General features: G+C 36.6%; 2 long non-coding RNA genes across 2 annotated transcripts; both read right to left on the minus strand.

Moving 5' to 3' along the window:
* LOC110397321 lies at nt 17,666-25,162 on the minus strand. The gene is made up of 3 exons (XR_002437705.1): nt 25,073-25,162; nt 23,239-23,332; nt 17,666-18,013 (listed from the first exon to the last, which is right to left on the minus strand). It is a non-coding gene; the product is annotated as an uncharacterized LOC110397321 (long non-coding RNA).
* On the minus strand, nt 40,006-46,188 carry LOC110398317. Its single transcript, XR_002438315.1, has 3 exons — nt 46,104-46,188; nt 40,570-42,895; nt 40,006-40,181 (listed from the first exon to the last, which is right to left on the minus strand). It is a non-coding gene; the product is annotated as an uncharacterized LOC110398317 (long non-coding RNA).

Genomic DNA, 72,089 nt, shown 5'->3' on the forward strand with positions numbered 1-72,089 from the left:
GGGGGGGGTCATAGTTAATTATAGTTTGTTCTGTTATAACTACTTCTCCATGAATATACATAAGGCTAAAAATCCCATTATGGTTTAATTATACAGCCATTAGAAGAAGAAAATTGCTAATGAAAGCATCTATGAAAAATGCATATCATTCACAAAACCTTACACAGTATACCACAGATATTTTTTTTCAAATATTGTAGCAAAAAGATGACTCTCTGAGGAGTTCAGCATTTCATTTAATAGCTTTTATACATTAGCAAACCTTTAATTATGTAGAATTATGAGAGCTGGAAATGGAAACCCATTTGTGTGCCATTTTAAATCAGACATCGGCCTTATTACAGGATACAAGGTGAGCACATTCTTTCACCTGAGCTGTTGTTTCACCATCTGGGTTCTTTAGTCATAAACTTCAAAAAATTTCATTGTGGTTTATCATCAACCTTCAACACAAGGTTTTAAAGCTATGGTTTTCCTAATTTTACAATATTGGCAAATTATGTTATTGCCTTTAGCATTTATCTGTTAGCAACATTTAATGTAATGGTTGTTTGTCATCTATAATGTATCAACTTGATTTTTGCTGAATTAATTGAATAAAGCTACTCATGTAAAATACAGAATGCATATGCTGCTATAACAATCCTAATAGATTCTTCTACAGGACATACAACCCCAAATTACTTATTCTGCCAAAAATGTTGTGGTTTTAAATGACAAAATCATTTATTTACTACCAAACTGATGTATTTAAAGATTATAATTAAGGTTTTGCAGTGGTATTCAAAGTTATAAGAAGGGTCAAGCAAAGACTTTTCTTTGCATAGACATGATGTTTATACTGTAATTTCTTATTCTGTTCTCCAAAGCGTTGAGTTGAAGATTTGTCTTTCCTACAGCTCCTGTGACCACCTATTGTTCAGACTGAGAAACTGAAGAAAGCTAACATAACTCTTAAAATTGTGTGCCGAAACTGTAGCACTTTAAGCACAGTTCAGCTGTATGCAGGTTGCAGCTGATACTGACTTTACCTACTCAATCAGTTGGGCAAATCCAATAGCCTGTTTCCCGAGCCATGTCTATATGAAATTCAAAACATGGGCAAAATTTAAACAGCAGTAGAAATGAATAGTTAAAACTTTGTCCGCATGTATATTTTGTCTTCATGCAGAGGAAAAGTGCTGTCTGTTTGAATGGAATCCTTCATCTATTTCACTGGTAGACCATAATAATAAGGAGAATGCTACAGTATGTTTGACTTGTAAGTAGTAAAAGTGCTTTTAATTGCTTTTACTACATAACAGTCCCTGGAAAAATCCCAAACCCTTCTAACATTAAAGTCCTAGTTGCCTGTGATCGTAAGTGTGGAGGACAAACATAGAAAGCTTTTCATATTTCAGAAAATCCAACAGCTCAGTTTTAAGTGACTTCTTGAAATAAAGAAATTGGAATTTCTCACCCAATTTGGACAGAAGTGATTTTGAAACATGAAGAGAATTGCGGACAGCCACTACAAAGAGAAGCATCTCCTCTAGCAGTGTTTCCAAGAAACAGTAGCAACTTCTCTGTGTTTCCTAAGCGTGCTGATAAAGTCTAATCAGAGATTGTAAATAGAAATTTTTTTAAACTGTTACATGATTTCAGAGATTGTGTAAAAAATTTATTATTGGCATATTAGCGCAATAGGTCTGAAATATTTTCAGTGGGTACTGACTGCTGTTCAGACGAGTACAGTTCTGTAATGTCACTTTTTTAGTTGCACCCCTTTTGCTGTGGCTCTCCCTGAAATTTTATGTTCCTACTACAGCAGTTCATAGATATGTGAATTAATAATTCAGGAAAACACATTTTAAACCTGTGCTCAAAAAGTTTTAGTGCACAGATATCTGGCTCTGTAACAGCAGGCATTAGAAGAAAGCACATAAACCATTGCAATTTTTTTCACAAATGAGAAAATTCTGTTTGTCCCCAGGTTGTAAGTGAACTGAAAATCACTTCTTTCTTTAGAGATATTTTGTGGCTATAGTATTTCAGAGATATCCACTGGCAAAAGTAGATGACAGAATAGCTTTCTCCTCACAGAAAAGTGGACACTTAACAGCTTATCTATTTTAAAAAACCCAACCAAACATAAGGAAATTAAAAAAATTAAGAGCTTCACAAGGAAATATCGAGACCCAAACTGGAATTTTCTACTTGGTATAATGACTGATAAAATAACATAAGTGCATATTTAATTTCTAACATGTCAAAAACAGTAAACATGGAAAGCAAGAAGTTGTAATAAACGGATGTGAACCTTTAGGGTGGAGGGATATGAAAAAGAAAATTGAGTAAGATTTACAAATAATTCTGCTATGCTGATTCACGAATGTGAGGAAGAAAAGTGATTTATAGGAGCAGAAAATTGAAGTTGAATAGGCATAAAGGAAAATATTACACTAGTTTTAATTATGCTATACCATAAAAATGAAAACGTTCACAGTAATTTGAGGAGCAGAGAATATGACACAATATTATGTCTAATTTTCTGTTTTGTTTATGCATACACATAAAATTAGCAATCAACCAAGAGGAAAATTAATTTTTATCTCATAATGAAGTTTAGTCTATGTACGGATTTACTTGATTCCTAAATATATTTGCTGATTAGGTAATTGATAACCTATAGCAATACTGATTTTCGATAGTCAGTGCAATGAATAATCAAGAGTCCCATTGCCAGGAGGTTTACAGTGGGGCCAAGAGTGGAACTGGCCATAAACAGAAAATTACCCACACGTCTTTTAATGTGTTCTGAATGAAGTGACCTGAGGAGCAGATTTCAGAGATCAAAAATTGCACAAATGTGTTTAAAATCAATCTTTTTTTTTTCTTAGGGCTCATGGGTGACTCAAAAATAAAATGTAAATATCGAACCGCCTTTCTTGTACAGGATGCCTATTTGATCTGCTCCAGGTTTGTTTCTGTCACATCAATGAAATGCGTACTTAGCTTTAGTCTATTTTAAGCAAAATTAAAGGAGATTTTTGTTTTTTATAAAACTCACTCTTTTCCCCCTCAAATGAATAACAAGGAGCCACGTATTCCAAGTTACGTGAGAAATCACTGGCTTTTTCATAAAAATAATTGTTAGGAAATAAATGTGCATTTATACTTTTGTCTATATTTTTTACAAGTTCTACATATAACAAGTACTCCCTCTTGAAGCACACACGCAGAAAAAAAATAATACTGAAATAATAGTTATTAACAGGACTAAAATTCCACACTGAATCCTTTCAGTCACAAAAAAATGTCTTGAAAATATTTCAGTGTGAATTGGGTTACATATCTAAAATTGAACATAACATTTCATTAGCTAAAGCAAACAAAGATCACAAGCAACATTTCCAGACTTACCCACTGCATGACGCAGAGGAAATGCATGCTCAGGCCTGTGGCAACTTAAGACAGAGCCGGATTCAATTTCCCACTAATACAGAAGTCTTGCCTTGGGGAACTAATTGTCTAAGCCGGCCAAATATCAGCTTTCCACTATGTCATTTGGACTCTGAGGGCTATTGGCAGTGGACTTCCACCTGTCACCTGGTCTCAGATGGCTGCTTAAATTTTTGAATATATCTTGCAGTCCTAATTTTCTTTTCTTTCCTTTTCTTTTTGTGTACATGCTCCATCAACTTTAATTAAATTCTTAATAGCTGCATATAGCTGTAAAGTTATACTACAGTGCAGTAGGCAAGCTCTTTAGAGAGATTATTTGAGTTTTCTCATTTTTTTTATCATACTGCACCATTTTGTCTCTTATTATTTTGGTTCAGCTGATGGAGTGTGTGGTGACTCCACAAAGGATCATTATGAGTTTTTTTCTGTGTGAGTAGATCCATGGTAATGGACTAAGCAGTGAGGAAGACCTCTGTGTTTGGTTGACTTTTCTTCTTTTAGTAAAACATTCCTTTAACCAAAAATTCTTCCAGAGGTACAAGATGCTATTCTCACAGTATATCCAGACTATTATCTGAGGTTTTCTGTTGGCTCTGATGACAATGTCTTCTACCCCTGAGATATGGTCTTGATCTCTTAGAATTTGAAATCAGATTGAAATCATAACGGATTTTTTTCTATTTATTTATTTTTAATTCAAAGACAAAAGCAAGCATTGTAGAACACCTTTCTGGCCAAAAAACTTTACTAGGACTACATCAGTGAAAAGTTCACAGAGCACTCTTTAATCTGTGTACTGCATTATAGATGTCCCAATGACAGAATTCGCCAATGTACTTCATACACTCTAATCAATTTCTTTTATAAGGACACTCTTTTAATTATTATTTACATGGTGAATGTAGAGATAGACCAAGACAAGTTGCAAAAGTTTTCCCTTTGCTGATACCTAATTATTCAAGCTCATTAGTATCCTGATATACTAAAATCTTGTTAAGGGCAAAACAGAGTACACCATATTTATGGAACTAAGAATTTAGTGTTAGTACAATCAAAGCCTTAACAGTCTATCTAGTCCAAATTACTTAATTAAATACAAAATTACAGGAAAGTTTAATTAACAATACAGTTAAAAATTTTATACAAAGACCTTCATCTGTATTACCTCTTTCTTATGAGGTTGTGCTCGGTTTTCTAATCTTGATTGTACTTGTTATCGTTATAAACTAAAGCTAAACCAAAATACAGTTTGTTAATCATCACCCTAAGACTGAACAGTTATTACTTCAGAGGAAGAACCTCAGTTCAGAATAAACCAAGATAAGCTCAGACAACTCCTGAGACCATGCACTTTCAGATCAATATAAAGCCAGTAACTGACAGTAATGGAAAAAAAAAAAGTAAAGATGTTCAATGTTCTATGATCTACATTAAATTTTTATTTTTCTTCACATCAGAGATATAGCAATTCATCACATGCTTCCCACTACCATTTTAATGTTTTCACCAATTTACATCTTCATTAATTTTCAGCTCTTTGGGTCTAAACACACTGCTTCTGACATCAGATGTTTGGACAACTAAGCAGACATTTTATTCTCCCTGTGCAACCAATGAGATAAATATCTTCCTACATACTGTTGGCTTCACATAGCCCCAGACAACAGTACAAAGCATAAGGATCTGGATCTTGTACGGAGAAATATGTGACATCATTGCAGACTTTTCCTTCTATCCTTTACACCTTTGGAGGCTTGGCGTTGCTCAGTGTTTTTGTCACAGTGATGCTGACTAAATTTAAACATCCTAAATAGGTCAGGTGACTCTAAAAATGTCTGTTTTTCTCCCTTTACAACATAGAGAAATGAATGCCTTAGCTTAACTGTAGATGTCTACACCATGGAGAGGGAGTCAAATGTGGTGACTAAGGTCCCTCACTAAACCTCTAATTCTAGCCTTAATTTTGCTTGAGCTTATATTATGCTTTTGATTACAATTTAATATCCCTCAGCAACATGCTGCTACAAAAAGAAACAGACGGCTGACTATAGGCAAACAAGTAAGTTCTTGTATTTCTTTGATTGCTGCCAAAAATCTTTCAGGAAAAAGAAAAAAAAAAAAAAAGAATAAGCTTACCCCAAACCTACCAAAGATTTAGTGAAAAATCAATGTAGAAGTCTATTTTATCCGATACACAGCAAGTGAATATGCTGTCGTTGCTGGTTGTTTACAGAGCTGGATGTTTGCAACATTCATCCCTGGATGCAGTTTTAATTTTCCTAAGAGACAGCTGATTGTGCATGCACGTATACTCATAAACACTGAGACAGAGCACCCATAAAATATTTTCATTTTTTCCATCCATGGTATCATTTATCTTATTAGTTGTTAGTGCTGCAGTTTCCATTTTAACAGTAATCATGACACATTTGTTACTTGATTTATTTGAATAGCACTGTCAAATACTGCATAAACAATACTGTTCTGGGACCAGGCCAAAACTTTCAAATTGCATTTTAATATTTATGTGCCTTCAGACTCCATGAGGAAAAATACACATACTAGCTTGCCATTTGAACCACTATAATACTGAGCCAAACCAAGAATGTCTCTTCCTACAACTTCTGTAATTTATCATGATAATTCTCTAAGCTGATCTTGAGTATTAAAAAAAAAGACATTATTTTACATTATTATCAACTGGCAATTAATGAAATCATATTTAGCTGAAGTAGGGATGCTTGAAGCTTCCTGGATTGGTTTTCTAAATAGCTGCTGCTGATCATCTACGTGACTTCACAGCAACTTCACTACTAATTCTTAAAAGCAATATGAATAGAGACAGCATGACTTCCAGAGTTTGTTTTTTTGAAATGTAATACCTCTCTTCATTTTCTTTGTCTCAGTTAACATCATTCATTAAAATCAAAATGTTTTTTTGCAGCCATTAGCTCGTGATACGTTAGGACCACTATGTTTGTTAGCTGCACATTTTTGATTAGCTGTCTCTAAGGGCAACAATACTTTCTTGCAGCTAGTAAGTCCCACCATAAGAATTACAATAATTAGAGGATGTATTCTTTAGCAGAGCACTGATTATTAGTTTCTTGCTACTAATGACAAGTGATAAGGGTGTGCTCGGTGTTTTGTTCTTTCCATTCCTCCATGGTTGTTCAGAAACCAGCCACCTAGACGAGACTCATACACCAGTAAGGTTGGGCTTTTACTTGTTATACTTAAAAGCTTCTTTTTAACAGAGACCATCTGGATCTCTTATGTTCTATTGTAAGTTATATTATATTGCTGTTTATATCATATCACTTAGTGTGAACTGGTCATTATCTGACAAAACTACAAGAGTAGTTACTCACTGTCCTTTGGAATAATAATGATCCTTATATGGAGAGAACTTGGTCCCATTGTCTCTTAGACAAAATTGCCAGCTGTTAGATCCTGGAGTCAGTATAGAAACGAATACAATTCTTTGAAGCATGTCCTGAAGGCAATGGGATTGATCAAGGACTGGTGAGTCTGTGCCCTGGTGTCTTGAGGAGCCCCTGATGTCCCTGGCACACATCCCCCAGGGAGCCACCAGCCCTCACTGCACTGCAATTTCTTTTCCTCTTTTCAAGATCTTTAATTTCCTTAATATGTTAGAGAACATGAAAGAGAGGCCACATTTCTCTCTTTCCCTCTCTTTTTCAAGTAGCTGTAATGCAGTTTCATTGACTGGAAATTAAGAGGGAGAGCGGCTTCTGGTGGACAAATTGATCACGTTGCCTGTGTGCCCCTGTAGTGATCAAGGCTAACCACATTGTGGGCTACATTAGCAAACGCACAGCCAGCATGAAAAGTAGTTATTTCTCTCTTTTTAGAAGTTGTGAGCATGCAGTGATCTACAGTGTCCACCTCAAGGACAGAAAGTGGCTGACTGGTGTAAATGCAGCAGACTATCACTAGGATGGATGGACAAATGGACCACGTGGCATACAAACGGCCTCTGAAGGACCTGGGTTTCAGCTTCCAACTATAGCCTCCCACTATTGATAGTGCCCAGAGAAAGCAGATCCAGATTCCTCTTGGCAGACAAGAGAAACAAGAGGCAACAGTCGCAAGCTGCCGTAAACATGCTTACTGGATTTAGGAGCAAATTCTCCATGAGAGTGATTAAAAACGACGTGAAATTTCCATCCACAGACATTTTCAGAATTCTACGAAATAAAACTCTGAGTAAATTATCCAACTTGGAGTCAGCCCTTCTCTAGCTGCAGGTGGGATAAATAAACTCCTGAGGTCTTTACAATTATTCAGATTTTACAATTCCAGTTGTCAAGAGCACACATGTTTAGTACCAAGAGGAACTAATTTGTTTGCTCAGAAATGGATGAAATAACATGCAGTGAGTTAAAGGTCAAGGACTTAGATCCTGGAAGCAAACCAGAAAGCTAAATTATTTGCCATTGTAATGAAATGTTTGGACAAACACTTAGAGCCTATACTTCAAAGTCAACCTACATGTCTCATGAAATGGAAATGAGGTTACACTAGTCCACAGACACTGCCCCTCACTAATGCTTCACTGCATACTGCCTTGCAGTCCAGAAATCTTAAATGACTTTTCTCTCATTGAATCAGTGGAAATTGATGTGATTAAGCAGAAAGATGGGATTTCAGGAATTTATCCCACTCATTATTTTTCTGTTTCTGTATTCAGTTGGTTTGAATACAGAATTGTCAGAGAGACTCCCATGATTCAGATAGGTATGTAAGTGAAAGCAACACTAATAGTATATCTAATATCCTTACATACATTTCCGTTTTAACTTCTGCAACCTGTCTGGCACAGTACAGCCAATGTTGCATTCCAGTTATCAGTTTTTCATGGATGACATTATTACCACTCTTGTCACCTTGAGTGCAATACAAGACCAGATTGCTGTCTGCTGAGACAAAGCATGTGATGTACAGCAACTATTATAATAGAAAAATTGTCTTTATCTTTTATATTCTGGGAATATTTGTTTTATGTATTCTCTAACAGCTTCAGCTTAACATCACACATGAAATGAAAATTTCTTCCTGCCTAACCTCCACCTCACCACACAAATTTGTGGAGGGAAAGTGAATCTAGTTTTAAGGTTACTGTGTTTTGTCTTTTTTATTGGGATTCTGTCAGTTAAAAGTTTCTGGAATAATGTAATTAGGCAGTTCAAGGGAAATCTTGAAAGTACGATCCCTTACTGCTCAGAAAACCAGAAAACAAACTAGAAAATTAATATAGCATTTTACATTTTAAGTTCCTTGTAATTTTTTCAGGGTCTGCCTCCTGACTGAAACAGCAGTGTTTAAGTTCCCTCTCTCCTTCCTAAGTTCCAATGACTGCGTCAAAACAATATGGTCCATAAATCAGAGCAGAAACATCAGATGATTGTATTACAACGCTTCAAGAGCTAGCTATTAGGAGAACAAGGAGGGCAAACACACATAATCAAAGAGTATTCTACATATCTTTAATGGTCAAAAATCAAACTAGGATATTCTATGTTTGCTATATTTTGTCTAAACCTCCTTTGGGAAAATGAGACATTTTTACTGAATTATCTCTTCATAAATTACTCAGATAAAAATAAAATCTTGATGATATTCTCTTTATAAAACTTTATGCTATGGATTGAACGGTTCATTCTCCGAGTTGCTGGAATCTTTGGAAGAATCTTAAGAAAGTGAGCTATTCTCTAAACCTCTAACCATCTCACCTCCCTTAGAAAAGACGAAGGTAAAGACATACGTAACAATCTCCACTTTAACTTGAAAAGGAAGTGATGTCAACATTTGCTAGGGAATGTATCTCATCACCTTCATCTATGTATCTCGCTACCATAATCTGTGAATTCAATTTTTTCTATTTTGCTTTATGCTTTACCTCCCTGTCAGTCCCCAGCCAGTCTCTCACTGCCCAGCCAAACTTACCCAGTAAAGAACTTTTCCAGTGAAGCCTGAGAGAAGTTAAAATAATGTTGTTTAGTCAAAATTTCTTTCTCTGGGAACACGCTGGAATATTATTTCCATATAGGTGTGCCTCTACAGACTGCTATAATGCAGCAGACCTCTCTGCTTCCCTGAGAGGTTGTTTTTTGAATTGGAGTTAGCCTATGGAAATTATTCTGTCATCTTTCCATGAAAGAATTACAGAGGGCGATCCTTTTTCTATAATTAATTACTCTCTGAGATGTATTTGCTACTTAGGTTCTTGCTAAAATTGATGCTTTCGTGTTTCTTTCTGTGTTAAGGGAGAATATGTATTGTTCATAGTTCTTGGTGTTACAGACTTGGAACAGAGTTGACATTTTCTATTCACAGCAGTTAATCCACCTGTGAATATGAATATCTAATCCTTTTAAACATTTTCCCTTTGGAAATGTTAATACATGCATTTTCTTGTGGAAATCCACTACTTTTTTCTTTATAGCATAATCAGAAAAAAATTTGGTTATATTTTATAATTGACTTGTTATTTTTTCCATCATTTGTCATTTATTTTATTTTACTATATCATTTCTTGTTACCTTTTTCATCTTTAACTTGTACCTTTTCACTCTCCTATTTTCTCTTGTATATTTCAGGCAGCATTTAGTTAAAAAGAATAGCAAAAAGAATATTTTAATAATAAATAAACGTGCTGATGTGGCTCTTTCCTTTAAAATTTTATAGTAGCATTTTTTTGCTTGTATTTTGGATTCTAAACACTACACTGAAATATTACTTCTATATTTGAGAGCTAAAAAAAAATACGTAAATTGATCCTTTTATCTTCCAAAAGTTCTTGGCAACACAAGGCAGTACAAGCCAATCAAAATTTATGTGCTGAAGACCTATAGTTAGAAGATTCATGGATCATGTACAGAATGCACCTAATAGCATTTGCCTTGTTCATAAATAGTGTAAGGTTGTTTTGTTAAGTAGGGGAGGTAGCACATCTGCAAACAAAGCTAAAATATCATTATGACACAATGGTCTTACAAACATTCTGCAGTGGCAGGTAGAGAACATTGCTCATATACCCAGAAAATTACCCAGCAAAGGTGGAAATCTGCCTGACACAATTCTCTGGAGCTGACTAAATCTTGTTACTCTTAACACTAGTTGACTTCTGTGTGGCTGCACAAGCAAAATAACTCAAGGAAATAATGAGGCTTCATTTCATAGGCTGGCCTACTAGAGTATTGCCACAGGGAAAGGTATCTGGTATTGGCATGATAGAGTTGAGGTATTAGGGCCACAAAGATGATGAAGGGACTGAAGGACCTCTCCTACGAGGAAAGACTGGGAGAGCTGGGACTGTTCAACTGCCAGAAAAGGAGGCTCAGGAGATCTCATCAATGTCCATATAAACCTGCAAGGTAAGCACGTAGATGATGGTGCCAGGCTTTATTCAGTGGTGTCCAGTGACAGAAAAAGAAGCAAACTAGAACACAGGTTCTATCTGTGTTTTGCATTTTACCTCATGCAAATCACTCTGATAAATGCTATTAATGCTATTAATTTGTTCCAATTAGCTGCGCACTATAACTCTGTGTTACTTTAAATTTCAAGGATAAGTTTAGAAAGCATAATGTAAAATTACCTGTCGTGCATTTGTCATGGGATAAGAGGATGATATGGGACTTATTGCTTGTGTGAGTCCTTTGTCTGACTGTTAAGAATTATAAAGAAACTCAATATAGAAATGAGATACTGTCTGTTAATGGTTCTTCTGATGTATTTTGTGCTGATAATTGCAACTTTCCTTCTTACTCGATCCTCAATGCATGTGTCTCCATTAACCTCCAGTGTTGATCAAGCATATGGAACTAGTATATTACTCTCCTTGAGAGAGAGCACACCAGCTCCAGGACTTCCACTCTGAACCAGTACAAACTTCTTTCATATTTCCTTCAGTGATACAAATAAAGATTTGAAAGCTTAGAACTGAAGAAATTCCTATGTTTATGAAGAGGAAGTAGCATTTTCTGACATGTTACATATCCACAAAAGAATCATGTAAGTTGAGTACGTGACAAATGTAATGGTCTCTGACATTTGCCAGCACAGTCTGTTATAGATGGAAGAAATCTTTAAGCAAAAAAATAAACAAAAGGAATAATTCCCACTTATTTAATGGCAAATTATGTCATTCAGACAGGAGAATGCTGGGTGAAAAATAACAGAGTAAAGAGTTTTAAAAGAGCTTCCTGTACCAAATAATGAGACCATTCTAAGTAAGTTCACCGAGAGTATTTCCGAAAAATGGCAAGAATCTTTCTGAAGAACAGATCTTTCTCCCATATGGGGATGGAGAAGGGATTCAGAATACATAAGAAGGCTCAAAAAAGAAGAAACTCTATAGAAGAGTGTATAAGAATGAGAAAATCACTGTTGCTGATTTAGGAGGCCTCAATCATCACTTCATGCTGTTCTCTCACAAGGCACTATCCAGAGCATGACAGTACAGCTGTAAGCAGACCTTGTAAGTTTGGAGATAGCTTTTGTTTGTGCCTTTTGTGTATATAGATAAGCCAATCTAATATTGTTCCCATACCAATAATTTAATGTTAAATTAGTTTAGGATATTTAGCACGTCAACTGCAAATGGGGAAGTATGCACAATTCCTCCATATTTAAAAGATGATTGAAGATAAAATTGGCTGTAAATGATAATAATAATAAATAATCCTCATTTCTTCAGTAATAAATTCTACTTTTCAAAGTAAAGGAATTATTTAGATAGAATGATAAATTGAATTAAGAGACAAATATGAAAAAATGTAGTTAATGAATCATGAATCTATGATTCAGTCCCTAGAGGCATATTGTACCCAGTTTCCCATTATTATTACTTGAATTCCTCATTAGCTCATTACAAAATAAGGCATTTGGTCAATGCTAGCCCTCTAGGCATGCCTTTGAGTCCATGGCGAAAGACAAAATATCTCCATCTACTTCTGTCAAAACCTTCAAGATTTCCCTTTTGCACATCAGATAAGAAAATAAAAATGTTCACTCATATCTGTTCAATACTTCAAGACTTCCAGTTAATGTAATTTCAGCAGAATATTTCCTGATGTAAAAAGAGTAATTATTAATTAATCATTGCAACATAGCAAGAAAGAGTTCAAGAGAGAATCGTAGTATCATAGAATGGTTTGGGTTGGAAGGGAACTCTAAGATCATCTAGTTCCAGCCCCCTTGCTATAGGCAAAAGTAGAGTAGGAAAATGAATTGCAGAGAAGAATCTGAAGTAAAAAAAGAAACTCCGTTCTTGGAAACCTATTTGCACACAAACATTATTTTCATGATTTTTACCTAATGTGAATTATAAAATTGAGTTACTGTCTAACCCTTAAAATCTTTTTAGTAGATCTTCAAATAGACACAATTAGGAAGATATTGCTGAAGTTATTGGGATATAGAATCCGGGTTGAAAATACTAGGAAATAATACAACAAACACAAATGTTACAATTTTTTTTTAGGTCAAAATTTGATGATCAAATGAAACTCATTATGAGTAGCTGATAAGAAAACAGTTTGGTTATGTTTACATGCACGTATTGTAGGTTTTTTTGTGTACATGAGGTAAGTAGGTAGTTCAGATTATTCAAACTGAGAGTATTTTTATAGACCTTGGAAATGATGATCACAGCTCTTTAGAATTAAAGAACAGAACTGCAAAAGGAATTCTTCATCTAAGAAAATTCAGTGTCCTAGCTTCTTTGTGATATTAGTTTGACTGTTAATGCAAGGAGAAACAACACTATAGGAGAGGTTGAGAGAAGTTAATATTCTTTTCTTACAGTGTTTTTCATTCTTATTATTGCCTACAAAGAAAGCTAAATGCAACACAAGTTTGATGGGACTAATCCAGAACTCAGTTTGGAAAACTTTAGCTGTTATTTTTCCTAGAGAACAAACAGACCTAAAAAAATATTTGAACAGACTCTTGAATGTTAAGGTCTCTCTGACCTGACATCCTGCATAGTATATATCAGAAAACTCAGCCTAGGTTAATGGAATAATCTGACAGTAGCTAGTAAAATACATATGTAGAAGAGTAGAAAGACCTCATGGTAGCTATATTATAGATATATGAGTACTGAAAGCTTGACAGCTCTTTATTTTTAAAACATATGCTTAACAATCCATCGGCAGAGAAGAAGCAATTAACATAACAGCCTTTTCCCCCATCATTCTGTCCCCAGAAAACACTAGCCAAAATGCCTGCAAACACTTGACAAATATGAATTTCTGTGTACTCTAGTGCTTGCTTGTTTCCATTATCTCGGGGAACAGCAACTAGAGCACTGTGTTAAGGCCTGACAGTCACCCTAGAGAAAGAATAACAATTAACTCTGTTTCCAGACAGCATCTGAGGCAGGAAGAAAATCATTGTGAAGTTTCTGTTATTTTTCTCATTAGCCTGTGCAATATGCCAAGAGCTGGATTGTGCAAAGAAGGCTTTAGAGTTCCAGCTTACTGCTACCCTTAATCAGGGTAGCTGTACAGCTTGTAAGTTTCTTAAAGGATTTAAAAAAATAAATCCAAATTTCTGTGCATCTTCAGCTGTACCTGAAATTAAAACCAATCTTTCTCCTTTTAGTCCATCTCATCATGTGTACTGTATCCTTCCAAACTAAATTAATGATAGATATGCTTAGGAAGAATTTGAGGATTTTCCCTTGCTCCTACCATGTAAGTAATATCTGTGACTGACTTGGAAGTTAAGGACAGAGGTATCACACCCTGAAAAAACAGTGAGTTTCTGAGGTTTTAACTAGATTTACCCTCCCTTTACCACATACCTGAATTACAGACACCTGAAGTGTGTATTTTAAACATTTGAACAAGGTTGTTGCTGTGTGAAAAACTTTCCATGCTGATAACTCTTCTGTGTGGGTGGATATGGAGCTGCAGAAAAATTGTGTATCAGAGGTTATAACCCCAAACCTCTCTTTGATCTCTCACTCCTCAGCAATTTAGAAAATAACATTGCTCGACAAAGATCCAGTTCACGAGGCTATAGACCAGGCATTCAAAGCTGTGACCTGCTCATGATCAAAGAGAATAAAACCCCAAATAAAATGCTGATACAGTATTTTAACTTAATTTGGTAGTGAAAAAGCAAGTTAAACTAGAAAGTGATTTTTAATTTTTAGAAATTGGCAAAAGCACATGAGGTAAATCTAAAATTTTGCAATCCTAAAATGATATTTTTCCTTCTTTCTATTTTCAGTACTATGTTGTTAGTGATGTTTTTTTTGGGGGGGGTGGGGAAGTAATTTTAGTCAAATTCAAGTCCGCAGATATTCACAGCAAATTACTACAATTTCTTTAATTTGAAAAAGAAGGAATAAAATGATCCTTTTTAAAATTTCCCTCCCTTTTCCTTTTAACAATCTCTGAACTGGATGTTGATTTACAGACTGTTTTGGATGCACCCTTTTTACCAGTTTACAGAATAAAGCATACAAGAAGCCTCACTGAGCTTCAGACTGTCACCATCATGTTCTAATTTAAAACTGTAGAACATGTTTTTTAATATCTGACTTTACACATAGGTGGTGCATTTTTCCTCGACTGATTCTCCAAGTCTTGCTACCTCATATTGGTATAATATGTCAAGTTTGATTTCCTGCATTTTTGTTTACATGCCAAGGTTTTTTTAGCTGAATGTTGCTGGGCCACCCCTACCCTATGCCATATCAGCGCCAGATGCAGGCTACCACTGGATATGAGAAAAACTTTCAAAATGAGTGGTGAGGTGCTGGAAAAGGCTGCCCAGGGAGCTGGTGGAGTCACCATCCATGGAGGTTTTCAAGAAAAGGGTAGATGTTGCACTGAGTAACATGGTCTAAAGTGGTCCTAGGCATGGGTCAATGTTTGAACTAGGTGACGTTAGCCATCTTTCTAACCTTAATGATTCTGTGATTCTGGGACATGAACAATGCTGGCTGTGCGCTGGGAGAGCAGATTTAAGGAAGAGAAAAACTGCTGTGCAACAACGGCTGGAAGAGAGAAGTAGGAAATGGGAGAGAAACAGCCCCGCAGCCACCAAGGGCAGTGCAGAAGTCAGGCAGAAAGTGCTCTAGCCACAGAGCAGAAGCTCTCTGAAGCCCAGGAGAGGCCCATGGTGGAGCAGGCTGTTCCTCTGCAGCCCACGGGCACCACTCGGAGCAGATCTGACCATGCAGAGACAGAGCATTATGGGCTGTTTTGCATTTGCTTTTACTTTTCACTGCTCTAGTCTGTTAGTAGTTGAAAGTAAAATACCTTAATGTCTCTTATGCTGAGTCTGTTTTGCCTGTGACAGTAACTGGCGTGTGATCTCCCTGTCCTTATCTCAGTCCCTGAGCCCTTTCTCATTGTATTTGATTCCCCCTCTTCCTCTGAGGATATGTAATAGAGAACAGTTGTAGTGGTGTTTAGCTTCCCATCAGGGTGAAATCAGTACAGTGTTGTGAAATATATACATATAAATACACACGTATTTATGCTTTTTTCTATATGTACTATACGTACTTTCTGCACATACTCCTTACTTTCACTAAATGATACAGTGACATCTCAAAGAAAATGAAGCTTTAATTTTTGCTCACCTTTTCAGATTTCAAAAACCTTCTCAAAGTTTTCTGATGTTTTGACACATTTCCCCTGCTAAGATTTCTAAAAGGTTTATTTATTTATTTTTTAAACTTCCAGTGGAAACAGAAACAGGGAAAGAGAAGAAATGTTAGCATAAAAATACACAGGGGTATGTAAATGGCCTTTGAAGTCTAACTTTAGTGATTCCTTTCTTTTTCTTAGAATTGCCTCTGTTCATTTACAATCATGTCCCCTAAAGAAAGACAGTAGGGAATGAATTAAGAACCTGCTTCAATTAGTTTATTCATTCATTAGGAACACACTTCTGGGTCAGAGTAGCTGAAATACTGAAAGAGGAGTTTCAGAGATGAAGGCTTCTTTTGCAACATAACCCAGATGTTACAATAATTGTATGAAAATCATGATTCATTACACCTAGATTATCAAAGGAATATATTGAAATGATGCAGAGAAGTATAGTATTATTTAAAGATTAATACAGGTGATGTACCTTTTGCCTTACCTATTTTTTCTTATTGAAAATAATAAGGCTTTAGCCTTATGGGTGACTAATTTTAAAACATGATTCAAAAACATAACAATACATTTTCTTGTCCTGGGAAGATATAGTTTCACATAAATCAGTGAAAAATCTATCACTGGTTTCACAATACCCTACAATGCCTGAGAAGCTAAAAGCAATCATAAAATATTCTAAAACTATTTTTTATATTTCTTTGTCTCTCAAGTCTTATGAGAAACAGAGGTTAAAGCTAAAATCCTGGTTTAAGTCTTTACACAATACAGCACTAGAAATTTACATAATATGAATTAATGATCAAGATGATCTCATGAACCTTGTACACAAAAAGTACAAACAACATCAAGAATAATAAAATAACAAACAAAAATAATAATTCCAGAAACACGTTTAACTGAAAAAACATTGCATTCCTAAACTATTCACCACCAGAACTTACTAAGATTGAGTTTCTTAAAATAACTGCACATTAAAAGTTAATCAACATCTTTTATATGTATTCAAAAGATATTTATTTCTGCTTACAAAGAAGAAATGACAAAACTCATGGGGACTGGAATCAATTTTAGAGAAGTTCTACCCAAATTAAAAGTAAGATGGGGTAAATGCAAGATGTTTTGGGATTTTTTTTTTTGTGACTAAGCAAATAATAATAGAAAAATTTTCAGCTGTGAAGATGGATTATCTCTTCTGGGAGAAACAAATTTGCTTCTTTTGCTCTATGGTGAGATACGAGTTACAGTTCATTGGAAAACAAAATGGAAAATAAAAAGAAAACTTTATACTTTGCTAAAGGAGTAAGATACTTTGTGAGACAGGTAAAAATATGTTTAGAATTGACTGATGCATTTTTCCCTCAAATATTTTTAGTATCTTAGTTTTTACAAGCATTTTTAATGCAAAAATATTATTTTATTTTACAAAAAAATGATGCTAGAAGAGTAATCTGAATCTGATAAATCAAACTTAAAATACTTTGAATGTTATATAAAATTGATGAATTTATTTACTTAATCATTTCAAGTAAGCAACAGGAAATCAGAAACATATTTCACTCCCTGACTCTGTAATGATGTTTTGAGAAAAGAGAAGAAATCTTTATTGGTTCTTGAAATATTTTTATGCTGATGCAAAGAGTTTTGTCTATCAAGGCAAATATTCTTTTCACATCCTGTTACAGAACCAGTAGACCCCTTGTTATTTCCCTCTCAACCTAGGGCATCTAAAGGGCAGTAGACCCATCTCTTTAGGCAATAGCATGTCAATTTAGGTCAGCTGTGTTATTCTCCAGATTCAATCAACTGCACCTGTTGCACTGCTCTTGACTAGAAGACAATCTTTAAGTGCATTCAGACATCAAAGTTTGGGTTTATTAATCATCAGCTGACTCCAATCTGTGTCTTGGCTTTGTCTATAAGAAACAGAATATTTTAAAATAAATTGATAATTTTTTGTAAGATGAAAAAATAGCACTTCCATGCAGAACATTAAAATGAATTAATATAGTTTGTAGGAGTTGAAGGAGATAGTCTGAAATCGATGTATCTTAAAAACTCTAAATACCCTAAGACATCCCGTCACATAAATATCCTTCAAGCAATGTCCTGTATCTCACAATATATTAAGTAGGTTTTTGAAATCTTTCAAACTTCAGAAAGTATGTGAGCACTTTGTTCATTCTTTATTACCTAAAGGAATTAGGTGTGTTTCATGACAGCCTAGACATTAGTATATAATATAAGCAAGATAGTCTGGTTTTATAGATACATATACATATGGTGGTGGTGAAGGTATAGGGAAAGTTCCTGCTGTTGTGAGTGAGTTGTAATAATGGCATGGAGAAGAGAAGAACAGAGTTCAGAGGAAAGTCAAGACAACAAAAAAATGTAGATATGTTTCTGGTAAATAGGAGAAGATGACTTAAAAAAGCACATTTTTAATTGACATTTTAAAGCCTATTTATTTTTTGGTTATGAAGATCCACTGACTCTAGTAATGCTGGAAGCACAAATCCTGAATTAAATACCTCTGGATGGTGTGGAAATCAGTGAGACTTTTTTTTTTTTGACTGCTAACGCATTTATCAATACACTCAACACTGAACTGAACTTCTCAGAAGTTGGCCACACATGTTCCTGCTCATTGAACTACGAACTGTATGACTGTACTCATTTCATCTGAAGACACATCAGATGGTAGAGAGCTTTACCTAAATATAAGACCCACTGTCACTACCACCAAGCCATACCAAGTTTTTGAGATCTTATAGCTAACTCACAATCCCACTGCTTTTCTACCTTGTAAGAAGTCAACTACCTGAAAAGTTTCAATAGCTTCACTGTTGTAATATGCAAAATTATACTAACATAATTGTATAAAAGAAATGGAGACCACTGTTGGATAGTAGATCGTGAGATCATCCAGCAGAAAAGACAATTACGCCTGTACAATAAACAGGCATCTTCCTCCATTGGCACGTCCTTCTAAACTCCCTCTTAGCCAAGCAACTGGCAAGGAGCATTCACTACAGATGGATCAGCAATAGCTGATATAATACCGTACAGCTGGTATGGTGGAAACAGTTGAAATTATCTTTGCTTTGTGCTTACCAGATTTTTTTCCCTCTGCACATAAAAGCAGGGAAGGGTTTTTTCATGACCAGCAGCAATAATCTATAAACTTTCTTTGTAATCAAGAGGGTGTTTGAGCAAACTGCCCCCATGCTGCTTCCTCTCCCCTTGCCCTCCTGCTTCTGAGTCACTTTCAGATGCACTTGAACATTATCTCCACTGTAAATGGACAGCAGATTGTTTGGGCTGTGATTAAATTAGGCAGGCACAGGTGGCATCACCTATTGTAAGTTTGTCAATTTTTATGACTGCTGCAGCAGCTGCTCTTCTTTATCTTTTAATAACTCAGCAAAGAGGAGACAGAAAGGATGCTGAACCCACGAGGTGAATTACATGAAAAACCTCCCACTGGTATCAGAGGATCAGGATATTACCTATGTCATTGCTCGGTGACAGTCTTCTCCCCTGATTTCCAAGGGAGATTTTGGGATGAAAAGACATTAAATCAGCAGTAGAGAAGAAATGCTCTGCAATGTTTGTTTTGTCCTTTAACTTGGATTTGGTTAATGACTTGGGAAAATTTACAGAGACCTATAACATGAGATGCTGTTTCAGAGAAGATGCATTCTCTTAAGACATCACATTATCCAGTGATTTGGAAGCAATAATCCTCAGATTTCAGCACCATTTTAGTTAGTATAAAAATAAATTAGCTCAGTTTCTTACTCTATCTTTTTCCACAGTATCTTATCAACACAAGCTGTATTGTATATCTGAAATTTTGGGTATTTTAGTTCTTTTCTTGATGGTGAGCATTCTAGGTTCATTTATTGTTACTAGTTCCTTCCATTTATAAACATTATACCATGTAACATAGAATTGTAGAAGATATACTGATGTGTGAATTTGGTAAAGTTTGTCTTAACAGCATAGCACACAGCCACTTAAACTTCTCTCTCCCTTCCACTGTAGGACAAGAGACAGGGAAAGGGGGAAGAAGAGTGGGCAAAAAAAGTTAAGAAAAAGAATAAAGTAAAAGAAGACAGTAAAAAAAACATGTGGGTTGAGATAAAAAAATATTTAATAAATGAAAAAGTGGAAAAAGAGAAGGAAAATGAATCAAACCAAAGGCAATTATTTACCACCTCCCATGTGCTGACTGATACCCAGCCAGTTCCCAAGCAATAAATGGCTAACTTCCCTAAGCTGTTCAGTTGAGGCCATATGGAAAGCACTGATTAAGATAAAATTTCAAATGTTTTACTGTGAATGAATGATAAAGAATAATAGCAATGTACTGGCCACAGAAAAATGAGAGAGTACATTTGCAATAAGACTCACAGAAACAACTGATCTAAGAAAAGCTCACCAGCAGACGAAATACAGAGATGAACTCCCTGCACAGGAGCTCTGATATTCAGTGCCAAATACGAATTTTAGAAAACATAATGTGGAAAGAATTTAAAGGAATAACCCTTAAAGCAAGAACCCTGCCATGATCAGAGTGTGGTGGTTGTTTTCATAAGGGTGATATGCAAGAGCTGCAAGGGAATTTAGGTGATTACAGCAGCCAAATGGGGGATAAAACTGTATTCAGGCAAATTGACTTATTTATCCAGAACCTGACTCTACGTGTCATAGTTACAATAGGAAAATATCACAGCGGTGTCTTCAAAACGGATTTAAAATATTTTTCCATCTTAAGTATTTGATTACAACATTGTGACTTCATATTTGTAAATTTGCGTTGTATTGCTCTGCATCTTTGCGAGAAATACGAGAGAAAAGGACTTATTAGATATCAGGTTACTTTTCATCAGTTTAATAATTTTAAAAACATTAGTATTTAGAAACATTTGGAGTAGTACATTGCTGGCATGGATTTTGGCGTATGTTAACTTCCACATTCTGAATGTAGCGCCACTGTCCAAACATCTGTCTATATCAGCTAGTATATACCTTCTTTCCTAAAAATAAAGTATGGGCTTCATATCATTATTATTATTGTTGTTATTTCTTGATAAGTATAGATTCTTTGAGTAGGCAAGCACTGTCCCATTTTTGAGATCAGATGTAATCTCTGGAAAGGTATCTCGGTATTGCTAAGCAGTCATTTACTTCTCAACTCTGTGAAAAAAATTGTGACATTTTGTCTCCAGCACAGCACAAAGCAGGAGTATTCTGAGTATCCAAGCAGTAAAATAAGTGCAGAAGCCTGCATAAAACAATAACAACATCCAGCAGCAAATTAAGTCTGGGGAGTGGGAGAGGGAAAAGCATGATAGATACTGAAAATACTAGATATGGGACATACAGTTAGAGCATGGTGAAGAGGTACGTTAGTACTGGTAAAAGCTCATTTAATAAAAATATAAATATCCCTGATCTTTTGAGCAGTTTTACTAGCCTGTGTTTCTGTTGGCTTGTGATTTTGTGTAATAGGATGTGGCATTTTTGATCCAGCCATAGGTATTCAATATCTGGCTTCTCTTTGCTCTGCCTTACGTAGACAACTAGACGTCTAAGGAAATATTAAGTGCATGAATAGTAACTTTAAACACAAAAGGATTTATTAGAGGCCAAGTACGAGGCCTGTGCAAATCAAAGCAGTCTTCACTGACTGTTTTTTTCTTGAAGTCAGGCTGTTGGTGTGTTTTCTGACGTTTATATTATTCATCCTTTTTAGAATCATAGAATCCTCAGAGTTGGAAGGGACTTTTAAAGCTCATCTCGTCCAACACCCCTGCAATGAACAGGGACATCTACAGCTAGATCATGATGCTCAGAGCCTGGCACGGCTTGGCTTTGAAAGTCTCCAGGGGTGGGGCACACAACACATCTCTGGGCAACCTGTTCCAGAGCCTCACCACCCTCACTGTAAAAGACTTTTTCCTCATATTCTACCTAAATCTACCCTCTTTAATCTTGAAACCATTTCCCCTTGTCCTATCACCACAGACCCTGCTAAAGAGTCTGTCCCCTTCTTTCCTGTAGCTCCTCTTTAGATACTGGAAGGCTGCTGTCAGGTCACCTCGCAACCTTCTCTTCTCCAGGTTGAGCAGCCCCAGCTCTCTCAGCCTGTCCTTGTAGGAGAGGTGTTCCATCCCATGCATGATTTCTGTGGCCCTCCTCTGGATGCACTCCAACAAGCCTATGTTTCTTCTGTACTTTTTATTAGTGGCCTGTGATCTAGGTATATAAGAATAGCCCTGTTTTCCTTGAAGAGGAGGAAAAAACAACCCCCAAATCCCTAGTATCTTATCTGTGGACAAAGACAAAAACAAAACCCTGAAAACCATGATTTCTGGGAGCTCCAAATTCAGCAAGTGATTCAAAATGTCATTTTAAAGCAGTTGCTGTGACTTTTTGTAAATGCAAACATCCTGTTTTACAAGATTAACTGTGATAGAGAAAATTCAGACATCCCAAGAAGTTTCTTTTAAGATTGCTCTTTTAATATTGCCCACCAAAAAAAATTTCTAAAATGAGATGTATTTTAACCTTCATCTACAGTTTTAACTTTGACAACTTTGATCCAAAAGCAAATGTTCCAAACCAAATTCATTTTGCAAAAACACACCAGAGCATTACATTTTATTCCAGTGCAAACCAAATACAAATGTGTATATCTGGAAGCTATTGCAAAGTGGAATTATCTTCTGGCAAGCTTTATCCAAATATTATATGCAGGTGGTTCTTACCTGCTTTTAAAATGAAAGAACAAACAAAAGAAGAAAACAATAAAACTAACAGTGACTGGAATGATGTGGGCTGAGAATTTCCATGCCAGTTGGAGATCTTATGTTGAATTTGTGTTTGTTTCACTTCCGTTTGTATCGTTCAGACATGTTAAGTTTCTACTTATTACCAACTATATTGCGAGTGTTATTTGGCTTTTTTTTTCCCCCCTAATCTACAAAGCTCTTAAAGAGGATGAATTAAGGCAAAGCACTTTCTATAAGACAAATAATTAAGCACTTCAGGTCAGAGAGAGAAAGCCAGAGTCCACTAGGGAATCAGCTTCAGAGCTTACAGATTCTAGTTCTGCATTCTAATGTTCTCTTACCTGACATCCTCAGTTTTTGTTCTTTCCCCATATATTTCATTCTCTCACTTGTTTTCCTCTCTGCTGACAGCCATTCGTGACAATGGTTTTCAAGCTGTAATGCATTATCACACAGATATCTTTTATTTTTTAATATAATTATTTTTAAAGTTTTCAATCTACATTTAAAATATCTTAATGTCATAATTAACCAGATTTCTCGGAGCTGTCAGGCTCTCTAGGGTTCATATATCCTTTCCTGTTCCCAGAAAACACTTATTCAGTCATTTGGAAAAACCCACTGCAATTTTTAAGATCCTCTATGATCCAGCTTCTTGCCTTATTGGTATTGACCAGCCCTCCTGGTGTCATTTTCCAGCCACCACCAGAACAACTCTGGTCTGTTGCCTTTTTCTCATTTTTACACCTTTCTTAGTCATCTTTTCTTTTGTTTATCTCATCAATGCAGAATTTTAATGACATCAGGTTTGTCTTTCACTACAGCGGCACTCCTTTGGTTGCCCTACTCCTGTGCAACCTAGATCTCTTCAACCTTATTTTTGGCCCCCATAATTATGCCAATAGCTGAGAATATGCCATTAGACTGATGCTTAGTAGCTCTGTGTATTTCTCATTTGCCTTTTTAAGGCATGGTGAATTCTTTGGAAGAAGCACTTTTTTTGTCTTGGGTTTCTTCACTTTCAGACAACCATTATCATAGTTCTGTCTCTGCAAAGAAAATCAGGTCTGAACAGCAATAGTGATGCATACAAACTGCAGCATAAGGCTGTTTCCCCTATGGATGAACAGAGATAGGACCATGATAGGACCACCTCTACTGCAAACCATTTCCAGAAGAGTGATCAAGGAGCAGCAAAGACATGCTGCTGTTATTGGTCTGGGCACAGTACCACATTGATGTACTTCTATGCTGAAGTTGAGATACATCTTGGTAGCTCTGAAACAAGCCAAATACGCTGGCTTTCTCTGTCCTTACCTATGTAGATAAGCCAATAAGAAAGATATGGATGCTGACCACATTACTTAATTTATTTCCTCATTGGAAGTGATGTAGTTCAGTAACCTATGTTCTGTTCTCTACCGGATCATTTAGATTCTGGCAATCATGACAGCCACTCTCCTTCACACTAGTAGTTTAGCAACATACTCATGTACGTTTGGACATTTTTGCTATGAAGAATTTTGTTTGATTTCAGAGATGAGGTGACATGAAAATTCTGGAAAGCTGAAGTAGAGTTCTTGACCTGAAAAATGTTGTCAACATAAATGAGCCAAAGTTATGAACAAAAATTCTAATTGCAAGGGAAAAAAAAAATTAAAAACGCTCAAGAGAAGCACAGCATTTCTGTCAGTACGGAGCCAAGAAAATTTTGGAACGTTAGATCCAGTGTTCCAAGAAATGCACATTAGCCATATGATACATAGACAGAACATAGTAGAATGAGAGTAGTTGCAATCTGGAGAAGCTTTAAGTAGAAGAGGCCACTCAAGATATATTTGTATTTATGAGACCTTGAAATACTTATATTTCTGAAGACCTTTCTTAACATACCAGGGTTACCTCACTTACAGTTAAATAAACATTACCAGCAAGTGCTCACAGAGATAGGTCTTTCCTTGGGCAAGATGTTGTATGTAGGTCTATGCTAGTCTACATTTATGAGAAAAGGGGAACTTCTTTATCTCAGAAACTAAATCATGTGGAAATGAAATACTGAGAATCAGTCATCATCTCTTTAAGCACCATATTACACCTGAGGTTTGATGGCCCAGAGAAGCTGCATCAAACCTGAAGTTGAATAGCAGGTCAATGCTGAAAATGGAGCTCACATACCTGGAATATAAAATTCATGCTTCATCTGTTAAATTTGCTTTGGTGAAACTGAAGCAGAAGTTGTAGCTGTTTGTTTTTTTTTCCCTACCCCAAAACTTTCACACTCTGATTTCCTTGAGTTTCTTATATTAACTACATGAAGCTCTTATTTATTTAACTGTCAGGTGGTGCTTATTCAATAAATTAACAGAAACAGATGGAGGAGCTCATCAGCTGAGCTCAGTGTAAGGCTCTCAGTAATGAAGAAATTATTTTCAGCAACAGAGATCCACCTAAACCCTCCCAGTTCCTGTTTGTTCACAGAGACACCAGCAGCACATGCACCTGTAATATCCTCATCTCCATTTTACATCATATTGAGAGAAGTTGAAAGTTTAGCTAACACATGATATAGTTGCTGTGAAATTATCTTATGAATAATAAAACTGAAACCTTTTTTTCCACTGCAGTCCATCACAGGTGTTTTTTTTCCCTTTCTTTGATAAGGGTAGGATGAGAAAAAAAGTCAGAATGAGGGGATAATTCTAGCACAGGATTGCAGTGCTAGAGCAGATTAGTGGCAAATTTCCAGCAGAGGGGTATAAAAGTCTTATTCAGGGGCTTCCTCTTGATAAGTTTTGTGCAATATAAAAAGAGGGTTTTTTTTCAGTATAACTTTGAGCCATGGCATAATTTCCTTTGTATTGCTCTCAGGCAAAACACGCAGAATGGTATTTTCCACACATACTCCCCGTGTAATAATATGTTACCTAAGAAGGGACTCATGCAAAATAAAAATAATCTTGTAGGATCTAAACAACCCTCTTATTATATGAGTGTTCCCAAGGAAACTGAAAGATGGGGACATCAACTTCAGCCATGTACAATCCAAAACCTGACATCTAGGATGGACAAATACAGGAAAGTGTTAACTCTTTCCCCTAGATTGCCTAATTTGGACTGGATGATCTTGTAGGTCTTTCCAACCTTGCTAATTCTATGATTCAGGAAAAGAATAAAAGCAAGTAATGAATAAAGTACAAGTTGGAAGTGAAAACTTGACATCTAAGTCATTATAAGAAGGAATTTCTAGAGACATTGAATCAGAATGGGTGGGGGGGGGGGAGCAAAAGTCTAACCTATTTTTACACTGAAATCTGGAAAAGTGATGGCCATACAACAAGATTTCCTGATATAACAGGCAGTATTATCCTCTGAGCCAAGAAATGTTTTCACTCTGTCATTCCAGCAGGTGACAATAGCAGTCCCCTATGCACTCAGTCAGTCTATGAGAGACTTCTCAGAAAACTGCTTATCAGAAGAGTGTCAGTGTGCATGTCACCATACACCAGTAAATCCAGGAGCCATAGGATCCCTGGCAGGCTTCTGGCTTTTTCCAGTGATAAGCATTTTCTTTCCTTAAAAAGAACATTTATCCGAAATAAATATGTGTTTCAGTTCTTCTGATCAGAATAAGTGGTTCAACACAGGCCCATCGCAGATGTAAGCGGCATTGCTAAATAATGCACAGAAGCCTCTGGCTTCCAATCTGTCTCTTCTTTTGAGTCATCCTCTGTCTGTTCATCAGATCTGCCAGTGAGGCATGCAAAACCCTTGGATGCTGCAGTAGTTGGCTACTGTGACAGAAAAGACACTTGCTCAAATTGCTGTGCGTGGGTTGGAAAACCCTTCCAAGATATTTTCTAGGACTGTACTCTCACGTTGATTTAGGAAGGTGGCTAAAGGGAAGCCATTCTCAGAAAGTCATAACAGTCCTAAGAAATAAAAGTCAAATTGAATCATCCATCCTGTTAATCCGAAAATGCAGGATCTCTCACAGAATACATTTGAGTCTTGTCTAATTTGTAGGGTCACCCAGATTTATGCTTTCTTCCCAGGGCTCGCAAAGATGAGCAAATGATCCCAGCATAACCAGTTTCCAGGCTAGGTGAGCCACAGTGACTGCCCACGTGTGTCCTATTAGTCAGAGGCTAATGTGGGAAGAGACTTTTTTATAAGGGCATGCAGTGGGAGGAGGAGGGGATATGGCTTTAAACTGGAAGAGAGTAGATTTAAACTGGATATTAGGAAGAAATTCTTTACTGTGAGGGAGGGGAGATGGAACAGGTTGCCCAGAGAGACTGTGGATGCTCCCACCCTGGAGACAGTCTGGATGGAGCTTTAAGCAACCTGGTCTAGTGGGAGGTATCCCTGACTATAGCAGGGGGGTTGGAACTAGAGGATCTTAAAGGTCCCTTCCAACCCAAACCATTCTATGATTCAATCACAAGCTTTAACTTCACTTTAACTGCAGTTAAAGTCCACTTGTCCCAGATTAGCTGCAAGCTAACAACATGTGTAGGCAGTTAGGGTGCCTCAGGCTATGCACTGTACTTTGACAGCAGGTCCAAGCTCCAAAAGACTATTCTGTGGGTTACTCTGGAAGCTGGATTTTCCTGAGAATTTCTTTCTTTTTCCTTTTTTTTCTTTTTTTATTTTTTCTTTCCTTTTTTTTAATTTTTTCCCATTTTTCCTTTCTCTTTTTCTCTTCTATTTTTTTTTTCTCAACATTTGTTTTAAAAAGTATAATTAAACATGGATGTAAACATTTACAAATTGTCTCTCTCTTGAACAGACTCTAATTGTCCCTAGCTATGAGCTGTATTAACACATTATTGCAGGGCTATGTTTCAGCTTGGGATCACATTCTCTCCAGCACGATAAATTAATTAAAGTGGGTCAGTGATAGAATTGGACATCCTGACAGGTTTAATTCATCTCCCCCCAAAAAAGAGAAGTATCAGAGCAAACAAAAGACTGGTGAATGTGTGCTTGCAGGCATAATTGTAGTGACTACATTAAGCATATCGATTTATTCCCCAATAATAAACAGACAAATAATATTTACATGCGTCATAATTCTTTTTTCTTTCTGTATGTATATTGCAAAATACCACGAGAAAAGAAAAAAAAATTCCTGATGCATTTAGATATACGTGGTTTCTTGGACCTGCATAATTCCTGGGGCAAAGATTTCTACTGAAAACAATATTTTTCTACAGGAGGTGTTTTTCCTGCTGAAGCAAGCAAACTGCCAACATTTTTTGCGCTAATGGAAAATACTATGAATTCCTAAATATTACAGAATTAATATTATTGAATGTTAGTAATAGAAGTTTTTTATGTCTTTATTAAAAAGAAATCATTTTGCCCAACCTGAAAGTTCAATAAATTATTTTATTTCAATCACATTCTAATAAAAATACTGAAAAAAGTATTGATGAACTATCATAAAGAATAAAAATTAGATTTTGAAAAACTTTGTTCCAGTTTCATTCTTTGTTCTTCCCTAAGGTGGCAGTTCATCAGAATAAGAAAACACAGCACCGCTAGGAAATTACTCTGCTTGTATATTCCTTTTGAGTGGAAATCTTCAATGTATTCAGCACGTATACCCGCAAATCAGGCAAAACATGAATAAAGTAACTAAAAGTTCAATGTATAGGAAAAGTAGAAGACTCTGCAAATACCTATCAACTAGGATGGCACATATTTTTAAAAAATGTTGGTGGTAAGAGAATGGTTCATAGACCACGCTCTTTAATTTGTTCTTTGTTTTTCTTTTTATATAAGTTCTCCGTAATTCCTAGGTCCTTAAAGCACCAGTACATAGCAGATCAGGCTTAGCAAAAAAGACTGCAAACCAGGATTTAAGATGAATGTGTAGTCTACAGGTTTTGGTGTCTTATTATTCATACTAATTTCCATGCAATCTTTCAGGAAAACTGTTCATATTTGATGTGTGTCTTGCTATGAAGAATATTTCAGCGAATACATGCATTTCATAAAGGAATTTGCATGCATTCTCTCTTGTTCCATCTGTTGTTTTGTTGCTGTTTTATTTTTTTTGGTATGATAAATACTTATCTTTCATCTGAGACTTTATTCTTAGCTCACAGTGCTTTCTAAACATCTTATGTATTTTCAGTGGGGAACTACTTGTTTTATTCTTGTTCATATAGCTGTAGTAGTTATTTTATCAACAACTGATTTGCTGCACAGATACAAATAAACACACATGATGGAACTGCAAATTCAGTATTGAAAGGGACACAGCAGTGTTTTCTGTAATCCTGGTTTCATGTGAAACTGTGCTGATTGCTCTCTGTGCTTCCTTCCATGCAGTTCTGTCAAATTCAAAGAGATGATAAAAAAATATATTGTTTTGGCATCATCAGTCCTAACACAAAAAGGCTGATCTAATGGCCAGTGACTCACTCATTAATTTCAGTGTGTTTTGAATCAATGTCTCCAATTAAACTGTACCACATTTTAAGTTCTTTTAGACTGTAACTTGCTGTTATAACAAAGCTAAATCAGCACTCAGCCTTTCCAAGTAAAGAGAGGTTTGTCCAAATACTGAATGCTATATTTTGCCACTGAGAAGTTGGATGTGCTTGGCAATAATAGGATATGCTCCACAGAACTAAGCTCTTGATTCTGCAAACAGATCTCCTTGTGAACACCATAGTCTTAAGGTTACACAAGTTGAGTTAGGTCAGATATAGAAAGAGTCATAAATATTCTAGACTGGTTGTAAAAATAATCACTTGGAAATGGAGGTCTTCCTTTCAGTGTTGGTGCATGAGCAGAGAAGGAGTCCCTAATCACCCCTCTCCAAAATATGCTTGTTAAAGCCACTCCTGCACACAACATTTCTGCCATGAGCATTTTCTGGGATTTCAGACAAAATATTTTATGGCAGCCAACTGTCAATCAGTAGTGTCAATGATATTCTTTTTTAAAGGACCCATTCAGGATTAATTCTCCATTTTCAACAGCAGATGATTTCCCTCTCTTGCATACCTTTCCTCATTTTTCTCTGCCAGCAAACAGCAGCATGCCTAGGCCCTTGAAATACATCGTCTGAATTCCCCAACACTAGAAACTCCTACTCATCCGTCATCTTCTAGACATCCCATTTCACCATAGTATCACTGAAATCTCTGAGATATTGGTAAAATGCTAAATAATTTTTTTAGGAATGCCTACCAGTTTAGACTTTCCCTTCAAAACAAGTTTTCTACATAAAATGTGATAAACATAATTTGTCAAGTTAGAAAAATGAATGCTAGAGGTTTTTAGTTTTGCAGTCCTCCATGTTATATCAAAATGAAATGTTATTTATAGTTCATGTTATGTAAAGCTCTGTAAGTTTAAGAAAAAAATGAAAGAAAGAAGCAGAAACTATGTCTTCTGTCACGTAGCAAACAGCAGAAACAAATAGTATGCAGCATCATTTTTGTGATCCCTCCAAGAAGTAGATCAATAATAAAAATGCGCTCCATTTTTATGAATAGCTATTGGTGTAATTTATTTGGATATAAATCCATATTTCAGTCAGGCACTATGTACTTCTTATGGACAGCATACAAACTTGGCAAGGCAAACTGGGACAGGCAATTCTGTGTTCATAAACTCTAATACAAGCCATCCCTCTTCTTCCTCTAATATTTCTCAAGGGAGACATCAAAGCTAACAGTTGAAGTAAGGTGGATTAGCAACAGTTTAGACCAATATTTCTTAAAGGTACTCTGCTGGCCATCAGAGGCGCAAGGTTTCTAGAAAACAGAAATTCAATAAATCATTGTTTAGTTCTTTCCTGAGATAACTTCACGCTTTTTCCTTCCTTTTCCTCTTCCTCTGCTATTTTTTTCTATGTTAACTTTTTTAAAACTTCTCTTCCCCAAATTTAAGTTATATCAGCTTCCGAACAATCATGCTATTATATAGATTTTTGTAAGTGAAAAATAACCATACTTTATAAGACCAGAAGTCCTACATTGCATTGCTAAGAGAGAAACACAGAAGAGATCCTTAAATTCAAATTGACGGAAAAAAAAATAATGTAATTCAGGCCATAATCTTTCCCTGTGCTTCTTTCGTGAGCATAAAAAAAAAGGTTAACTTCATTAACGCTACTTTTGTATTCCATGTCTGCAGTAGAAAGCTACAGAGAGATATTAAAATAGTTTTTCAAGCAGACCATGAGAGTAAGAAACTCATAGTTATTCAGCTGTTTAATGGCTTGTGCCAGAACTTCTTTACATTTCTTAAGGAATAATCATATTTTCAGTAATCAGTTCCATCTTGTGAGGCCTGGGCCCCTCTCACATTCTATGAGACTATCTGAAGTCACAGTAGAAGTTGTTGCATTGAGTTGAAAAGAACGGCTACAACAACAAAGCACTTGCTGAATAGAATCACACATTTTTTCTCATAGTAAGAGTCAACTACTGAGAATAGCTAAGGTAAGACTTAACCCAGTTCCTTATTCCATCTTTGTCAGTCTAAGAATTTCTACATATTTTTCAGAAGACTCTGAGTTTTAGCACCACTGGAAACAGGATGATGGATGAGAGGGATAGCAGTCTGAATACTACGACTCTCATCACCACCACCACCTCCACCCACCGCTGTGTCCCAAAGCTCAGTACCATCTAAACAAGGATCTAAATATAGCTTCTGTTTCAGTAGTTTCCTGAGTGTGCCTGCACCACATGAAGTGCTGCTGTGACATCCCTAAATAGAATAACAGTTTAACAGAAGTTCAGTTGTGAAAGTAGTGTTACGATCCTGAAAATACGACCTCCACGAGATCACCCGTAGAAAAGTCTGTAGACGGAATTCAACATTGTTATCTGCAAGTTATTCAGAAACATAAATTAAGAGTTTTCATCTACTTTCTTGATAAAATAACTATTTATTAGTGCTCATTTCATTCAGTTAGTTTTATCATATTGTTATTTGCAGTTTAGTTTTATTTATTGATCAGTTAAAATGTATAAGCAATAACTCCACTTTTTATACAATATTTCACAGAAATCCCTCACTTTTTCAGTGATGTTTTATATTCCCACTGTTTTTAGAGCCAATTTTCTTAAGTACACTGTCAAAATACAAACCAAATTAGTTGGTGAAATCACTAGATATTTTAATTTTTCTTAAAGCCAGCTTTTCAATGAAAGGATGAACCTGAGCTTGTTGTTTGTGAAACAAATTTGATATCTTCTGTTTTGAACTGAATTAGAACATTATCACATATTGTTCACCTTAGCAGTATCTTAGACTTTTCTGTGCTTCATTTAAGATTTTCTCCAAAGTTTGCACTGCAAGCTTTTGGGCGTGGCAGACAGCCACACATCTGATGTTAATGTACAGATACCTCTAAATATGATGCTACTTCATGACAATGTAACTAGAAAAAAAGACAACACATATCTAAAAGATGTACAGGGAATCCAAAACTGCTATTCCACAATCAGTTTAAACTTGTCTATAAACTTGTCTAGGAAGTAATTCTTCACTGTGAGAATGGTGAGACACTGCAACAAGTTGCCCAGAGTGGTTGTGGATGCTCCTACCCTGGTGGTGTTCAAGACCAGGCTGTAGGGTCCAACCTGGTCTACTGGGAGATGTCCCTGCCTATAGCAGGGGGGTGGAACTAGATGATCTTAAAGGTCCCTTCTAATCCAAACCACTCTATGATTCTATAATTCTATGGTACTAAATACCTGAGCTTGTTGAAACAGTAGTAGTCTTCAAAGTTTTTCAGACCACTCCACTCTAATTATGCACAATTAAGAAACCCTGTACAGACTGAGGGAAACCTAGAGCTGGATCTTGACAATTAATCATTATTGAGTTATAAGGGATGAGAAGAGTTTACAATAAATCAGTTCTCACTCACAACAGAGCCATAAAGCCATTTCTTTATTCTAGAATGCTTCATAAATTCTATAGAGAAAAGACTTCACCTTGCTCAGATCTCCAAGATTATACTGTGTTTTCTACAGAACAACATTAACTTTATCCATGTCAAATGGTGGGAGTATATACACAGATGGTATTATGCACATTCACAGCATTAATGTATGTATCTTTCCATGTTCATGTCCAGAAATAATACAAATAGTCTTTGGCCACTTTTAACCTCAGTTCCTTGTATTCCCACATCCTGTTTGTGGTCTCCTGACTGACTCTATTTACTTAAAGCCAATAGGGATGTCAGGCAGCAAAACGTGGGGGAGAAGAGTTGTGTAGAGGAGGAAGCAGTGATGCTACTGGCTTCATGCACTCAGATCTGAAAACATAACCTTGAATAATCCACAAAGGCGTTTTGGTCCCTTTCCAAGAGCTCCCAAACACATCTTAAAGACTGAAAAAAATTGATACTTTTTTCCACAAAGCTTTAATTTTTTTGATGGATCAATTAAGCCAGACCCCTTAGAATTTAGAACAATTCTTCCACTTGCTGTTTGGCAGAGTCTTGTCATAATTAGTGAGCATTTGTCTTTCTAAAGTAGCTTAGGATATAATTTGTCAAATGATAAATGATGGTTATAATTCTGATCCCATTTGCAAATTTCAAGAACTCAAAAAAAAAAACCCAAAAAAACCAAACAGGGGGCTTTCATCAATGAGATAACAACACCTAATCATACATACCTTTTTCAAGAAGTTTGCAGAGGTGGTGTGCATACTCAGGCCTTGGAAGACAACAAGGCTTCAAATTAGCAAATGCTGCTTGGTGGAAGAAAACCTAAGCCTGCTTCTTCACAAACATTTTTCTTCACAATAATCTATTGAGCTTTTTTATCCCATAAGGTCCTAGAATTTCTCTTTTTACACATAATGAAATCATTAGCTCTATCTGGCAAATTAGCACGGCCTTGCCATTGTCTGCTCTGTACAGTGTGCAATCTTTCTTGAATGCAGGCAACCATTCCACTAAATTACTGTTTTGTGCCTAAAATGTTTCCTTTGTAATGCAGTTTGAATACTAAAAATATGTTGCTGAAGTAGTGTGTTTCATGAAACCGAGGAAGTTAGGAATTTGACATTTTCGTCTTTGCTCTCCCACTGTCTCACTGGGAGTATTTTCTCCTCCAAGTCCCCTAAAAGACAAGGGCAATCTTCTGCTGTCTTACGTGGTCATTTTTGAAATGAATCAGCAAATACACACAAAACGTTTTGAAGACCAAAAAGACTGAAAATCATCACTATTAGAGCAGGAATATTTTGGTTTGTTTTTCTTTTAATTTGATCACTACCTTAATTCAGAGTGTATGAAATTACCTGTCAAACTGTTGTAACTAGTTTACATTGATCTGTACTAACGATTTTGGAAACATTGCATGGACTTGAGATGTGATCTGAAGCTTATTAAGAAATACAGATAAATTCTTGCTGGCAAAAAAAAAAAAAGCATTGTGCATGGATCAGGCTCTCAGGAAGACAACATGATTGCACTATGAAATATTTATTGTAAAGTAACATTACCCACTCATTCTTTAAGAGCCTTCCCATCCACAAACTACTGAGATTAGAGGACGAACTAACCAGCATGAAATTTTAATCCTGAAAGGCAAAAAAACCCCAACAAATTAGACCGCACAAAACAACCAAACCCCATGGGTATGGAAACTGCAGAAGAAAATTCACCAGTCACAAAAACAAAGAACGTGAGTGATTGAAAATAGCTCAGTTTAAGCTATAATTGCCTGATTTTTACAAAGGTAAAGGGACAATCTGTAGAAAGGCAAGGCAGAAAAAGAAAGTTGTCACAGGACAATCACACACAGATAAGAAATGAAAAAGACATGGGGGAAACACTTGTTATCAAAGGACTGTGCACGCTGTATTTCAAAAGAATGTCTCATAAACATCTTGTGATCAGTTTAACTTTATCGATTTTATTCTCCTGTTGTATGTCTCCTCATTATTCCTCTATTCTCCATCACGTTATTTCCACTTAAGGCAAACTATTAGGCAAGATGTAGATGATTAAAGAATTGTTGTATTATTAAAGATTATTTATTCTTTAAATGAAAAAAAAACAGAACAAAGAAACTCCTGTCTTTGAATATTCTAGTGGCTTAAGTGTTTCTGTGTTGACAAAGAGCGATTGCTTTCTACTGCATTACAGAGTGTTAACAGCTTTCATACTCCCTAGCTCCACTGAATTGTGAACCTCTTGGCTGTGTTTTGCCAGGGCAATTTCTCTGCATTTGGTCTCTCTTAATAAGACCAGGCACTTTGCCATTCACCATTCGCACCCATTTTTGCTTTGCTTTATCCATCTCCAAAATAAAAATATGCTCTTCAAAAGCACAGTAAACACTGTGGTTCTCCAAATGTGATCGTGCCAATTTCAGATTATGAAAAACCGAAGAGCTTGTTTATTGTTATGCACTGTACACAAGAAGAGGTTTAGAAAATGAAACAGATTAAATCTTTAAATATGAAAAGGAAATACTGTATAAGACTGATGGAGAGTACAGCTCTATAACAGCTACGTGCAAATCAGCCTTTTTCTGACATTCAGTGCATTTTGAGGAGGAGGGAGAGGAGACAAGCAACTGTATCCCTGATACAACCTCTTCATTCCAGCGGTGTTCCCCAGGGCTTGGAAAGACATTTCAGAGAGTCCCATGGCTCCAGGCAGCCTTGACAAAGCCATGTTGATATTAATAGAAGTCCACGCAGATGGTACAAAACTCACAGCAAGGCTGTGGCCAGATTCAAATCTGGTCTAAGCAGGTGCAACTCCCATAGAGTGTATTAGGCCAAATGCAACAGCAGTGTGGGGAGAGAGGAAATTGCTCTTGTATTTATTTTGCTGTGGATTTCAGCCCAGAAGTTAATGGAGAAGGAACACCTACCCAAATTTGTTCTGAAAACTCCAAAAAGATGTTCACAGAAAACCAACCTTGCTTGGTACAGGAAATTATTGGTATTTCTGAGGTTTCAACAGCCACCTTCCAAATTGAGGCCCTCCTGAAATTAAGGAGAGTTAGGCCAGCGATGGCAGGTTTTGGTCGAGTTTTGTCTGGTTCCTGCTTAATTCTATTTAACGCTTGTGAAACCTATAGGGTTTTGGCCTTGAAATATCTGTCATGCTCAATACAGAGCCTGAAAGTAGGGTAAAAAGCAGCAAAACTCATCCCACCATCTGTTGGTACAAATTACTTTCCCAGCATAATGTCTATTTGGTGTATTCTCTAAATAAAATCTACTTCCAAGAAATCCAAGATGTTGTGAGTAAACAAGCTTATTAGCACTTGTCATGTTCTACATAGAAAATACTGGAAAAAAAAATTCTCCTCCTGTGCAGTGATAAAGCCCTTGCAAAGAAGCTGGGAAACATAGGATGGATTTGTGCCCTGTGAAAAGAAGTCATACTTCAGTTGTGTAAATTCTTTGGAAACATCCATGGTTGTACAGAAAGAACCTGTAATGGACATGGATGGAGCAGATTCAGCTGGGGCTTAGTGGCTTACTGTGAGTAAATTATGATCTCTCTTCTTACTGTATTAGAAAGTCAGAAATCATGCTTATGAGTACGTGTGGGGAAATTGTGCTAGAATAGTTCAGATAGTTTGATCTGGTACAGGAGTACATATAAAGGGGATTAAATTCTTAACAGTATTAGATAGATGGTCATGACCACAAATAAGAGAGTGCAAGATTAATTTTCTCTCTGTTCAGAAATTATGCTAGACCATGTCTATCCAAACAGAATTCAGCTGCCACTGCTCTTCCTTGCTTCGGAAAAACTCACACAGCAGTGTTCATCCTGTAGCTTTATTGCTGTGGCCCTTTTTTAAGCATATCTCCAACTCACCTTGCACCCTAGATATCTCTGAATCTCTTTATCTTCACCCAAGAGCTAATTTAGAATAATGATAGCTTATCTTCTGTAGAGCAGAGCAGAGTAACCATTATAGAGATCATCAACCCATATCTCTACCCTGCACCTTGAGACCCACCACAGCGATGTTCTCCAGACTGCTCATGCTGCTCACGCAGACAGTAAAACTGGAAATATGTGGTTAGATATGTCTGTTTGACACTTAAGTCGGCATGCATCTCAGCACCCCTGATGCCTTAGCAAGCTGCTAAATGATTTAGGACATGCCAGACAAACTCAAATAGGTAATCTGCAGTCTGTTCAGGAGGCAACAAGACAGATGAGCCATGGATCATATAATCATTGATTCAGATGCTCACCTGAGTTCATCCACACAGACATAAGCAAACTTTTTTCACAGGAACCGTCTCGCAAAACCAAAATCTGTACAAATCTCAAACAAAATGAAGGCATTCCACTTTCAAGTGGACTAAGATAACATGCTTTTATATTTTGAGCCTCATACAGCTAATTACTAGAAAGAATCAATTTTCTTAAAAATACAGCCTCAATTTTGTTTTATTTTGCAACAACTTTGCACAATTTAATTATTTTTTCCCGATTTATGACAATGTGTCTTTAGCCAATAAAAATGATTTAAACTCTACAGAAAAATACGTTTAGAGAATTTAATCAGAAATACGATATTTGAACAGAAGTGATTAGTCCGTCAGTTATACTCTCAGCTGCAAGTCTGTGGAATATTTTTTGCTTTCTGAAAAAATACTTGCTTCTGATGGAGACAGCATTGCATCTGAAATGGTCACACTTTGTTCTGGATATGCCCTGGGCAGGAAAACAGCAAGGAACAGCAGTGCAATAGTGATCTTGACATTTTCCAGCACCAGAGATTGTCCTGCAATACACCACAGAGTACAAACAGTCCTTTTTCCAGAGAGCTTTGATTTTCCAGAATTTCCAGGCTGCCAAATTTCATTATAATGCTACAGTTGTTGACTTTGTATGAACACGCAATAAACTACAGCACTTTGCTGTTGTGTATCTAGAAAAGGACTGTGTCAGTTTTTTATAGACTAATTGCTGTATACAACAATACCATAATAGCCCTTTTAACGAGTCCACAAACTCTTTAAAAGTGCTCACTGTACTTTGTTTTTCAGAAGGTGCCAAAACGTAATCAGAACACTAATTGCTGCATCTATACTGAAAAGTTCTCCTAACAAAGCTTTGTCATTTCAGAGCAGAACAAAGTCACATCACCAGTTGACTTCTGTGCCAGAAAGACCTTTTGCAGGCACAGTTGTGCTGACAGAGGGGAAGTTGTATCAAATTAGCTTGGATTATTCAAACAAGTGGTACAAAAACTTGGCAGGAAAAAGGCAAGCAAACAAAGTCTCAGAACATTACGCAAGATATTAGATCCTACTTTTATTTATTTTTTTTTTTAGAACAACTCATATCTACACTTTTTTTAGCCTTCATTCCCTCAAAATGTGATGGTCATATCCAAATTACAGACTATGAACAATCTTTAGTATTTGCTTCCACTCACACTGTTTGCGGATACTGTCTGCTAGATGCAGCCATAAGTAGGATGCAAAATGGACACAAATAGGAGGCAAAGTAAGAACTGTACAGTCTTAATGAGTCCATGTTTGATCCCATATAGACATATATTTTGTGACTACATCTCTGGTAGATGTACTTTGCCAGATAGCTTGGCCAGTTTAGCTATGAGATAATGAGCACTCTGCCTTTCAGATAATACACGAGTAACTTTACTACTGGTCCTTCATCAGTTTAGAGGTTATCGTTATCTAGGATTCAACTCCATTTCTTTCCTGTTTCTTTACTATTTCATTTTTTTTTTTTAGTGGGAAGTACAAATTTTTAGCTAATGTCATTTGTCATCCTCTGTTGTTAGGCTTTTTGCTTGTTTGCTACACAAAGTGTCACAGAGGTCAAAGACAGCCAGATCCATGTTTTCTCTTCCATATCAGAAAGATTCATGAAGTGCCATGAATCCATCAGGACACCATGAAAAGATGTTAGCATCTAACTTTGTCTTAATTTCTTCATTGAATTAACACTCGAAAAAAAAGGAGGAAGGGCAGCAAGCTGATTAATTCACTCATTTTTTTTTTCCAGTTTGCATGGAACTGTGCTTGCAGTAATTCAGAAAACAATCACCTCTGATTAATATATATTATACAATTAGAAACATGAACAAGCTTTTTCAGTGTAGTCGATTAATCCAAACACTTCTCTGTAAAGTCAAACCTCTTTTTCCATGGATATTTTAATTTAACAATCATTTTTGAGCACCGTTCACATTTAGCAATCTTTAGCTATTATAATTCTTGATTTTAGCAATTAAATTAAGTAGGTTTGGTTTCCTGTTTGAGTATAGTTAAGGCATTGGATATGAATATGTCGTGTACTTATTTTGGAGGAGGAGATTTTCAGGTTATCCCTGGGTATTTCATTGTGCTCATGACTAGGTACAGCTCAGGATCTCAATCATGAAGATTTAACTCACAGCTTAGAAAATCTCTGAGCCACAGGCAGAAAAGAATATTCTAAGAACATTGCATGCTTTCCTGTTCTTATATCTTTCCAGATATCCACTACCACCCTCTGGTAGAGACAGGGTACAAGCTAGGTGTGCTTTTGCTATGGACAAACACAGACATTATACTCACTGAGAACATAATAATCACAGCAACTTTGCTCTGATTCAGCTAATAAATTTTCCCTTTCAGCAGGAATAACTAACTTGTCTTTGGCACTACACTAACACAAATATATTGCTTCTTGATTCAGAACTGGATGGATCACAGGTAACTTGGTGTTCCTGCATCGGGCTGTACTGCTCAGCATAATTTGATGTTCACTTGAACTCCTTTTAAAGAGGAGTACTTTTGATGTGTAGGAGCTAGTAGGTTCATTTTTCTTTTTTTTTCCCCCACAACTATATCATTTCCATGACCATAGCTCTCATCTTACAATGCTGCCATAAGACTCAAAAAATTAGAAATACTCATTATATTTTAAAAGGTACGGATACTAAAGTATTAAAAGAATACAAATACAAGGAATCCTTGCATTCATATAATTTTAATTTACAGATTTTTTTTTCAACATTCATTATCATAGAGGGAACAAAAATGAAACTGTATAGCTCTAAAAAAGAAAAACTAAACAAAATCAAAATAAAGACAAATTTAAGACCCATCCCTGAATAAAACTTCCACAGTAAAAAAAAATACTGCCAATGTATTTTATTGAATATTTCATAGCTTTAAGTTATAAAATAACTTCTAGATTTCCCGTACTGAGATTTGACCCTCTTGCTTCACTAGTTAGAAGGCCACCTGGGCAATGGTTTTTGTCTTCAGGCAGTCAGTAGTTTGAACACTGGAATAAGCAAGGAGAGAGTATATTTTCATTTCTGTGCCCACAAGAAAACTAAAGGATCTAAATTTGAAATCACTGACTCTCAATTTCAGATACACTGGTAAGCTTGATGGCATCACATAGCAGTAGATTTTCGTTTCCCCTATTTCATTTAATTAGGAATTTTATTCCTTATTAATTCCTATTAATTAATAGGAATGAGGTACATAATATGAATTCCCAAATTGCATTCAAAATGGAAACCCCACTCCCCACTACTACTTCAATTTACTTGGTTTTCACAGTCTGACCTGGTAAATATGCAATATAAAGAGAAACAATAAGCACCTTTCATTATTATCGGCAAAGAAAGGCCAAGAATCATTAGTTGGGTTGTTGATCATTTTACCTGTACTTTATGCTATAGTTCCATTACTGTTGTGCTCTGGCCCCTGGAGAGAGTCTTCATTATGAAGCACTGTCATAATCTGTCATTATAATGTACTTATTTCAAGATCATTGCACAATTTCTTTGCTTTTCTAGAAGTCCTGATGGGAAAATTCATTTTGTGTAGACCCTAATGCATCAAAAAGGTACAGGAATAAAATCACCTTGTAAGAACTCTGGAGCACTTCCAGATGGACTGGATAATCTAAGAAGTAGTTACCATCACAGCCTTGCATGATACAGTGTATGGCAGATGGCACAGTAAACAAAGGAAAAAGTGTTTGAATTCATCAGTATCCTGGCTTCAACACAGGGACTTATAGGTACGCCAAAAGGTTGTGCTTTTCCACATGGGTAATGGAAGCAAGTAAAAACAAACCAACAAGGAAAGATATCACTTGTTTGAATACTCTTCAGAAGATTCTCAATACTATACAAACATATCCAAACCCCATCTTCCAAAGACTCGTCTTACCTCTACAGTAGCTCAGGCAAAAACTGGATCTTATCCCATACAAACATTACTATAGCTGTCATTTTTATGAAGCCATACTAATTGCCAATATATACATACAAATTCCAACTTTTTACCTTCTTATTTTCTTCCCAGCTCCTCTCTGAAGTAGAATTTATGTTTGAAATTTCAGTGTTATTTTTATTTCTTACTTTCATGTGGATCTGTGATCACAAGCTGCAAGTTAGTTGTGGAATGCTTTATGAGAGAATCATGAATTTCTTTACAGCTTTTCACAAAATACACTGCACCTTGCAGCTTTGTAGTTTTTTTTCAAGTTTCTTTGCTAAAGACAAGCTTTTTTTATTGACAGTCAATTCAGTAAGAAAGATCTTCAGACACATAATTCACAGCCTAAGTAAAGCCTGAGAACAAAGATTTTTCTTTTCCAGTGCTGCATTTTTAACAGAAGGTTATGAAAATGATCTCAATAGATAATTCATATTTTGAAATCACCTTTAATTTTGATGTTTGAGTGTCTTAGCCATTAATTCAGATTCACCAGCCATTTGGACAGTGTAGAACTTAATACTTCCTTTCTGAGCAGATGCACTGAGAAATATTATTTTGAAAGTTCATTTGGTCACATAAATCCACAAAGGTTATTGTCTTTTCAGTCTGATGTCATTCATGTACATCTATTTTTATTTCTATTGCTTCTAGAGAAAAGAAAAATTATTTTCTTGCATAGTTCCAACCCAAAGGCATCACTATTAAAGTTAGGAACAAGCATAACATACCTTACTCAAATGCAAAATACCTATATGGATAACAAAGCCTTTCCAGAAGTACCCCCTTCAAGATAGATACTCACAGGAAACCAAGTGCACAGAGAGTCATGAAACTATCCCTATGCAGCGCATATGTATATGCATGGTAAATTATCATGCAGAACTAGATGACTTTTTAATCAAAGCCAGTTCCTGAAACAGGTAGTTTTCTTCCCTCCCTAAAGAAAACTGAAGAGTTGTGGACACCTTGTAATTCATCAGTCTTGACCAGTCCCCTTTAGCTATGGACCTCTTCAGGATCACATCTAGGAAGAACAATTCCCCTGACTTCTTCTCATAGATATCAGGCTCATACTAAAACTTTGCCACATACAGCTGTCACAACTTGCTGCGCTGGTTTTAGATGGTCAAGATTCCCACTCAAACTGGGTACAGAATTCATGGTCCTTCCACTGCCACCTTGTGCTCCTGGCTGATAATAGTAGACAGTGGACACAAGTACATCTGAATAGTTTATTTCTGGTCATCTTTTCATTTACTTTATTTCTTTCTTCTTCAAGATGTCTCAGAAACAAGCTGTAGACTGAGTCTTATTTCAGTGTGCCTCATATCATCTGCTGCCATAGATTAGACATTCCACTGTAAATAGAAATTACTGGACACAGGAAGAAAATGGCAATATAAGTCTTCATGTTGAGCAAAGAGGCATAGAACTGAGTGCCTGATAGCAGGTTAGTGAAATTTGGTTTCCTATATATGAAGAAGACACTTGAGCATTTAGTTAAAGAAACAGTGTTTCATCCATTTTATGATTTAAGTCACTTGATGTTACTTAACCGCGTTGAAGATGAATCAGAGATATTTCATTTTTATTCCACAGAAGAAAGGAAGATATTTTATGATGAAGTATTATTTAATTCATATTATTTCTTGAGATTATTTAAGATTCGTTTTTCATATTGACTCGTTTTGAAGAGGAAAAATTCCAAGTGAGAGCATGTCCTTCCATTGCAGTGGCTGTGGATGTAGAATGGGGAAAAATCTGGAACCAGCATGAGAATGAAGGAAGCAGAAATAAAAGAATGACTAAAAGGAATATTAAGAATAAATACATGAAAATTTGTTGATAAGGCTTGAAGTTAGCTTGCTAATATACAAGGTTGGTTTTTTTTTGACATCATACTTAATGCTAGCGACTAACAATGTGTGTTTTACAAGTGTGTGAAACATTCATATTTCCCCCTTACACACTTTGAAAGTAAGTTGTGAAAAGTAAGTGAGTACACTGTATGGAGATGACAGAAAGCCCCAGCTATTCATGTCAATAAAACTGTCATTCTATTGTCAATAATTCAAAATATTGACAAAGTGGTAACTTCAAGTGACTGAAGTGCATTAGCAGAACTGTGCATGAAAAGTATCAAAGCTACCTCCCCCACCGTGTAGCTAGCTCTAGCTATTATTATTAATGCCTGATTTTAATAAGCATTAAAATTCATACAAAGACTTTGAAATAATGGCAAAAAAATACAAAACATTCTTTGGGATATGAACTAGACAAGTTGCACAGAAATTAGTGGATAGATCCTGAACTGGCATGAATCAATGTGTCTAACTAGGAGTCAAAATGATTAGGTATAATTATGTAACTTGAGTTCATAATTCTTTCTCTCCCCCTTGAGAGAAATTTCCCCCCCACAGGATCTAAAAAAAGAATGAGAACATCTTGTTTCATTATAAATATTCAAGGCAAAACAGGTATCTTGCGCACATGGATGTCATTACCAGTAGGTTGAATTCTTTGATTGTACAGGCTAAGAAGAACTGATCTCTGGAAAGTAAAGTTTTCTCTGATTTCCTACTTGTTCTGATCACATATGCACAAGACCTTAATGTAAATAACTGCTGGGGGCTAAGCTGTACATACATATATGCAGAAATATTCTTGCCTCCAACTGTAACAGCACAGTTCTCATTCATTTCCTTCAGTGTTAATATATATTTTAAGATAAATCTGAGGGGAAAAGTAATAACTTGGTTACATATTACAATTATCAAGCTGAAGAGAAAACCTAAATCCTTATGTGACTTGTAGTTATTTAGTATTACCGTAATGAGGTAGGGGAAAAGTTACAGATCATCTCAGAAACAGCAATCATCATCACCCTGATCTAGTGGGTGGCAGCCCTGCCCATGGCAGGGAGTTTGAAACTGGATAATCTTTAAGATTTTTTCCAACCTAAGCCATTCTGTTTCTATGATGGTGACCATCTCTCTCCCTTTGTTTGCTACAAAACTGCAACACACACACACACACTCCTCCCCCAGTATTTCAGCTGATTTTTTTTCCTCCCTGCCACATCATAGGGTAAGGGTGGTACCACCTGCTGTAGATCCCATTTAATTTTCCTACTGTGGGCTACTGAGATCCACTACAGCTGGAAAATTCAGACCAACCTCTGCTCATATGCCTGGATTTGCATTCCAGACTAGGCAGCAAGAAAGCTGCCTTGCTTTTTTTCATCCTGTGCCTGAAATATGGCAGTCTTTTCCTCAATACTGCCAGACATGCATAGCATGTCTCCTGCCGTAAATAATTTTAGGCAGAAGAGGCAAAGCTCATGTCTTCACATTGCATTTCTCTCCACATGTTCCATTTCTTACACATCTCAATCTGCAGTGAGTCACTGGCTGTGTTATAGATATACAGCAGTAAAGCTGTGGATTGAGCTAAACAAATTCCATACAGCGTTGCTTACATAGTAATATATATAATCCAAGTAACATGGCATTAAAAAAGAAACCATTACACTGCATACTTACAAGACCTATAATGATTTTATAAAGAAATACTGATGCACTCAAATTGCTTTCAGACCATATATTTATTATACTGAATGAGTTTACGGATATAATTATTAAATTGTTAACTCCAGGCTATCATTCCAATATTTTCTGTGTCTATCTCATTTTTGAAAGCAAATAAAAAATATAACTAAACTTTATTTTAAAGTGCTGACATTTCAAATTTGAATGGTCACTCTCTATAGAAATAAGAACCTGAACTGCACTGTGGCTTCAAATGGAATTAAACCAGTTCATCTTTTATGCTTCGTCTGTTTTTTAACCAGAGAATATTAAATCTGTTGCTCTAATATTCTGGACAACAGAACGCTGAATAGATGTGTAGAAAACTAGAATCACAGAATTAGCTAGGCTGGAAAAGACCTACAAGATCATCCAGTCCAAACATCCACCTACCACAAATATAACCCTACTAACCCTGCAATTAAATGGCATTTGCAGCTTTTCCAGAACAGCATACCTAAATCACGTTGCAGATAACTCCTAGAAGTAATATTGTACTATAAGTATTTTAAGCACATTGAAAATATGGCAAACTAAATGTAAAGAAAGAAAAGTGATATAGCATTGAGATCAATGTTATCTTCGCAGCAGAGATAATACTATCAAGAACTTCATCATCCTGAGATACTTCATAATACCAATGGTTGTTAATCCCCAATCATAGACAGAGGGAAAACTTACTCAAGTCAATCCAGTGAAATCTGATACCTCCAAGAAGCTCAAGAAGATGGATAGCACCAGATGTAACGTTACACCAATAGCATTATGTCACACAATGATGATTAATTAGAATATAGACAATCAATGAGGCATATTTCTCTCAACTCCCTTGGCTCAGAGGGAGTGTTTACTGAATAACATACAGGAGAGTTCATCAAAGTAACAGAGAATCTGCCTAGAGTTGAACAAACTGCTCATTATAAACTTCAGAAATTGTGGGTTTTCTTTTTAATTTGTAAATGGTACACAAATCAAATTTCTCTCTTTCTATACATATGTGTGATTCAAAAGTGCTCGAATATTTAATCATATCATAATTCAGTCTTGTAGTTTGAGTGGTTCATTGTTTGTATAACAATCCTTTGGACATTTGAAAATAAAACACATACTGAAACCTTTTGAATTTTTATAAGGATTCTCTTCTCCATGATTGCACTTAGTGTAACAGAAACTGCTAGCGTGGAATAAGCTTCTGTATTTTGGTTCATTTTTGTCAAAGATTACTCCCATGGATAATCCAAAAAGCAGGGTTTTTTTTTTTAATATAACTTGCTCAACCCTTATAGGGAAGGACAGTAGCAGATAACCAGTTCTAAATTACCTAAAAAAAAAAAAAAAGGGTGACAGCCACAATCAAGTTAAAGAAAAAAAAAATTGCTTACCTATCCCAACAAGCAGGGCACACAAAATACTCCAAAAGGAGGGACTCCTACATAGAGATCCTTCCCTTGTAGCCACTAGCCCTAAAATGAGGCTTACGGAGGGTCACACAGGTGGATTGCTTTCACCTGTGCTCCCAGGGCTGGCCGTGTCCCTTCACCAGGTGCTCCATCATTGGTTCGGGCCATAACTTAGCAATTCCCATACAACATTCATAGTGAAATTCTCTTCAGTGTATCTCTTACATGATGTATGAAGTAGTGATGTGAAGGAATACTGCTAGGAGATAGATCTTTTTAAGATAGAGATGAAGCTGTAAACTCAAAAAAACTGTAAGTATCAACATTTTTTAAAGGGATAACAGAAGTACTCAGGTAATTATATTCTTGTCAGCCTGATCAATAGATACAGGTCAAAATAATAGAACAGCTGACAAGTGATTAAATTAATGAAAAGTTAAAGGATAAAATAATTACTGTCAATCAACAAAGAAAAAAAATCTTGTCAAATTAACTTGATATCGTGACAAGCAAGATTAAAAAGTTTGGCTGGTAAAATCAGTGTCACCACTGTAACAGACCACTATTAGACATTTGACTTTGTAATACACAATTAAAACAACAACAAAAATGATACAAATTCTCTAGCCCTCAAGTTTCACCAAGTAGTTGTGAAAGAGAGCTCATCCATAGTTGCTGCATTCACTTGTTCGCAAACCACCAACTGCCTGTATATCATACCACCACGTGACGCAGTCCAATGACCTAAAACTATGTTTCTATGATCACTAATAGTAAATTGTGAACTCAGATGGCAAATGGTTTATGAACGTGATAAATAGTTAAGAAACAGGTCACTTCTACAGATATACTTGCATCTGTGATTAAGCAAGCACGTTTTATGAAGTATAAAGTCACTTGTGCCACTTGTTAGCCTTTGATACAGAGTAAGTAAATCTATCCCTGGGAAAATTAGTTCTGAAAAATAATTAAGAATAATTGCAAATCATCAGAATGAACTTCCAGGGTATTAGTAATCAAGCAGTATAATATATATATTTTGGATTCAGAAAGGGCTTATTAAGAGAAATATGATACTATATCCAGCTTCTATTAACAAGAATGTTTCTAGAATTCTGGGTTCCATTCTTCAATCAACAGCTGAAAAACTACTGAAAAACAGAATGAGCCTAGAGAATAGCCTTGAGAACAAGTGAAAGGACTGAAGATTACAGTGAAGAACTCAAGTAGGTTCATTTATTTATCTTATTTTCAAAAGAAAAATGAACTATTGCATGAATACAGTCTTGGAGAACTGGAATGTAAACTTGGAACTTGATAGTAAAAGACTTTAAGAGTCTATAACTATTTGGTAACTGGAAAGCCAAATCAGATTCTTGGAATGCTTCCAGCTTTTCTGTGGAGGAGAAGAAAATATCAATGTTAGCAGTAAGTGCAACTCATATAGCTAAACATGTTTTCCTGAATCGGGAGAAAATTTGGCAGAGGTCTGCTGTTGTTCTCTGACAGACAAAAGGAAAAAGAGACAAGCTAGGTTCTTTTAAGACAAAAAAAAAAAAAAAAAAAAAAAAAAAACCATCTAAATCTGACCTGTACAGATCACATAGACAAATTTTTCCAAGGCCACCACTGAGATTTTTCTAAAACGAAGTATCCTGATTGATTCCTTTAAAAGACTGAAGTTGGTCATTTTGTGACTCAGATTATCTTCATGACCAAGGTAATCAGCTGCTCACAGCAATGTGGGTTGCACATCATTAGTTAATGATACCCACCATTGCTATAATCTATCTCATGCAAACTCTGGAGACATGCAGCATTTCTCTGCACTTAAATTTCCCTCATTGCTAAGCCTATATGTGACTCTCATGTGTCCAATTAACTTCTCATTTGCTTCTTTTTAATTCCTCTGGTACCTTTTTCAAAACAAGTTAGGTGTTTCATACTGAGATTACTAATATAACAAATGGAGACCCGATCAAACTCTGAATAGCAGCATTTCTTTAAAGCTTTAATGCTTTAAATTTTAGGCATCTATGCTTTTATCAAAGCACCACAATGAAGGCTCCAGGGTCATCATTATCTTTTCAGGCCGAACACTAGTCTCTGCCTTTATTTCCTTTTCTGGGTGACAGCTCTGAAGGGCTGACATTAATCACCAACAATCTCATGATAGCATGTAATTGCATATATCAAAAAATATTCATCCCGGGGGCAGCTGTCAGTGCTAGAACACTAGATATCAATCCAGTTACGGAGGTAATTGTTTGTCACTCGGTCCAAGGAAGTGAATGACATTAATGCTCTGTACCACAAGTAACCTTTATGTCACCTGGCCTCTGTCAACTAATTAGAAGGATTCTGAGCATATCCCATGTCAATCACATAGATTCAATATACAGATCTAAACACACAGCCTCATGTGGAAATGTGAAAACTATATTCCCCCAAACTTAGTTTTTCTCTGTAATTCTGTTGGGGAAAAAGAAAAAAAAAGAAACTCTAGACATGTAAGGTTGTTCTTTTAGGTCAAAAGGCATAGTCATCGCAAGGGAATAGAAAAGTGACAAAATACGTTCATATCTTCTTTTATATAAAACCATTTGATCACTAGCTTATATGTCTCTTTATTTAATCAGTAAAGGGTCTGACACCAACTACTGATGCATGTGGAAGTGAAACCCCAACTTTGTGTTCATGAAAGAAGTAATTCACAAGGTATTGTCTCAGTGCTGTACAAGATAGCTTTCAACATCCTAGTGCTATAATTATAGGTTCTTTAATTAGCAAAGAATACTGCAATTAGTGTCTTTGCACATTCCAGACATCATTACTGCTACATTACCCATGCTCTTCATTTGCTTCAATGGTTTTGAATTAAGTATAGATCACATTCAAGGTTCCACTTTTAACTTTTAAAATTCTGTATTGACTAGATTAATATCATCTGCTACTAAAGTCATTTTATTTTTTTCTTGATTAGCATGTTCAGTCTTTTTTTGTAATAATGCTTTTAGATTTTTCTCCCCAAATGTGTTACAATTTGCCCAAACTTAGCTTAAATTTCCTATTAAATGCAGTTGTTTATGACTATTTCTAGCTTTCCAGTTTAATTCAGGCTTACAGTTATCTATGTTGAACTTCAATGATGCTTTCAGTTTTTCCAAAAGAGATTTCAAAAATAATCCCTTTCGGTACACATGGTGAAATCTAAACTCTAGAAGATATATGTGTTATAAGTCTTGTTGCTAAAATCTATTTATGTCAAAAATTTGCACCCAATTTGTTTTGTTAATAACCTGCATTATAATGGGTACGTTTTGTATTCCTCTACCCAAGATATTATCTCTAGCTTCCGGCATGCTCCTCAGCTGTACTTATATGCAAATTTTCATGGACTTCACATTTATAAGCTGTATTACCTTGTCTTAATAAGGATCAGATCGAGCTCTAGACTACATTTGACTCTTTTAAAAAAAGGCCTGATCCAAAGCAAATTAGAGTGAATGGGTGTTTGTATTTTTCTTTCATGCTGTTGACCTGGGAAGGCTGGTAATCATCTCAGAATTCAGAACATATTTTGCCTTGTCTACTGATGAAGCTGCTATTTGGGATAGCATTCACCGGCTGAAAAGCATATATTACACACATACGAATCTGACCTCCTCACTCAAGGGTTTTGTTCTGTTTTGAGAAGAGAGATAGAGGCTTTTAGGAATGCTGTTATAGACATCTATTTTTAGGAAGGAAAATTTACACCCTAAGAGCATCTGTTTCCCTCCATTTACGGCAAATGCAGCCTATAATGCAGTACTTAAAGTAATTTAGACCCAAAGCAAATGTTTTCAGATAAAATTAATTCGGTCCACTCGGTGCACAGTCCTGTAGTTCTGCAGGCCCAAGATCACAGACTTGTTTGTAAATGATCTTTTTGCAGGATTTTTTTTGCCATGAATAGCTTGAAGTTTCAGATTATTTGAAGATGATCTCTGAAAAAGAATGATCATATGCTAAAGATACATGAATACATACATACATACATACATGAAGAACAAAATGATTCTAGCAAACTTTAACTTTGAATTCTGATATTCACAACCTGAATAAATGTTCCTGTTGCAGACTTGAACGTGTGTATATAGCTCAGTTATTAACTCTATTATCTTAAATATTGAAGTTTGGTGAGAGATATCTTCAATAAAATTACAGAATATATGGATAACACTGTGGAAAAAAACATTCTTTCCCCTTGATATTTCAATGCAGAAAGAAAAGATATAACAAAAGAAAAATAGTTCCAAGTGTTAGATGAAAAGTCTGTGCAAGATCCTCACTTTGAAACAACCTCTAAGAGTTTGTTCCTGGGGCTTTAACTACACCAGTGCCCTTCCTCAGTCTGCTTCAAGAAATTAGGCAAAAAATAAATTTATACCTTTTAGCTTAATGCTCTCTCGTATGAAGCACTGTTGGAGAGCATCTGCCATTTTAAGGTAGCATATATTTTGTACTAATGAGAGAAGACACGTAGATCAGTATCATAATGTAAATCTTTGACAATATCAGCAATATCCACCTTCTTGCGGCAATATTTTGTAACACAGCTATTCATATTTCCCTCTTCATTAAAACATTTTATCATGTTAATTAACATTGTGACAATATTAATATTGGAACACATATTATTAACTGCAAAACAAAGTCCTTTAAGAATGCCTTCCTTAGATATTACTTCTCCAAAATTCAGCCACACTGAATATAATAACAACAACAAAAAACTGTTATTTATATTAGCAATTCAAAGTAGTAATTAAAACCTAACCTTTCTGCAACTTTTATGCAATAAACTAATCAACAGATCTTTTCTCAAGCCTGATATGAATATCCTAGATTTAGAGAGACTCTCCTCCTCATTCAGTGAATTCAGTGAAAAAAACAATGTTTTTTCCTGGTAAGAGTTACTTTATTGTTAATATGTAAACCATATTCTTTTCTCCCCATGACTGAAAATATAGATGTTTAAGGATATGTTCCAGAACAAAAAATGTTCATGTCAGTAGCTTGTACAAGTCTCTCAACTGCTGTCCGAAATTGCAGTTTCCATTTAAAGCAAAGATTGATGTAATTTTTTTTCATTTTATCATATGCTAAAATACAAATACTAAATAAAATTAATCTTGTATGTATATCAGCTACCCAAATACAAATTATCATCTTTAATGTTGGTGTGTTGCTTTTTTCTTTTTCTTTTTCTTTTTCTTTTTTTTTTTCCTCATGGTTTCTAAAACCTTTAATTACAGTGAAAACTGTGTAATAATTGCCGCTCTGAGGATTGGAAAGCAAGTATAACCAACACAGCAAGATTTTCCTTGATTCGCAGGACATTTTAGTTTCACCTGCTTGGCCCATTGATATTACTGACATACTGGGAAATGTACATGTTAGAAAGAAGCTCCTTATTCTGTAGATCATTGTCATCATTTTGCAACTTGTAGCACAGTTCTCTGTATTTGTGTGTGAAGAACCAGATAGAAATTCAAAGGGAAGCCATACTCCTAAAACCTGTTTGGCTATATAGTATTGTAAAAGAGAAAAAGTTAATTTGAGAGTGAGTAGCTAGGGAAAGCCAAGGTATGCAATTCAGTTGTTCTTGATAAGTATCTTTTGTGGAGAATGAGTACATAGTTTCCTATGCCCACTCAGGATAAGGCAAAATTATTTGGGAGTTGTTCCCAATACCTAACCACACTTCTTCAGTGGTAAAGTCAGCACATTTCTCCCAGAGAGCAGATCCTGCTAGTTGGCTGAAGTACGTGTCCAATGTGTCTCCTGGTCAACTGGAGAGGTCCCAGAAGACTGGAGACTTGCCAGTGTGACTCCCATCTACAAGAAGGGTCGTAAGGAGGATCCGGGGAACTACAGGCCTGTCAGTCTGACCTCGGTACCAGGGAAGGTTTATGGAGCAGACTGTCCTGAGGGAGATCAGGCGGCATTTGCAGGACAACCAGGGGATCAGGCCCAGCCAGCATGGGTTTGTGAAGGGCAGGTCCTGCTTGACCAACCTGATCTCCTATGATCGAGTGACCCGTCTGGTGGATGAGGGAAAGGCTGTTGATGTGGTCTACCTAGACTTCAGCAAAGCCTTTGACACTGTCTCCCACAGTATTCTCCTGGAGAAGCTGGCAGCCTGTGGCTTGAACAGGTACACTCTGTGCTGGGTAAGGAGCTTGGCTGGAGGGCCGGGCCCAGAGAGTGGTGGTGAATGGAGTTAAATCCAGCTGGCGACCGGTCACGAGTGGTGTTCCCCAGGGGTCGGTGCTGGGGCCTGTCCTTTTCAATATCTTTACTGATGACCTGGAGGAGGGCATTGAGAGCACCCTCAGTAAGTTTGCAGATGGCAACAAGCTGGCAAGAAGTGTCGATCTGCCTGGGGGTAGAGAGGCCCTACAGAGAGATCTGGACAGGCTGGATCGCTGGGCTGAATCCAATGGGATGAGGTTCAACAAGACCAAGTGCCGGGTCCTGCACTTTGGCCACAACAACCCTAGCAACGCTACAGGCTTGGGGCAGAGTGGCTGGAAGACTGAGTAGAGGAAACGGACCTGGGGATGTTGGTTGACGCTCAGCTGAGCATGAGCAAGCCGTGTGCCCAGGTGGCCAAGAAGGCCAGTGGCATCCTGGCTTGTATCAGAAATAGTGTTGCCGGTAGGAGTAGGGAAGTATTTGTCCCTCTGTACTCAGCCCTGTTGAGGCCCCACCTCGAGTACTGTGTCCAGTTTTGGGCCCCTCACTGCAAGAAAGACATTGAGGCCCTGGAGCACGTTCAGAGGAGGGCGATGAAGCTGGTGAGGGGTCTAGAGCACAGGCCTTATGAGGAGCGGCTGAGGGAGCTGGGATTGTTCAGTCTGGAGAAGAGGAGTCTCAGGGAAGACCTCATCACTCTCTATAACTACCTGAATGGAGGTTGTAGTGAGCTGGGGGTTGGCCTCTTCTCTCTTGTAACTAGTGACAGGACGAGGGGGCATGGCCTCAAGTTGCACCAGGGGAGATTTAGGCTGGCCATTAGGAAACACTACTTTTCTGAAAGAGTGGTCTGGCTCTGGAATGGGCTGCCCAGGGAGGTGGTTGAGTCACCATCCCTGGAGGTGTTCAAGAAACATTTAGATATGGAGTCGAGAGACGTGGTTTAGTGGGCTTATTGGTGATAGGTGGTTGGTTGGACTAGATGATCTTGTAGGTTTTTTCCAACCTAGCTAAGTCTATGATTCTATGAATTTATCCTCACTCAAGGCCATGTGCTTCCATTGTTTTCAACAGAGGAACAGTTGATGTGTTGATATTTAACTGCTCAATATGCACTTGAGTTCTGTATTCCAGGAAGAATTTTAAGAGAGGGAAGTTAAGGGAGGTGTCCAGCGGGGAAATAAACAAAGCGTATAAATGTCTGACTTGACCCAACCAAATAAAAGAAAACACCTTACTTGACCTACTCCTAGTGCTTGCCTACCTACAACAGATATTAACCAGATTTTATCCACTAATTAAAATGCTTCTGGAATTAGTTCAGAAGGCCAAAGGAGAGAGACTTTTCTGTGAGCCTAACTTACCATTTACAATAAAGCTCATCTCTCTTGTTCAAAATCAGAGAGAGAAGGCAGCGATAGAACAGCAATATGTCCCCAGTAGCATACAACAGCTGTGAAACTCATCGCAACAGATCTATTTCTGCAAGACTTCTTTGCTTTAGTGTTCTTTTGCCTGTTTAATATCTACTGTATGCATGTAGTGTTCAGAGCAACAAAGTTCTGTATATGAACAGAGGCAAACTGATCTCACCTCAGGTCCAGAAATTCGTCTATCTTCAATATTTTTTTCTATGCAATCCTTATGGAGAGTTATTGAATCTGAATCTATGAGACCTATTTCTTCCTACGAATAACACACAAACTGCTACTGAAGACAGAGCCAACAAAAGTCTTTTCTGAATGAATTTATGAATCAAATATATCTACTTGGAAACTTAAAGATAAAAGAAAATGAAAACTGAAATATGACTTCTGGGCCATGGAGAGAGAAAACGTTTACAGTCCTCTGTGACAGTAGCTGATAACAAAAGACAGATTCACACTCTATAGATATTTGTTAGAGCTCTCAGGTGTTGAGTGTTCCTTTGCTTTTATATAGACAAAGGTTTACTAGCAGTAGATGAAAAAGACTTGTAACTCTCTTATGCAGCGTGCATATTGATTCTTGGTGCTTTAGGTGCAGGAATCAAATCACAATATTGAATTTTGCACACTGATTCATGCCCTGTTGCTTCTCTGTAGCCTATCACCTTCCTGGTGTACGCAAGTAGCTTCTTACTGAGCCCAGCAGGACCTATTCTGTTAACAGGAATGGGAAATTCTGTTGAGACACACAAGCACATTATTCTTCAGATTTTGAGTAATGCATATGTTCTGTAGATAATTTTAAACAGTTTTTTGCAATTTAAATGAATATATGAGGACTATGATGAAAGTAATGCCTCCTATTACAAGACCAGGTTGAACAGGACTTTGGGCAACCTGGTCTGGTGGGAGGTGTCCCTGCCCATGTCAAGGGGTTGCAGCTAGATGATCTTTAAGGTTCCTTCTATCCCAAATCGTTCTCTGATTCTATACAATGAGATTTTGTTTGTATTTGTAAACATTACTGTTGAACAGATCTCTTCTTAGCAAACTCCTTTCATGTGTGTTTGCAAGGATGAACAATTGTGTTGATTACTTTTCCAGATTTGTGAAATAAAGCATAGTTACATCAAAGATGGATTTCAACTTGTAGATTAAAACATCCAAACGTAGATGTCCAGATGCATACATTTGGATGTAGTCTAAATGACTAAAACTGCCATTACAGTCCATGCCCACATAGGCAGTAAAGAGAGCAGAATCTGCTGAACTGTTATGAACTGTTTAGCTAATGAAAATGAAGGTTCTACATTGTCTAAAATAATCCTCCAAATTACACTGTATTGACTAGATCTTCACCAACCGTAATGACTGCTTAGGTACATAGTTTACACGCAGTCATAAGCACCTACATTTAGAAACATTCTGTGGTTTGAATCCCACCATATAAGCATAGACCAGAGGATATATGCTCACGGCATGTGGCAGAGCTTTGTAGAGACACCACCGTTAATTAGCCTAAATAGCTCACTAGGATAGATATGCTAATTCCACTATTCAGTCCAGGTGGATCATAATGCTAGTTAAATGTCTTTATTGCTACAGATGGAAAACAATTTATTTCCATAAAGAATATCCCTTACAAAAAAAAAAAAAAGACAAAAACAAAAACAGAAAAAGAACACATCTTAGTTTTTAAGACATGCCATACATAATTGTTAAAAGAGTTTCTGGGCTCATGCTTGGAGTTATGCGTGTGTGCTATATCTTGGTGGAATTTTCCCAAGGATACTTAGATCATGGGGAGAATTAAAACAGAACAAGGCATAATACTTTATTTGAGAAGATTAGTTAAAAATAAAAAGAGAGAAATTTATTTGAAATTCCCAAACCATTTCATTCAACCAATCCCCTCACTAATACATAGAAGCCAAGAAAGGCACTGCATATTTGAGATGGAAAATTCAGGGAAGAGTTAATGGTTTTTATTGTCCTGTATGCCTGAAAAAAATTCTCTATGCAAGTAAGCAAGGTCTTTAAATTAAACTGATATAAGATTATTCCCACCCACAATTAAGTACCATCAAAGCACTGACTGCCTCAAATATCTTTTTCTTTTTTTTTCATATGAAAATAAATTTGCACTATTTTGGATCAATAATCTGTACTATTCCTGAATTTACATGAAGATCTGGTTAACTGTGCACAGAAGAGACCATTTTCCTCTACTTTCTCTAAAGACAGACATGGGTGCTAAATTCAGATAAATGTATATGTGACCAAGGCAGATGTCTGCTTAGAGGAATCCCCATCTGTTAACATAGATCTAGCTCTTTCTCCAACTATTTTGTAGGCACATAGGCAGAAATCTAGATGAAACATAGTATGTCAACAAAAAAGAATGACCAATGCTCAGTTGCACACCCTAGCTGTCCTACCTGTCCCATCACACTGTGGTGAGGGTACCTAAAGCACAGCTGAATCAATCTCTTCCCTATCTCCAATTATTTGATGGCTGCTGGGGCTGTGAGTCAGCTCTCAGCTCCTCTGTCTTATGGGGAACAACAATTACAAGTTGACCTTTGACATAATATCCAGCACTCTAATTTATCCCATACATCTTAGGCTGAACTCAGAAAACCTCAAGTAGAGGTCACAAGGCAGATGATGGATTCTAAAAATTGGATATATGCCCCTCAAGTTGTAGACTAGGTCAGAGCTAGTTCCCTATTTCTGAATTATTAATTCCTTTAAATAATTAGCAGACATGCCACTCAATTATCCTTGATTTTCACATCCCATTTAAAGGTCACTAGGTTTTAGAGTCATCCTTAATTTGGCATAAAAATTATCTGTCCTTCCCAGCTCTGGCTTGCATCCCCGCAATCTGAGAAGCAGAAAATTAACTTTGACAAAGTTAACTCTTTAGTACCGAGGAAGGCAACTGTATGCATCCTTTCTCTGTTTTCACTTGTGGTAAAGGACTTTGTTTAGTTATTTAAATTTAAAGAAAATTGCATTTTCTCAGCTGTTTCAAATATGCTACCTCTTCTCTTTTCTCATATATCTCTTTTTATATCGTATTCAAATATTTATGCATATTGAATGTATCTAGACAAAAGAAACATCAGAAAATGTAAAGTAGTAAAAAATCCTGCTGTCCTGGATTCTCTTCCCATTTATCCCTGGGACAGTTATTCAGCAGCAGAAGCTAACCTGATAGTTTTCTTTATGATTCCTAGAGGTCCCTTCCAAACTCTACTATTCTGTGATTATGCGCGATCTCCTTTGGGTAAAAGGGAAGTGTGATTTCTCATAAACTGAGCTTTCAATTTTCAAAACAAAAATATGAACAGTCTAAACTATAATGCATGACTGATTATTTTTCTTTCTTCTTTCATCTAAGTAAACCCAAATTAATTCTATATATATACGTAATATAAATAATTGCCTTTAGTAACCCTGCTATCTTCAGTGTCTCTTAATCTATCAGTCTATTCGATAGAAGTCAGAGACAAGCATTCTTTGCAGTGACTAAAAATTCTATAACAAAATGCAGAATTATCCAAGCATTACAGTAAAACAGGTAATAATACTGAACTATTGTCAAACTTGTGGCAGTCGTATGGTAAGGAATGACAAGCGTTTGTGACATTGGACTGTTAGTTCAGTCAGTATTGCCTTGTAAATTGATTTTGTTGCTTCAAAAAGCCTGGATTAGTTTGAGTAGCAACTGTCATAGATGGGGTTAGAGATGCTGTGAACATTTATTTCCTCCTATATTTGTCATTCTATCTGTCATCTGGGATGATAATTCTTGCCTTCCTTACCAGCATGCACTGAGGATTAGGTGGCACTATATCCATCAGTTATCACTTGATTTTCTTAGATTGCAGGTAAGTACAAAACACCTAGGAGTGCAAGCACTTCAGCAGCTCTAGAAATTACTTAGCATCACAGTTCCCCAGAATGGCTTTTTTGCAAAGTAATGCCAGGCTAAAAGAAGTCATGTTGTTGGTTGCTATCTTCAGAAGGTCAGAAGAAACAACTAACATGAAAATTGTTGATCTGTGTTTTAAAACCAAATTACCACTTATTATCATGATTTATTTTTCAGTTTGCTACATTTCTCAGAACATAACGATGTAGGTCCTCAAGCCCCATTCTTGAAAATCCACTCAATTTGAGGCAGAGATACTGCATTTGGAATAAGGAAATCATCTGAAGATTCTCGTTCTTCTGGCTGGCCATTTTCATTATGTTTTTTCTTATCTTTATGCCATACAATTTCACAGAATCACAGTCACAAGATAGTTAAGGACTGAAAATACCTTTGGAAGTCGTTTGATCTAACCATTCTGTTCAAGCAGAAACATCTGGAACAGATTGTTCAGGACCATGTCCTGATGGCTTTTGGTGATCTTCAAGGAGGAGACTCCACAGCTACTCTGTGTCCCTGCGCCAGCACTCCGGGACCTGCGCAGCACAGAAATGCTGCCTGAGGATCAGGGGAAGCCTTCTGGGCACCACTGACAAGAGCATGACTCTACACTCTTTGCATCCTCCCTTTAGGCATTTATAGATGTGGATGAGATCTCCTTGAGCCTCCTCCAGGCTGAAGTCATATCTCTCTCAGCTGCTCTTCACAGCAGAACTGCTCCAATCCCTTGATAATATTCATAGCCCTCTTTTGAACTCTGTTTGTCCAAGTCCCTCTTGTACTGGGAACCTAGAACTGAATATAGTAGAATTGCTTAATGTTTTGAATCTATCCATATCTCCAGATAACATTTTGTGAGAGTGTTCTTTTCATTTACACCACATTTACTGTCTGAATTTCCATAGTACACAAGTTCTGTCAAATACTTAAATAAAAGTTAAATAAAGATGTTTGCAAAAAGCCACATGTTAGACATATAAGAAGATTGTTATGATGACGCTGGATATCATAAAAGTCACTGATCTCACTGTAACTAAAGCCTAATTGCCATTATAGTTTAATTTCATGCATTAAGGCAAAGAAAAACTTTCCCAAACCCTTTTGATCACCACTTTGTCATGAACACAGCATGGAACTATTTTTGAAGTCTGCTTTGAATTCTGAATTAGTAAAATTCATTCATTTGCTTGGCTGTTCTTTCATACCTATTTTTCTTCATTTGCCTTTTTTATCGCCATTGAAAATATTTTTTTTAAAAGAGATTAATTTACATTTAAAGGATAATTCAAAGCTTAACTGGACTATGGACATCCTTTTTTAGTGATAGTAATTGTATCCCAAAACAATTCCATGCATTTGCTGGTAAGTATGGTGGAAAGAGAGCCTAAAGGACAGTGAAGAAATCCTGTTTCCCACAGAAAATTCCACTCTTTTGTAAATCAGTAAGAAACAATTTCTAACTGGACACTTCCAGAATAAACTAGACCAGACTAGACTAGAAAAGAACAGAGTAGAAAGTTGGAAAGGACTTTCAAAAATCATTGAATCCGACTGCCTGTGCACTTTGGAGCATGTTATTGAAGGCATTGTCCAAACGCCTCTTAAATATTAGTAGGCATGGGGCAACAGCCACTTCTCTAGGAATCTTGTTCCAGTGTTTCACCTCTCCCATGGTACAGAAATGTTTCCCAGTGCCCAGCCCAGCCCTCCTCTGGCATAGCTCTGTGCCATTCCCCTTCTGCCATCAGTTCCCAGGAAGGAGCAAAGCCTGACACCTCGCTCTGCTTCCCCACCTCAGGGAGCTGCAGGGAGCAGTGAGGTCACCTCTTGGCCTCCTCTAGACTGGACAGCCCAGATGCCCTCAGCCTCTCCTCCCAGGACATGCCTCCAGCCCTATTACCAGCTTTGGTGCCTGCTCTGGACATACTGAAGGATCTTCAAGTCCTTTTTGTATTGTGGAACCCAGAACTGTGCACAATATTGAAGGTGAGGCTGTACTAAATATAGAGAGAGAATCGCTGCTCTTGGCTGGCTAGCTTAAGGAAGTAAGCCAAAAAGCTCCACATACACTCCAACCTATCTCTATTCATTCATCTTTGTTCTCTACTGGATATGTACAGGGGGTCCATGCTGTCCTACAGGCAGCCCAAGCAGAGCATCTTACATGTCTTATCTATCCTTTCAACAGACAATACCCTGATATTTTTCATTCTAGGAAGCTTTTGATCCTTCTTTGACAAACAAACAAACAAATATCACCACAGCATGTAGCTGCTTGGTTGCAAGACTTCAATTTTCTGAATTTCAAAACAGTGCAGGTTTTGAAGTTTAAACTTGACCCTGAGCTCACAGCCTTGTGCAGGAGTAGATGTGCAGATGTATACATAGAGAAACTCATTTGTTGTCTCACGGAGACCAAAAACTGCAGCAACATATGTGCCATGCTTCCAAATTCCCTTTCCTTGTTTCATGTATTGGCAAATGCTCCTTATCTAATACCACTATCTGTATTTTTTTTTATTCCATTACCCAAAGTGAAATCACAGCTGGGACTCAAGGAAAAAAAGTCAGAGTAAGCCTGCCAAACATGTGTGTTTTCAATCCAGTCTAGAAAAAAAGGAATCTCTGTGATAGCTAAAGGCAGCAAATGTCTGCACACAGCACTGCTTTCATCATGCTCTCTCCATCAGAACTTGTTCTGATTTCTTTTCATATTCTGCTGTGAATAAAGGCTATGCATTGACTATTAAATACACTGGGATTGATTTTAACGCTCCTCCCATGAAACGGATCAGAAAGAGTTTAATTGAAGTCTGTAGACATAATCTAGTAATTTAATATCAGAATCAAACCAAGGTCTTTTCTGTGCATGTACTAATGAACATTTTAAAATACCAGTAATGGTGGTGGTTTGTTTTTTTTTCCTGAACAGAAACTTATATGGTAAGCACTGAGCAACTGGAAAACTTTCAAACTCAAGTATAAGTTAAACAAAATGAGTATAGATAAACACAAATGGAAAAATAAAACTTATCTAGGGGTAAGCTAGCAAGAAGTGCTCTTTTAAAGGAAAAAATCGTGTGCAGTACTTTATATATTAAGTGCATTTTGGAGCATAATTCAATATTATATCCCTCCCCCCACCCTTCCACCAATTATCTGGCAGTAGGGATTCACTGACACAGATCTTTTTAAGGCATCTTGTTCTAGAACTCTATGAACACATATTGCAAGTTATTTTCTCTGCTGTTTGATTATTCTTTTTTATGAACTAGGCTTTTTGAAAGATGTTTTCTTCTCCCAGTTTCACTGTGGCTTAGGATATGGAGAATTTCTGTTACACTGAGCATCCTGGGATTTGTTTTGCAGAGAATCTTATAGTGTAAGACTTCAGCTTGTTTTTAATGCTGGGAATGGTAAGGCAAACCCTCCACTTCTATATAGACTGAGGTTACATCCACTCCTGATTACTCATATTATATATTACTTACATGATTTGACTTAACAGCTTCAGCCTCATTATGTTTAGCACAGCACACATGGGGAGAATAAAATGGCAATCTGCTCTCTGAGCCACAGTTCTTGCAAAGACATATCAGTCCCAAAGGCAGGCTTCATAGAGGCACCCCCAGCCTCAGAAAGAGTGAAGTGGTGATAGCAATTTTTCTAAACTGATAGGGGGTGGTTTATTAAACACTTTTTTTTTTTTTTGTCCCTCAATTATTTTTCCCCTTGGCTTACCTTCTGGGCTGCAAACACACATTGCTGGCCCAAGATTCAACATGAATGGCAATGTATGCTTGCAGCCCAGAAGACCACCTGTATCCTGGGTTGCATCAAGAGAAATATGACCAGCAGGTTGAGGGAGGTGATCCTGCCCCTCTACTTTGCTCTTGTGAGACCCCACCTGGAGTACCACATCCAATTCTTGTGCCCCCAATGCAAGGACATGGAGCTGTTGGAGTGGGTCCAGAGGAGGGCCAAGAAGATGGTCAGAGGACTGGAGCACCTCCCCTATGGGGACCGGCTGAGAAAGTTGGAGCTCTTCAGCCTGGAGAAGAGAAGGCTCCAGGGGGACCTTAGAGCAGCCTTCCAGTGCCTGAGGGTGGCCTACAGGAAAGCTGCGGAGGGACTTTTTATAAGGGCAGGTAGCAGCAGGATGAGGGGAAATGGTTTTAAACTGGAAGAGTGTAGATTTAAACTAGATATTGGGAAGAAATTCCTTACTGTAAGGGTAGTGAGACAATGGAACAGGTTGCCCAGTGAGGTTGTGGAGGCTCCCTCCTTGGAAGCATTCAAGGCCAGGCTGGATGGGGCTGTGAGCAACCTGGTCTAGATGGAGGTGTCCCTGCCTATAGCAGGGAGTTGGAACTAGATAATCTTAAAGGTCCCTTCCAACCCAAACCATTCTACAATTCTATGATTCTACCTTAAGGAAAATATGACATTTCCATCAGTAAAGTGCAGTCTTCTGCAAATAGGCTCAGTAACACATATATCACTTCCTCTGCTGATTTCTTCTATGTATTTAGAAAAATCCTCAGAGCAAACAGTGTTTTATGATCATAGTATCACAGAATCATATAAGTCAGAAAAGACCTTCAAGACCACCAAGTCCAACCGTCAACATGACCTACTGAGTCCCAGCACTGAACCACACCAATGTACATGCCTAGTAGAGGGGTTCCTCAGTTAAAATGGTACCTACTCAGCAGAGTTTTTACTATAATTGAAATAATAGTAATAATAGTAATAATAAGTATAACTTTACAGGACTATGTCAATGTAGAAAGAGACAGAAGTGGGAAATCTTAGAATCCACAAACTACATAATCAAAATTAACAATTCCAGTGGACTTCTGTGTTTTTCAGATCAAGCACAGACCTTCCATCTAGTTTTCATAGTCTGTGGCACTCATTTAAAACTGAAGGATTAGATACTCTAGTACTGGGCTACATTGCTGGGGCTGTTGATTTAAATTTCACCAGATTAAAGGAAGCTGACAATAAAAAATAATTGAAAATAAATGCTCAGATATAACATCAGATTGGCTTCACTAAAGATTCCATTTAAAAATACTTACATTTACTGAAGAAATGGCCTCATTTCAAACTGCAAGGATCAGATTTAGTTTAAAAATTCCTTATGAAATACAACTTTCTTTTGTTTCTTTTCTATTTTCTAACTACCAATAATGTAAAATCAGTGAAAATGAGAAGACATGCCTATAACGTCTGCCAAAATGCTGGTATTTAATAAAAATCAGCCTGTTTATTGCAGATGACAAAGTTTAGATATCTACAAGTCCTTAACTTTTATATTCATGGTGGAAACATTTTGATTTACATGTTTTTCTAAGGGGTTTTTTTTCTCTCAATTTTCCTCCTTTCACATTCTTCAACAAATAAACAAACCCAAACAAGGATGCTCTTTTGGGATGACTGGTTACTACTATGTGAGAATCATTTATTCCAAAATACTCTGAAAAATTACATTCTCCAGATTTTCTGCATAAATAAGAGGGATCTGCTTTTTTTATATCTGAGCTGAGTCCTAGGAAGCACAAACCATCCTCCCAAACTATCAATTCAAGGGATTCATATAGAGCCAAGAAGCTTTAAAGCTGTCTTGTTGACAGGAAGCATATTTTATAGTCGTTCACTTCTCCCATTGTGGAGGAAGCAATTCTACACTGGTAGTTTAACCTTCATCTACAAAGAGCAATTGTTCTTCCCACGAAGCCTTCGTGATTTTCACTTCAGAAATGCACTAAAGCAATTATTAGTGGGAACTATGAAAAGAACCATATTTTTACAGTAAACACTGTCAGCTAAATGCAGACCAGTACTTGTTTTTAATGTAGAAAATTTCTAAAAACCAGTATAATTTTGTTTTTATTGTATTATTCTGTTTCCTGCTTTTATTTTCCGAAATCCAAGAGTCTCAAACATCTCCTTGATCTAACTAGGTAGACACAGGTGACAACATTCAACTGAAAAACCCACATCAAATCTGTGTTTGTTGGAGTATTTCTGAATGACAGTTATTAATACTATGTTTCAAGACCTGCTTAATAGTTCTAGGAGAAGACAGTAGCGGAGGGAATATATAACAAGAAATTCTGCAAGATTCATTGGGTCATCCATTAAGAAATTACATGATCAGTGTAGAAACACTGTTGGGAAATGTCCCAAATCTGAGACTTCCTTGTTCCAGGAATATATATTTCTCAAGGGGGCATCACATTGAATTATACTTTCTGCATCTGTTCTTCTGAAACAGAATGTCTTTCCAGGGTCCAGCCAGTTCCTGGGAATTTGGTTACTATTTTGATAATACCTGTTTCTTGGAATTTTTTTTTGTCATCTGTAGTTTTGATCTCTTAAGCAGGTTTCCCCATCTTTGTGCTGATACACAAAAAGTGAACAACACTTTTACCACATCTTCTTCAAGCCACTTTTATAGGCAAATCCATTGTGTCACTAAAAAGGAAAAGAGTGTGTTAGGTGTTTAGGGGAGATGAACTTTTAAGTCTGTCACTCCTGGTTTCAGGTACCTTACTTCATTTTGCAGGTCAACAACCATATCTCTAATACAATTTATAAAACATACTCTCCTCCCAGCTCTTTCCTGTAAGTAGCTCTGTGTGTCAGTGTAGTAAACGCTCCTGAAAGCCCTAATTTTCATCAACCATTAGATAACTTAGGCACCAACTTAGCAACATACATTAGTCTGAGAGCTGAACTGCAGCAGTACGTGTGTCTGTGCCTTAGTAACTTCATGAGCATTTGTTTAGGATAAAACTATGCTGAAAAATATTAAGATAAAACTATGCTGATAAATATTAGGTTTTGGATAAACCTACCTGGAACTTGAGTTATGCCACTATGAAGTGTGAAAGGAATATCCACGATGTATTATCTTGAAATATATGGGCAACAGTATACTAAGACAGGTATTTAATTTAGGCTGCAAAGAATCTATCCACTTTGTAATTAAGTACACATAGGGAAAGATTCGGCTTCATTTAGACCTAGTTCTATCCACTTGAGAGCCTGACTAATATTTAAAATTGCTCTTTTGTGAATTCAGCCATACTTCTAAGATGGGGCAATATTCTCTAGCCTATTTATGTCTCAGTCATTCAGCATTTCTGCATCAGTATTGATGTCATTAGAAGTGCATGGTTCTTGCTGAAGCTCTGGTCCTGTGCAGACTGATCATATCTCTGCTTGTGCTGTGTGCAATTGTACAAGAAAAGAATGCAGACCAGAAGGAGCACATCTACAGACTAATACTGAGGATCCAGACAAGCACTTCAGGAATTGTTTTAGGAATAACTATAATCTGATGCCATTGACAGAATGACCACTATCAGATGGACCACAACAAGTGCAGTCATGGAGCTGATTTTTGGTTTATTTTCATCTGATAGAAAGAACATCTGTTGTGCTCTATGAGACCAGTCCTATGGAAGATTGAATGGGAATAACTGAAAAATTCATTTCAGAATTTCAATCCCAATCCAAAATAAGATAATAATTCAAATAATTCAAACACATCATCTGTATGTTTGATGCACCTTGAACCTTGCACCGTAAACAAGGAAATATGAACTGGAATGAAGTAAGTAATTCGTTTGAGGCAAAGAATAGCCCAGGTCTGCTACAGCTGGGTTTGGGTCTTAGCCAGAAAGGAGATAGAAGTAATGGCACCCTCAGTGTTCCACATCCCCGAATCAGGACGGGGTGTTGAGGGATGCTAGTTCAGGCTTGGTGATATAAAGCAGGTGAATTATGAGATAAGCTTGGGAACAAACATATACTGAATATCCACAGCAGCTGTGACGTAGCTAAGGTGAATCCAGTCTTGGAAGCCACCCATAACTAAAAACCTTTTCTTCCTAGAGAGATGTAATCACCATGCAGCTCATCAGTTATAATATCTGAGGAGCTATAAATGAGCATCTGGCTCAGCCAGAGAGATTTGTTCTCCCAGATCATTCTGCTGCTTCACGTGGGTGTATCTGTGCCATTAAATCCAACCCCTCACTGAAGTATCCTCCCATTTTATAAAATCCATTCAGAAACTTACAGAAGTCCCTGTTAGAAACAATCGTGGTGTTCCCCAGCATTCTGCAGTTCGCGTGGGAACACTCTCATACTCACACTGTTCTGGCTGTCAGGAATTTTTTTACAAGACTCAGCCCAAATATAGTCTAGGTCAATTAATTTCTCTCAAGATAAACCACTATCCACTAATCTCCTGCAAAAAAGTCCCATACGCTTACAATTGAGTCTGTTACTTGAAATTTTTTTGGCATGAAAGAAAGCTGAAAGTACATTTTCTTGACTGCTGTTTCCCAAACGCAGTGGTCATTCTGAAAAGTCTGAGAACATCTGCTCTGGAATGCTTACAGCAGTCATTTCTCACTTCTGTTTCTGTTTCGCCCATGCCAAAAAGAATCACAAAGCAATTTTGCTATGTCTAGGAAATCACATACGTTCCCCTGTGTGATTTGCAAATAATGCAGTTTAAACAAAAATAAAAATAAAATAAAATAAAATAAAATAAAATAAAATAAAATAAAATAAAATAAAATAAAATAAAATAAATAAAATAAAATAAAATAAAATTAAAATTAAATAAAATAAATACTACTTATTGGACAGCAATTCACAAAGGAATTACAGTATTTCAGAAGATATAGTTCTCTTGTCATCTCAACAATATTTGTAGAAATCTCTAAGGCAAGATTCATTTTATTAATTCAAACAAAAATCACTTTAAAATATTGTAACATGTTTAGTTAAAAAAGGTTAGAACCATTTTTGTCTTCATGCTGTCACTTTGAGGTCTGGAGATACCAGAGTAGACATGAAAACTAACAATTGGGAGTGTAAGAAATGCAAGATCATGTGCTGAATATCCAAAAAATATGGTCTGATTTGAAAAGTCAGACATTTTGAAATTAAAGGTTAATTATATTTAAATAAGATAACGGCTAAGCAGTATAATTATGAATGCAAGAAGGTCACAATATACAAATAAAAGGCAAATGAACACAGATGAAAATCTGTCTATATATCAAAACAAATGAAGGACTGCAAGAACAGATAAGAGATTGCTTCAAGCAGAGGGTTTTGTCAATTATAGAACTAACCAACCATGGCTGAATGACATCCATGCTTGGATGAAAGATCACTAACACAAATCAAGCACTGTAAAGGGGCCACCATTAGCTGTGTGCTCAGTTATTTTACATAAGCTGAGTTCATCCCTCCATTCTTCTCGTAGCCCCTGGACAAATTCATTGTTTATGAAGCACAAATGCAGTCCTGTAGTTCAGTCACACTATAGAAGCAGTGTTCCTACCCACTGTTTGTACCTAACACGCTCTTTTTGGAAGTAATTAACTGATGAAATTTGTACATCAAAGTAATCTTGTTTCTGTGTTCATTTGCTGCCTGCTCTGTTTGTGTGCCTCCAAGAAAATATAAAGTACAAGTTGGAGGTAGAGACTTTCCATTGTGTATACATGGGTACTTTGTGTTAAGCTATTTTCTTGATAATACAAGGAGCCTCTGAAGGCATTTTATTCCTAGATCTGAGTTTAGAGGTACTTAATTAAAAGGTATGGGAACACTCTTAGGTAAAGGGAGGTTCCCTGAAGATTCATTACCGGGGCTCTGAAGACAGTGCCAGTTCTTCCCTCTAGCTCTGGAGTTACTACTGAGCTCTCCTGAGAGCTGTAGTGCCTCTTATTTCACATCTGTTCCTTCATATCCCATGAGAACATATGCAAGGCAGTAATTCATTTTATACAGAAATATCTGAACATGAACATCCGATACTTATAATGGAACTGTAAAGAAATGAGTTTTCAGGAGGCTAGTGAATACCTGTTGCAAAACCTTGCCTTAATATCCTTAGTCTTCAAGAGATTATATTAGTGTAACCCAAAGGTGGTGCCAGCAGTGCCCGTTCTCCTGCACAGTGATGTCTGCTGCTTTTGTTGCATTCAGACACAAAATCATGCACCTTCATATGAGACTGTGTGCCTTTGCCGTGCTGCAATCAATATCTATAGTGGTTTTTTTATACTGATGACACAAAGTTAGTCTAACAGATTGAAGTAACATTTGTCATGAGTTAACAATTCCTGCACAAAAGTCCTATCTGTATTACTCTATACTTGCCCAGGAGATTCAGGGATTTACTGAATTTATATTTTTATAAAATTTATAACTATATAAATTATATATATAATTTATAATTTACTTATAAAAGGTTTTTTTGCGATAGTTCTATTAAATGACTTGTTAGAGGGTGTGAGGGGATGGGTGTTTAATGATAATTTTGTTCAGGTTGCAGTGTGAAAAAACCTATGATTCAAGGTTTACTTAGATCACCATACAAAGGCTGAAATGATTATGAACTTTTTGAGATATACGGTAGAGAAGTAAAAACACATTAATAGATATAAAGTAAAACTGAAATATGGACATATCCTTGAGTGGTCAGGATGACAGATATTGCCACACAAACAATAGTTCCAGCATTATCTAGGACTTGCTCATATTTTATTTCCTAACTTTATCAAGGTTAGAACAGAGTGAAAAGAAAATAAGATCTATTTCAATACTCTCAGGACCTCAGCAGAGAAAACATGTGCTCCTTTTGAGACTTTCTTGTTATTCCTATATGGTATCAGGCTCTCATTCATCATCCCCAAGGAGCAAATGAAATGACCTCAGTCAGCCCACAGAGATACAGCTGTGAATTAAATGTAGCTGGAATTCACACCTTTATGGAGAGAACTGTAACACTGGATGGTATCTGCTGCTGTTAGCTTTAGGCATCTGACATGTAGACATCTCTCTCTGAAATATTCATTTAGATTCTCTTTCTAATCAATGGCTAAAGAACAACATTTAATACTTCAATCTCCTTCTAACAAAGGCAAATAAAGAGAGGTTATCACACCCTACCTTGACAGTTTTTCCTCTGTTTCCTACAAACATCCTCTGGAAAAGCAGCTGGGATATCATTCTAGATGTCTAAAGTAGAAAGAATTGACTTCTTTGTAAAGGATGTTAAGGTATTCTGGATGAAAATATATAACCTACTGCAAACCCCTACCTTTTCTTTGTATGCTTTTACTAACAGAAGTAATTGCCTTAAGTTGTTCCAAAAAGGCAATTGATGTTGCTTAGAAAGGAAACACCCCTCAGCTTGTTAGCCTGGAACGCGTGGCAAAATGTTGTATCACTGGTATCAATTCTATTCCTGATACTGTATAATCATAGAATCATCTAGCCTGGGAAAGACTTTTAAGATCATCAAGTTGAACCACCAGCCTAACTTACCAAGTTCCATCACTAAACCTTGTCCCTTAGTGCCATGTCCTCACTGTCTTTTAAATACCCACAGAGATGGGGACTCTACTTCTTCTTCAAGCAGTCCTTTTCAATGCTCCATCACCATAAGTAAGTTATTCCTAATAATAAACATCCTCCAGTGCAATTTGAGACCGCATCCTCTGCATTCAACCCAAAGTTTTACTTCAGTGTCTTCCTATTATCATGCAGCTGTGCAGTCCATAAAAGATTGTTGAATCCTGTGAAATCCATGAAGATTAGCTGAGTCAGTTAAATACATTATTACCCATACCCCTGTTTATGGGGTTTATGAGTTTATCCCATTCCTGTCACTGAAAAAAGAAAGTAGATGTGTGCACTGTATCTATTAAGAATGGCCACTTGCTGTTCTGCACATACTACACATGATATTTTTTTCCATCATAGAAAATATACTATTCATTAATTATTTGACCAGTTTCCTACCTGTACCATGGATCAGCTTATCTCTTCTTACTGTGATGAGAAATAGTTCCAAAGCAGACCATATGCGTACACCTATCTATGTATGTACATACATCTTTATATTTACAATGCTGATAATGATTCATTTTCCTGAAATTGTTAGTGCTCTTGGCAGTGCTCTACTGAGATTCATCACAATATGCTATGCACTAAGAAAATGCTTGCTATAAGCAGCTAGAGAGAATACTAATCTTGCCCCTTAGTGGCAAATTTTTTGAAGACAATATAATTGTTTTGGCCAAAGATGGAAGTCAGTAGTAATGGCATAACTTGTTCTTATCCTGTAACTCAGGCAAAAATGAAATAGGTTATTCTTCAGTTCATATCGACATTCAGGAAGATTTGAGCTGTATTAACATTTTCTATGTATTCTAGGTCTATTGCCTGCAGCCCTAAACTTGGAAAATACATTACCTGCAGCATTAGTTGTTTTTTCAAGTTCATGAACTTAGAAATCCAGATTTATCTTGAATTTGGATAAATGATTCATGTCAGAGATGAAGAAAAAGAAAGCCTTGTTGACTTACTTCCTTGCATCATGCCTCTGCATTTCTATGAATTATGATCACCTTCCATCTGCCAGCCTGCCAAAGCAGAATCTAACTTCCACATGATATAAACGTTTTAGTTTTTCTTTCTGAAAAATCTAAGAAATGAAGAGATTTGATAATTATTAACATAGCACTACCGTTTTGTTACACTAACATGAGGTAAGACTAGGAAATATTGCTCTTACCTCATTTTTCTTCCTTCAAGGAACATGCTAATAGAGGAATACTATGACACAACGCTTCCATAGAATCATAGAATTAGCTAGGTTGGAAAAGACCTACAAGATCATCCAGTCCAACCATCCACCTACCACCAATAACCCCACTAAACCATGTCTCTCAACGCTATATCTAAATGTTTCTTGAAAACCTCCAGGGACGGTGACTCAACCACCTCCCTGGGCAGCCCATTCCAGCCCATTCTATGTTCCACATAATATTGAAACTGAACTCAACAAAAACCTGGCTTTATTTAAATGTTGAAAGCAGACGAGCAAAAAAAATGTGTTCAAAATAACAATAATAATAATTATTATAATTGCAGGTAGTTTTGTAGTACATGTTGTGTAATATATACTCCTTACTGGCTGACATGACTGTGTTTAAAGAAGTGGAATGCAGTTTGCCAAAACCTCAGATATTTCTTAGAGAGCAGACAATCTTAAATTCTCCTTCTAAAAATATATAAACATAAATAAATAAAAAAGGAAAGCACTCCAATTTTTTTTTTATTTTGTCACATAAAAATGAGAATAGCGCAATTTTAGTAAGATAAGAAGGATTTACCCATTTTTAGCAATCAAGACAAGACTAACATAAGGAATCATCAAATAGAATTTGACATTTTTTATGCCATGTCAAATACTGCCTCCAAAATTGTCTGTCTTGAATCATTTGGTCTCACTGGAGATTCTACAAATAGGTTTCCCTAAGAAAAGACACTTAAAACTCCAGAAACTAAGTCAATCCAACCCAGAAAAAAAAACTTCAGGAGGTAAAAAAATAAAAGAAAAAAGAGGAGGAGAAAAAAAGTAAGCTTTGACTATTGATGGATATCCTTTTTTTTGTAATTGTTTCTGAGGATCTCATTCATCAGTCTTCTGTGAGAACATTATTGGGAAAATTGAAGGCACTTCATCACCACAGCTTCCATACTAGAGCAGGTGATCCATTTCATGAGCCTTACCAGAATCCTAAATTGGACTGCAGCCTAGGTAAATACTTAATAACAGAAGAGTAACTTCCAATTATTATGACTGAGATTGAAAATGACAAATAGATTTAATTTTCTGGCACTTCATTTAGCTTTGAAAATATTTACAAGAACAAAAAAAAAAAATAAAAACAAATACTTGAGATATTTTATACTGTTTTTTCTACGGTATCTTCTCTGAAAATCCCAGGTAGGTCAGAACCACCTGATCAGTTAAGCAACCATCTTGCCAGGAACCTAACACTCTAGAAAGAACAATTTTACATGCTTAGAATAAGAATAATTAGGAGGAAGTCAAACGACATTATTAGGTTCAAAGACACTCCACAATTTAAGCTAAAACTGGATAAAGAGTAGAGTAACCTGCGTGCTGGAGGATTAGACTTTAGAGCAGAAGGAAAGACTTTTGCTGAAGCAGCTGCTTCAGATCACTGACTTGTTAAAGGTGCTGTCATGATTGTGTATGTATTAACAAGTAGAGATGTGCTCTTCTGACTTATGTAGCTGTACTACAACAGACTTCTCATATCTCTCCTTCTGAACTGGTATTGTTTTGAAGGACTTTTATTGTGACTTAGACTTATTACCAAAATTTTCTTGTTTTCCAAAACATATTTTCCTCGTGGTTTACTCAGACATTAATTTGCTGTAAAATTATATCAATGGTTAATGTTCTGGAAGCATTTCTGAAGATGCAAATATTCCTCAAAT

Source organism: Numida meleagris, chromosome 4 (genome assembly GCF_002078875.1).
Source record: "Numida meleagris isolate 19003 breed g44 Domestic line chromosome 4, NumMel1.0, whole genome shotgun sequence".
Classification (NCBI taxonomy): Eukaryota; Metazoa; Chordata; class Aves; order Galliformes; family Numididae; genus Numida; species Numida meleagris.